Raw genomic sequence first — 72,089 nt, forward strand, 5'->3', positions numbered from 1 at the left:
TGATGGATAAAAGTGCAAATGTCTTGTTTTGCTGGCTGATTGGAACAGATAGGTATGTATGTGGATAGATAGATATATTAGATACAAAGATAGATAGATGATAGATAGATAGATAGATAGATAGATAGATAGATAGATAGATATTCAGATTCTATTGAGGTGTTAATCTTCCTAAGCAGTCTCCTGAGTGATTCATCAGCAAATTTGACTGCATCTGTTATGCAATATGGCTTTATTGTGCATTATTCAAAATTTTCATACAGATTTTGATAACATGTTATGACTTCTCTTTTATAATCTAATTAAAAGCCTCCAGTTAGAAGACCACAAAACATGTGGCCTTTGGAGTGGAAGTCAGTGGAAGTCAAAGGCACCCCCAAATTCTATAATTGACTCTGTGAGTGTTTTCCAAGTTTTTAATTGATGAATTCTTTTCACAAAAGCACATAATTTTGAGACACCTTTTGATTATTTTTCAAAACCCCTTTATAATTTTATGTGTATTTAGAATGTGACAAGAATATTATTTTAAGATTTAAAACAATTTTGTATTAGCTTGTTAGAAAAGATTATATTATAAAATTTATTTTTATATTCTGGTAAACTTTATATCATGTAAAGACAGATTCCAACTTTTCCCACTTAACAAGTCATTCATAATATTTATTGAATTTAACTTAGTTGTGTTATCTTAAAATTTTTTTCTTTAACATTGGCTTTTGCAGGATTAGAGACATCTTCATTCTGATCAAGGTGAAAGCAGCTTAGGATTCTGGTCATATGAAAGCAACTGAAGAACCATCTTTAAACAATTTTAGACGTTTATATTCTCCTTACTCATCTTTGTTTCATCATGTTTGTTATGTTTCTGTCTTTTATCAATGTTACATTATAGGTAAAAAAAAAAATAGTATATGACTCAGAATAAAAATTGGAATTGTACAATAGTCAACAAGCATAGTTCCTAGGGATTTTGGTTGATTAACAAACTGAATGACTGTGTCATGACACCACTCACCACTTAGTTGATACACTCTAGGATCTGCTTAGACTACTTCATTTCAGAGGACGAAAACATTTAAATACAGTTATCTATTAATGGAAACCTTTAAATGGAAACAAATGATCATTATCACTACTAAAAGCGTGTATTATGCTACGATTCCTGAAAATTTCTAAGATCTTAAGTTCAGGAAAAGATGGTAGAGGCTACCAATGCTCTATCACCTGCAGGGTCGCCAGAATATAATACGTGGTTAACCACAGAATTCTCTCACAGGAACACTCCCTTACTCGTCTATTCAACATATACCTCTTGAGTTCTATTATGTATTAGCCTGGCAGTAGGCTAGGATTTGAGGAGACTTTTAAAAAAGATAGAATCCTAGTTCTCAAGCAAGGCACTAGCTAATTAGGGCATCAAAACATAAACAAATCAGAGTAATACAGTTCTGCTAAGTACCATAAGAGAGGTAAAAACTACTGGATAAAGGTGATGAAGGTAAAAGGTATAAAGAAATGATAACATACGCAGGAGACAATTAAGAGAATCATCACAAAAACTTCATTGAGCAATATCAGATGGGAAAGATAATTTTAGCACAGAGAATGTCACATGCAAAGCAGAGCATGGCAACTTCAGAAGTTCTTTGATTAAGCCTGCAATTTAAGTTCAGGTGTGACAATAAGAGTAAACAAGTTGGAAGAGGTCATGAAAAACATGGTCTACCAAGCAAAGAATTTGGCTTTTAAATATAAGTAACGGGGAGATATTGAAGGAATTTCAGCACTGGGATAAAAGGACTAGATGTGCTTTAGAAAGATGATGTTTGACAAGCAGGACTCCTTCTGCCTTTACATCTTTCTTCCCTCTGATCCTCCCATCACCAACACCTGATGAGGGAAGATTGAAACATTCAATCTAGGTATGTGGTTATTTGGAGAAAAAGAAAAAAGTTTGAATGATTTTATACACACTGTATTTTTTAACTTACATATTTGGTGCCCTGGCCAGTTTGGCTCAGCGGTTAGAGCGTCGGCCTGCGGTCCGGAGAGACCCGGGTTCAGTTCCCACTAAGGGCATGTACATCGGTTGCAGTTTGTCCCCGGCCCTGGTTGGTCGTACGGGTGGCAGCCACTCGATGTGTCCCTTCACGTCGATGTTTCTCTCTCTCTCTCCCTTCCTCTCTCTTCCTCCCACTCTATCTGTACAAAAAAATGGAAAAATATCCTCGGGTGAGGATAAAAAAAAAATAAAATAAAAATTAACTTACATATTTGGTGAATAGCATTGCAAATATTTTTTGAGATGCTTAGCCAGTACATTTTTATACACTTCTTTTTTGCTTTTCATCTAATCACAACTCATATCTACCCCCCAAATCTCAAAGAGAATAGTTATGTTCAACATGTGTAATGCTAAGAAATATTCATGTTTTTTGAGTTTCCTAAAAACTCATTGCCTTGAAATTATAACCTAAAAACAAATGTCTATTTTTTGTCTTAGGAATTCACAATATTATAGATATAACTTAAAAAATAAAAAATACAATGCATATATTCATCATATATGTGGATTAGGTATATATGTATACCTTATTTTTTTAAACTTTTAATTCATTTATATAAACAAACACTGACTTTGGTTTTTGGATACCCTTGAGGCATGGTGGTCAATGACACAAGAATCATCATATCAGCCTGTGTTGAGTAGAACACTTTGGTGTTTGAGGAACACTGTTTGATAGAAAATACTAAACTATGATTCAAGTTCATACCAAATATTCAAACCCTTAGGGTTTTCTTCCTTTGTAGTGGCCACTTATTGAGTTATAGCATGTGTCAAGAACAGTTACGTGCATTCCATTCAGTATGTCTAATCCTCATAACTCATGAAAAGAGTTATATCCCTGAAGATGAACAAGCTAAGGGTCGGAAAAGTTTTACAACTTTTCCAAGCACTCTGTCTCTCTTGCTATACCTCCTAGTGAGATTCTTGTCTTCTTGATTGTAACCCCTGATTTTCCTGATCTAGGTTGTAACCCGAATCTGTTTGCCCAGGTCACTGATTTTGACATAATAGTTTGATTGACATTTTGTATCTCATTTTGGACCACACAACCTGATTCTGATCTTCAAGATATTAAAAATCTCAATATTAAAAATATAGAAAGGAACAGAAATATTTTCTAATCAACATCATTATTACCTAAAGGAGAAGGTGGAGGGGTTGGGGAGAGGAGAGAGATGAAAGGGGTTTCGATAACATAGTGAAGAACATGGACATGGAAAAAGGCAAGACTGGGTTTGAGTTCTGGTTCTTCCCTAATTTCTCAAAGTTACCTAACCTATCGAAGACACATTTCCCTTATAACATGATTAACAACACACACTCACATGGTCATTGTTAAATTCGTTAATTTATAAAAATAGGTTCTAAAGAATAAATAAATCACTCTTAGTTTTATGCTTTAGGTCTTTTATTTTAGAGTAACACTTGTTCTCATCAATAGGAATTCCAATAAGTCTGGCACACTGCTCTTCCCAGCTCTTCATCCTTCCTTTAGATTTAAACCTAAAACCTTTCCACAAGCATAGACATAACAGAACACTGAGAAAAGAAATTCTCTATAATTGAAAGGCAATGGTTATAGGTGTCCAAATGGAAGAAGATGATTTAATCTTTGAAACAGTTTCTTACCAAGTCCTACATGGTAAGTAATGCCATTGTTGAAGATAAAATACTTCTTGTCTGAAATGCCTACAAATAATTACAGAAATATCAAAATGATCCCCACAGTACCTTAGTAGAAATTAGGGTCTAGAACCTGACTCATAAAAAGCAAAACATTTTGGTGCTAAAGTGGCAAAGTAGAATTGCTGTATAGCAAAATTTAAAATGGCACAGACATGCCTATTGAATATAGTACGAATGTCATGTTATACATACTTACTGGGTGCCAGTTGCTGTGGCAAAATTTTTCCAAAATTAATTTATTTAACCTTGTAAAACTTATGGACTATAACAACCAAGAAATTATTATTTCTGTGTTACAGACAGGAAATCTGATACTTTTCTAAGCACCCATGTACTAGTAATGGGTGGAGCTTTTGATCCAACGACATCTGAACTGAAACAGATGACATCTAAGATCATCCCTAAATAAATCTTCTTCAATAGATTTGGCCAAATAACTGCCATACTTCTCTAAGATAAACTTATCAGAGAGAAGTCTCTAATAAAATTTTTACCAGAAGTATTTGACTTGAACATTAAGATAATTTCTCTATTTTCCTTTATTTAAAAATAGACTTTTAGCCCGGCTAGTGTGGCTCAGTGGTTGAGCATCAGCCCATGTACTAAGAGGTTGCTGGTAAGATTCTGGTCAGGGAACTTGCCCAGGTTGTGGGCCCAATCCCCAGTGGGGGGCATGCAGGAGGCAGCCAATCGATGTTCTCTCTTTTTGATGTTTCTATCTCTCTCTTCCTCTCCCATCCTCTCTCTCTAAAAATCAATAAAAAGAAAAAATATTTAAATAAATAAATAAAATACATTTTTATTAATTTTGGAGAAATAGGAAAGGATAGGGAGAAAGAGAGAAACATCAGTGTGAGAGAGAAACATCAATAGGTTGCCTCCCACACATACCCTGACCACGGGGAATCCAATCAGAGACCTTCTGGTGCTCAGGAGATTGCTCAACTGAGCCATACAAACCAGGGCACTCCTCTTTTTTTCCTGAAAAAAAATAATTGTTTTCTATCATATTAGCATTTCAACACTGTTTCATCTATAGACATATCAGACCTTATTTTCACTTGCAAATTCCCCAAATGAAATTCTTACCAACACTGCAAAATATAGCCTTTGAAATGCTAGAGCTGTAGAATGTAAGATGTACTTTCCAACAAAAAATAATGATGGCTTTCTAAATAATAAATTCTGTGAGGAAACACATGTAAAGCATTTATAAAAATACTTGATATCAAAAAAAATTTAGTAACAAAAATACTATACCAATATTAGATTTCCTGTTCAATTTTATTCTCATGATTTTCTAATCTTTCAAAAAAATTGAACATGTTGTATTATTTAACAATTATTACAATTAGAGATGATACAGTTAAACATACATAACTGTTTTTATTGCATTTCTTATATAAGTTTATTTCTTTAGTTTTATTGATTTAAGAATAAATAAAATGCTGGTGTTTTTACTCATCATTATAAATACTGCTTTCAAGACAATAGTACAATTTGGTAGTCCTTCTCATGAGAGATTGCTTTGTTTTTGAAGAAATCCCCATTAATGTTCCAGTCACAGAATTAAATGGGATGGGAAACAGCCCAGCTAAATGAAGGGTTCAAAACAATGCCCCGTACAGCACCCTCAGGACCCTTTACCACTTCCCAAGACGACAGAGTATTTGTGCAGGTAGAATAGGGAAGGACAAGTCCTGGCTGTCCTGCTTCTTGACAGAGGAAATAAATCACCCTACACACTGGAGGATACCTTTCCAGACTGCACGCTGGGAACTTCATTACACAAGCTGTGCCACACATTACTATGCATATTGCTGCTGATTGGACATAGATGCATATCCACAGCCTATTTTTGTCATTGTTTTGTGGAGGAGATATCCATTTTTCCTCCATAGATAGATATAGGCTTGAAAATGACACAATGATAATGCTGTTGCGTGCCCAAAAGATCTTGATCTCCAGCAAAATATGCTCTCAAGTAATGATTTGTTTAACTTACCCTAACCTTATCTCTTGTTGCATAAAATGGGATCATATTATGATTTCATATTCAAACAATCTTATTTGATCTGAATATGACTGCTATCAAACATACGTTTTGTTTTTCCTGGTCTTGGCTTCACTAAAATGGCAAAGTGTTCACCAAAGAAGAATTGTCAGTGCCTTGTTCTTTTTCATTGGTAATCTTTTGGGTTCATTCATAAAAGATAAACTTTATTTACTCAGTTTTGCTCAAATGGCATGAATGCAGTTTAATCCAATTTATACCAGTTGTGATAACGAAAAAAATTGCAAAGCAAGACATAATCTTCAGGCTGAAAGCACAGTGTCATTTTTACAGTCAACAACATAAAATTAATGAACCAAGGGAGATAAAATTAATGAACATAGCTATTAGCAAGTTTCCTGTAGTTTGAGAACACTAATGCAGTGTTAGTTGCAGATTCCTTATAATTTAGCCCCTTCTTGAGGAATTTTCTCTGGCAGAACACGTCTGCCACTTCTGCTTTGGTTGAATAATATCATCCACAGAAAAATACATGCCACGTTCCTGTTGTTATGTACGACACCTTAAGTATTCAAAAGTAGAGGGATACAGATGTTTTCCTGAAATTTATGCCAAATCAATGTTCTGAATAAAAATAAAACTGTAGTCTCAAAGTACCAATACAGAAAAACATAAACAACTAACTAACAAGGGCTTGATACACCAATTTCCAGCTCTTAAACATTGCTTGTGGGTAAAGTCATAAATAATTTAGATTCTACATTCCTTCGGTACCAGCTAATATGCCATTTTAGGCTGTGTTTATGATAGTTAAGAGAGATGGTTGCTGTTAAACAGTTTCCACTTTGATGAACATCATTACGTCTCTCATCAAAGAAATGTTTCCAAAAGTCTGTGAGAATCCAAAGATGAGCTTCTGAGTGGCAGATGTCTAGTAATGCATTCATACAATCAAATTACTCCTATCAGACTTAATTTTTGAGTTATAAATATTTGTAATTTACTGAATATTGACATTTTCTGTTGATTGACATTTGGAGTCTGAGCTTACTAGCTTTGGTCTGCTTTTTGTATGTAACCATTCTTTTGAATCCACATAAATAAGAAAAAATAAACAAAATTCAAGCGGATTTTTTAATTTCAGTCCTCTGTGTTACCTTATATGATCTCAAATTGTTAGGGGAAAATTCTCCAACAAATGTTTCAGGGGGAAGACAAAGCAAAACAGAATGGGGAATTCAAGGTGTTCCAACTATGAATAAATCCCCAAACCCAGCATCAGATCTATAACTTGAAAAATCATTCCCATTTTTTCAACTTTATTAAAATGTAATTGACATAGAACATTGTCTAAGTTTAAGGTGTACAACATGATGGTTTGATATATGTATATATCATTAAAATGATTACCACATTAAGGATAGTTAATTCATCCATCACCTCATATAATTACAATTTATTTTTGTGGTGTGAACATTTAAGATCTACTCTCTTAGCAACTAATACAGTAATGTAACTATAGTTACCATGCTGAATATTAGATCAGATCCTCAGAACTTACTCATCTTATAACTAGAAGCATGTACTCTTTGACCATTGAATCTATAGATGGCTTTGCATAGTTAGAAACTTTTAACAACATTAATTCTTCCAATTCATGAAAATGGAATATCTTCCCATTTATTTGTGTCTTGTTCAGTTTTTCATTAGTGTCATAGTTTTCAGTGTACAAATCTTTCACCAATTCAGTTAAATGTATTGCTAAGTATTTTATTATAAATGAAATTGATTTCTTTATTTCTCTTTCAGATATTTTGCTGTTAGTGTATACATTATGCGATTGACGTTTATATGTTGATACTGTATCCTGCAACTTTGCTCAATTTATTAGTCCTAACAGGTTTTTTGGTGTAACCTTTAGGGTTTTTTAAATAAAATATCATGTCTCAATCTCCAGCCTGGATCCCAAAGCTTCCATGAAGTCACTTTTGTTCATACATGATAGCAGATGATTGTTGTTGAGGGGAGACACACACACAAGAGAGGTCTTACTCAACATTTTGCTAATGTTATTCTTCCTCTCATTATCTTTTTTACTTTTTCCTTGGGATGTTTAGTGTTTGTAATCATAAGTATTATCAAGCCAATACCTACAACAAACACATACAAATAATTTATTATGTCTAGAATTAACACATGAATTTGGACTCACTTTGTATTTCCTAAATGTATTATCCAAAATTACATTTTAGCCGAAGACATAGTAATCTATTGGTTCAACATACATGTTTTTAAAAGGCTGTTTCTTTTTATGTATTACCAATGTGAAAAAATTTTGATTTATTTTTATCATCTATAAATTAACTTCTGTGTTTATTTTCTTTCCATTTACTCAAATGATTTATTTAAAATAGAATGAAGATTCAACATTAATGAAGAAATAAAATTATTTGGCTAAATACTTTTAATCTGTAGACCATCAGCAATGTTAAAATATTTGTTGTTGTTCTTTCTACTTATTACTGCATGTTTTCTAAATGAAATAGGTGGTAGTAGAATACAATTAACAAAGAAATGAAGATTATAGGACAGTAGAAGACTTAATGACACTGTGGAAGATGCAGGAACTTCCCGGAAGAAAACATGCTAAAGGACCCAGCCATTCTGTCAACCTGGCCACTAGAGATCATGATCTGGGGTGATTCATGGTGTTTCCACGTGAACAATGGTTGACTCATTCAGGTAACAGGAAAGATGGAGACAGACAGTGACACAATCCCTCATCTTATGTAAGATGGTTTTTGAATAAATAACATTTAGGAAAATCACCAAAATTCAAGTTCACATGACCTTTTGATAGGCTGTATTAGTCACTTAGATGTAATTTAAGTCTTGAAATAGAAGGTAGATTCACATTAGTCCTTTGTACTCAGGTCTTTGATAGCATTGTCAGCATTGATGTGTATAAACGTTCTCTTAATTTAAGTTCCATAGGTACTTTTAGATGTTTGTACAGATTCCTCAAAAACTACACCTTCTTTCCAGGGAACAAGAAAATATTCTTTCTAGCCTGCTGTCCCTCTGCCACTGATTGAATTCCCTCCGCCGGCTTTTAGAGGCAGCCGGCGCCGTGCTGGCTGGGTGTGCAGTTGCCACAAGTGGTAGTGGAGGAGCCATAATAGCCGTATGTTTTCCAAAAAAGAGCTTAGAAATACCCCCTGCCCCTTGACACTTATTAAATGTCATCTCGTCTCATTGTAATAGGATTCTTCCAAGTTGTATAACTGCATTTGACTGTTGAGGCTCTCATAACACAATGCCATCAATTGGGTGGCTTAAAAAACAGTAATTTATTATTGTTAAAAAACAGAATTTCTTAAAATTCTGGAGACAGGAAGTATAAGGTCAAAGTGCCAGCGTGGCTGAGTTATGGGGAGGATGCTCTTCCTGGTTTACAGATGGTTATCTTCTCTCCGTGTCCTCACTTGCGGTGTGTGGGATGGTGGTGGCGGGAGGAGCTGGATGTCTCCTCTTATAAAGACACAATCTTGTCATGAAGGCCAATCTTCATGACCTCATCTGAACCTAATGACTTCCCAAAGGCCCCATGTCCCCACTAACACACTAAGGGTTCAGACTTCAACATCTGAATTTTGGGGGGGCACAATTCAATCTATGGCAACAACAGTCTTCTTTTTGGTGTTAAATAACCTCATTACAGTCAACTCCTTGTAAAAGAAAATGAGATCCCTTCAGTCTTTCTGAGGGTTTGTACAAGCAGTGTAAAGAAGGGTTTGAACCTTTTACGATCAAGTTGATGACTCCCTCCCAGCACTCTGCAATGACAGAGTTTTTATGTAAAAAGAGGGTAAAGGGAAGCAATATGGTTGTAAGGGGTGGTTTGGAAACCAGTCTAGAAACTTCAGTTGATAAAAAAAATAATGGTGGGGACTATTGGATATTTCTTCTGGTAATGAAAGGTAAGAATTAGTGGCCCCTTTTGCTACAACTCTTTTCTGACACATGTAAAATGGGAGAATCACCCAATACCCGTGCGGCACCAACCGTGAGCAGAGCTCTCTGACAGCTAGACGACAAACTTTGATCATTACTAAAATACTTTTTTCCAAATCCCCATGTTATTTGTACTGCTATTTAGTCAGGATGGTTTCTTAACTAGAAAAAAATTTACAATAAATACAAAACTATTAAAGTACCGATGAAAGATGGCTGCTTTCTGACAGTTCTGAGTCTAGTTTGTAAAATTTTACTAAAATAAATAAATAAATAAATAATTGTTATTAGAAAGATTTTAGAGACAGCATCAAACAAGGGACTTTTTTTAAATTAATTTTTTGATAAATTTATTTTTGTTACCGACGTTTCTCCTTTTTCCCCGCAGATACCCTCCTCCCTACTCCTCCCGCACCGCCTCATCAAGCATTGTTGTCTGTGTCCATTGGTTATGCATATACGCATACTAGTTCTTTTGTTTATCTCATCCCTCCCCCATCGCCCCTCTCCTTTGAGATTTGTCTGTCTGAACCACATTTTTGATGTAAGCATAAGAATATTTAAAAAGTAATATATTTCTTACTATGTGATTCAATGTTATTCGAGGTCCTAACGGATCACCACATAAAACCATCTTTCATATCTTTCATATTACCACTGGTATCCTTTTTACATTCTAAGAACTACTGATCTAGGTGATCAAAAATGTTTAGGACATAGGATCTAGCCCTTTGAAGTTTACAGTGAAGTCACGCAGACATGACCAGCATAGCCACAACTACAGCATATGATACATCCTGAAAAAGAAGCAACCTGAGGGAAGTACACAATGCTACAGAAGATCATTTCATTGAAGGAAAGCATCAAAGGATTACTTGCGACTAGGAACTCAACGAAGGTTTAAAGATGTGCTGTTTGATGTAGCATTGAAACAATTGATAAATATCATCGACTGCAATGGATAAAGGGCTTCCAAGCAGAAAGCATGGTATAAATAATGTTCAAAATCAGCAAGGTACCTCCCATATTCAGGAAATGGTGAATAGGAATAGAGCAGAACAGACTATGGGGTGTGAGGCAGGATGGAGAATGTAATGCACCAAGACAAAAAAATTTGGTCATTTGGGAAAGCAGTATAGAATCCAAAGATTAATCTGACAATGTTGTACAGGATAACTGTTGATGAGAGAGACTGAAAATGGAAAGATTATTGCTGTGATCTAGAAAAGAAACTGTAGAGACCTGACCAGAGTGATGACAATGGAAACAACACTATTAACATGAGTGATCTCATGTATTGAGACCTTCCACAGTGGGGCACTGCACAAGGCCCTTACGTGTAATAGCATTATATCTGTAACCACTCATTTTACAAATGAAGAACTGACCTAAGATCACATGCAAGATAGAGATTTATATACAGATCACTTAATTATAGAGGTTGAGCTTTTAACAATAATAGAATCCATCGAATGTACAGAAAGAGCTTATTTAGAGTTACGGCGCCAAAGTAAGGTGACTGATGGCTTATTGGATATGAGGGTTAAGGAAGAAATCAAGAGTGATTTTCAAAATTTGAGCATCGATTAGCAAACTGATATTGAAAAATTAGGAAAATTAATGGGACACTCAGGAAGTGACATTAAAAATACAATGGAGCCCTGGTTGGTTTGGCTCAGCAGTTAGAACGTCAGAGACCAGGGTTTGGTTCCCTCTAAGGGCATGTACCTCGGTTGCCGTTTGTCCCTGGCTCTGGTTGGGTCGTGTGGGTGGCAACCACTCGATGTGTCCCTTTCATGTCGATGTTTCTCTCTCTCCCTCTCCCTCCATCTGAACAAAATATCGAAAAATGTCCTCGGGTGAGGATTAAAAAAAAATACAATGGAAATGCTACACACTTGAAGAGAAATCAAAGTGTCAGTTTTGGTGAATCTTACTTCTAGAATCTGACCAACGATTGCTCTAAAGTTTTCTGTATTCTATGCATCAAATGGTTAAAAAGGGAGAATAGAGTTTTACTAATTTTCTACTACAACTTTAAGTACATTTTTTCAAAAAGAGATATCTATTTTATTCTTTAGGAAGAAAAACTGTATTTTTTATGTATTAGTAAGTTCGCTTTTTTTCTTTTTTTGTAATGTTCTGTATACTTTACAATAGCAATTACACATTCTAGTCCCCTGCTTACCTTAATTAATGTCTAGTGTGTTAACGAAAGAAGTGCCTTCAGCTTTACTCTAGGGTAAGGAACAAACTAGCTACAAACTACTGATGATGGATCAGCCTGGGGACTAATCATTAAGAGTATCTTGGCAGAATGTTAGATTAATTTGCCCATAGATTATTTAAATAAAAATCGTGTTTGTTCTTCTGTCTCCCTTTTAGTTTAAGCGCTAAAGTTCCCTCACATGCAGTCAGGAAATCACGTAGGGGAGAGCTGGGATGATGGTTACAGATGTAATAGCAGGTTCAGCTTCAGGCTAATTGGGGGCTAATGAGAGCTAACATATTCCGTGTACCAGCAATGTTCTAAGTGCTTTGAACAGATCAATGCCTTCAATAATGCTATATTTTTGAAGCAAATATTGTTATGTGCATTATACACCTTTGAAAAATCTGAAGTACTAATATTGTTAAACTAGTAAGTGGTTGAGCCGAGTTTCAAATCAGGCACTATGATCACAAAATGCTTTTCTACCTTCTTTTCGATTTTGTTCTGTTGCATAGCTGCACCTCACCTTAAAATAGATGAGGCTTGTTTACACAAAACTAATGAAAAGAAAAAGTTTTAGTTAAGCACCTATAAAATTTAAGCTTAAGGAGTAGAACACTGCTGCAGAAGGTAAAGTAATATTTAATAATATCCAACAAAATGCCATTCATAAGTTAAATAGTTGTCTAGAGCCCTTATTTGAAGTTGTCCGTTTTTCAACCCACCAGTACACATTATGAGCATGGTTATTATGTTGAGGTAGGTAGCAGAGGTAAGGACTAATGGCTTTGGGATTAGAGTCTAACGTAAATCAGGATAGAATTCTTTGAAAATGTGTATTTGTTTGCATCAGCTTTGTTTACTTTTTATCTCGGGAGAAATTCTTTGATGTTAAGATACTCAAAGTTAAGATCAGACATAGATGAAAGTCTGAAAAGATTACAGGAGAAAGAAGAAATATAGTTTCCTGGCACCCGAAACAAACAGACAATACTTCCTGCAGGATGAAACAGGAAAAGAGCCCAATCTCTTACATCTCAAACTTCTCTTCCACAGGCTTACATTGGTGAGGGAGCCCATACGGGGTTTCAATAAGCAAACACTTACCAGTCAGGAGATGGACACACTGGAAAAGTAATGGGTTTCTGAAGATGTTGAATAACTCCTGTTTCTGCTTTTTGGCAAGCTCAATAAGGAGCATAAAGGCCTAGGAGGGAAACAATTGAATTATCAAAACTCATTTCCTAAAGCTGTAGATTAAGATTATATGTTGGTAATGCTGTGAAAATTAGTTATATAGTGGCTGCTATTAATTGCCACCCAAACTCTCCACATCACAAAAATGAGAACAAATACTTCTATTTAAAAACTTGTCTAGGGCAAATATTTCATGGTAATTAAACTGTTAATTTTGATGTGCAAAAATGGCAAAATGTGGTAGTTTTAACCAATTATATGATAAATTCTATTAATTTTCATCATTTATTTAGATGAGTATATTAATCAATTAGCCAGTTAGTAGTCTGACTAATGGCTTGACTATAAAGATATTTTATACAGTCTCTCAGCAATCTCAAACCAAAAATGTCACTGTACTGGAGTGATTCTGAACATGCATCCTTGTCATGAAACACTATTTAATCCTAAATAAATAACTGAGATTTTGAATTGATCTTTTATAAATGGTAATGACTCATCCTTACACATAGACAGTTATCCCATGCGTTGGATTGATGATTTCAAGCACCCTTGTAATATCATTGGAAGAATATAGAAAAAGTAAACAATATATCCTATAAAAATAGTTGTCCTTTTTTCCCCTTTTTTACAAATATGTATTTTTGTTCCAAGCCTTGTTTGCTCAGAGCATTCATGTGAGAAGAATGGAAGTATTTGAGGGGAAAATCATTTTGCCACAGTTTGCAATGCAGATGGAAATGCAGTGTATCAATGCCAGCAGATCTCACATATGATACATCGACTAACTTGAAAAGTAGCAGTTAGGTGGTTTACAATTAATCTAAATCATCTTATTTGCATCATCAACGTATCACGACCTTTCTTACATTGAAATTGTTCTTGCTTAAGCATCCTACACAACTGAAAGTGTTGAAAGACAATGATAAATGCAATCTTATCAATATTAGCCCTTCCTATGACCAGTAATGATTTATTTTCTTTGTGTGAACTTGTCAAAATAATTGTGTATTAGATTTTGATGCCTCTTCATTTTTAAGAGAGGCTTACTGTGTATATTTCTTAAACTGTTACTTTCCCTCAACATAATTAATTTTGTGGACATTTGCTACCACAGCCTGCTACTTCAGATAGAGTTGCTGAGGTTGTTATGACTCATGGTATAATCCAGCAGGAGGGGTCTCAACCTCCTGTGTGAGACACTAGAGGCTGTTATTTTAAACAACTAAGCACACAAATAGATGAACCAAATTTCTAACTTTTAAAAGGTAGAAAATCCCTTTATTTCTTCAGAGGAAGAATTATGGCACTAATAGTATATGAGTTATGTTAAATTTTGCTTGTGCAGCAGGCTCTGCCCCATGACATTTCTGTTGAGCCTATCAGAGATAAATCCTTATTTACAACCTTCTATCATGTGACAAGTTTATTCTTTTATTTTCATCTTCTTATCATATCAAAGAGCAGCCTAAAATTATTCTCTTTCTATTTGCAGTAAAAAAAAGAAATAACAGCTTACATTAGTGATGAAGCTAAAATTATTTTAATTACAAACTGTATATAAAGATGAATTAGTAGATTTATCTTTTAGTGAATGATGTCCAGTCAATATTAAAGATACCATAGCAACTAGTCCAAACTGATCTTTGTATTGCATAAAGCCACTTTTCCTTTTAAACAAATATTTTAAGTATACTTTGTTTTTATATAACAACACAATACTACCTTTCAAAAAGAGTTGTAAAAATAATTAAAGACACTGTTATTTGTTCCAAATATGAAAGATAAACTATATCATCCCATTTAGTATATCTTGATTTCAAGATACCTATGATACCTTCCTGGAAATTATTCTACATACTGTAAGAAAAAGATGTAAACATCTATGTTTAAGGAAATAAATAAGTGATAACTAGAAGATATTTGAATTAAGCAAAATTTCTCTCTTCAAACCCTGCATAATTAATCAGCTTGATTACCCCCAAAACACAAAGGAGTACCATTCCTGAGACCCACAGAAGAACATCTGCTTTGCACCCCACTCCTATTTTGCTTGTTTATCTGGGCTCCATACTGCTTGCATATTAAGATAGATTTCAGGGGTTTTGTAGCAACTCTAATGAAATGCAAAAGATAATCAAGATGACACCTTGGAGAAAACTAAGATAAAGTGTTCTATGGCCTTGCTTGACCATGTCTGGCACTTTGTGTTCTGCGTTCAAATTGGCTGCATTAGTCCTGCAGAATGTGTGTGTGTGTGTGTGTGTGTGTGTGTGTGTGTGTGTGTGTGTACACATGTCCAGGTACACCAGGATACATTCAAGAAAAAACAAAAAAACAAGTGGGGTAAGATAACTTTATTCTTGGTACAAAGAGCATACAGGCTTATCAGTTTATGAAACTAAAGTAATTATTTCACAGGTCCTTGATACTGGAATTTTTCATACATAAGTGTCCTTTCACACAGTATCAAATGTTGGTGCATCAGAGTCAGCTTGCAGGTTTGGCTTTTGAGGTAAGGAAAATGCAAGGGTTGAATATTCTGGCAAGAGTAAAGCAAAACCTTTCCTTTACTTTCTCTTCAAAACTATTCCTTAGAGCCTCCTTTTATGGCTGAAGGTTTGCTTAACATTTTACAATTAATGATTTGGCAGTGCTAGTTTGGATGTAGAGGGAGCATTTGTTAGCCAAGAGTGAAGCTGAAGTTCCGACTTCAGAGCATTGTAGTTTCAGGGAAATAGATTCTTCGCCTGAGTTCTTTGCTTTTCCATTCTCCAAGTTGTGATGTGCTTTTTTGTTTTGTTTTGTTTTCCTTTGGATGGCTTTGATAGGTGCAGAACTAAAATCATACAAAGGATAGTTAAATGAAAACATTTTGACAGTTAATTTGAAGAGTTCTCTGATCTGGGAAAGAGTCTAAACCAATTTCAGAAGAGAATAGAGATTCAAGGCCAAGTTCTTTAGTTAAAGAAGATTTAGGCCAAAAGGCTCAAGAAGATTATTATTTACCCTATGGAGGTAATCAAGTATGGCTAATTCATCCCCTTGGCCATATTAGTGTTAGTGATAAATTGCTCATTAGTCATTGTGACAGAGAGAGTTAGGTCGGACGGTGGCACTGGCAGGAATAAATGAGTTAGCCAGGCCATTACTGATAAGACATCGTGGGCTAAGTGTTGGATGGTTCCAATCTTATTTGTATTCAGTATGGACTCCGGGGTACAGGACATGGCCCTTTTGCTTCCTGTGCATAATCTCTGACCAACATAGCCTCTTTTTGCCCCTTTTAGATAATACAGTATTTCTGACCTTTTTATTCATGTGTCTCCCTTGCAACAGCTCAGGGACACTGGGGGCAGGGAGGCTCATATGTCCTTTTACCACTGAGTTGTGTCAGATGACTAGCCATGGGCATGAGTTTCCCTGGTGAGCATTTTTCCTTCTGCAGCTCATGAGAGAAGCTAAGATTCTATCCCAGATGCAGAAGAGATATGGCTGCACTTGTATTCATTCAGACATATGGCAAAAATGGTGACTAGTCAGTGGCTTCTCTTGTTATTACCATGAAGCCAGAATAAAAATTTTGGCTCTTATCCAGGAAATGTTTTCATTGCCAGTCCTAGGAAATTGGCTTGGTCAGAGGGAATATTTTTAGTGTTACCACCGTGACACGGAGTGTCTGTCTACTCTGACTCCCTTTCTCACTCTTCATTCCCTTAGACTTTCCACCATTTTTTTTATGTTAAGGGGGTTTGTGTTATGGGTGCCAGAGGGTCTGGTCTGTTTCCAATATAGTAATAAAATTTTTCTCTTTTTTTTTTTCCATTTCATTGGACTATTGAGGAACATTGCACTGAGCTAAAGAGCTTAGCTCCCCTGGTAAAACTTGACCATGTTCCCTGTGGGGATGGAGGAAAGGCGATTAATCAAATATTGGTATACAAAATACCATTCCATGTCGGACCAAGGAGTTCCAAGGCTGAATCCAGCCTTCAAACTTCTGCAGACTATTCAGTAAACTTATGATCTTCTAATTTTATAACTCTACTACCAAGAGTATTGCCCACCTCTCAGGAAAAATCCAGACCGGTTCATTTCCCATTGATGATTAGAAAAATACTATATGCATATTTCTATCATTGCCTTTGCAATGTTGCATTGTAACTGTCCTCTATCTGTTACTCCTCTTTGACCTCCTTGGAAAAAGAAACTGAGCCTTGCTTTTTATATCTTTTATCTGTATGCACAGTCAGTATTCATTAATTGAAAAATTGGAGGTAAAGGGTAGACATTGACCCCAAGTGCATTGTTCTGCCTTTAATGCAAAATAACTCCTAATTAAAGGCTTAAAACATCATACTAAAGCTTTTATTGACCCTTCATTTTTATAAAAATGTTATTCACAAGTAATATATCTTAATTATTGAGTTGGACCCCTATATTTTAGTATTCTTTATTTTCTCTTCCCACATAATTCACAGAAATAATAATAACAATTATAGCTAACATTTATGTAGCACTTGTTATGTCCCAGGCAGTGTTCCAAGTATTTTATACATATAAATATGTCTAAGTCATACAACAATTTTATGGAGCAGATTCATATATTTCTATTTTATATAATAAATGTTAGGTCTACAGAATCCCCTACATTTACAATTTTGGTCTTTTTTTGTTTTTGTTTTTTGACCCATACAGTAGCTTTAAATTTCCTCTTACCTTACCAGACCTAATTTTCCTGAAAATAGGCCTTTGACCTCCCTTTTCCTGGAAAATTTTCAATTGTGAATTCTTTCTCTGTCCACTTGAAATGTAACTCTTCTCTCAGCTTCGTGCCAGTTTTACAACCCCAAGAGTGTCTTTCTCGAGAACCTGGGAGCCATTCTTTTGAAATGCAATCACCAGAAAGATTGCACTCCATCTGCCAGTCTCTGTGAGAGGAGTCTACCTTCATAAGCAAGAACTAGCACACACACATGGCCTCATCATGTTGAACAATCTCCTCCTCCCGTCCTCCAGTGCTTTTCCCACTAGCCTACCTCCAGTTTAAAAACTCTCCCACCTTGCCCTGGCCAGTTTGGCTCAGAGGTTACAGCATCAGCCTGCAGTTCTGAGAGACCCGGGTTCGGTTCCTGCTAAGGGCACGTGCCTCAGTTGCAGTTTGTCCCTGGACCTGGTTGGGTCATGTGAGTGGCAGCCACTCGATGTGTCCCTTTTGGGTCGATGTTTCTCTCTCTCTTAAAAAACAACAACAACAAAAAAAACTCTCCCACCTTTTATTTCAGGCTTAGATGAGTCCGACTTCTCTCCCCTAGTACCATAGTCTTTAGCAATATCTTCCTTGCCCATTTAACTCTGCACAGTACAATTTCTCTTTCATGCGCTCCAACTTATTTCTAGCTCTCAAAGCATTTTACAATATTTCCCTTTTCCTCCTTGATTCTAATTAACCAAGTATTTGCCTTACGGACAGTTATATCTTTCTAGAAAGTATGTTTCTCATCACTTTTCTTTCTGTTCATCCCAAGAGAGCAATTCTAGCAGTCCTTCATCTATTCCTATAACCCCAGCATTTTTATCCCATTTTCTTTCAAAATCACTTCAGCCAACTTCCTACAAGGTAATTTTGCCCAATGTACTATTCTTCAGTCTGTATTTCTCCTTTTTTTCTCTTAGAATGTTCCTTCCACTATGACCACTTAAACTTTCTCCACCCTCCGTAAATGTATTTTCCATATTCTCAGCCATATAAACCTAGTTTTTTTCTTTTGAAATTATCTGAGTGAAATAGACAAAAGGAACAAAAAAGAAACTTTAAAACGGAAAGTTTTCTAAAGCTTTACATTGCATAAAAATCCAATATATAGCTTGACCAAGTGGCTCAATTGGTTGAATGTCATCCCTTATACTAAAAAGGTTGCAGGTTGGATTCCTGGTCAGGGCACATACCTAGGTTGTGAGTTCCAGACCGGTTGGGGCACTTACGGAGGCAACCAATGTCTCTCTCTCTCTCTCTCTCTCTCTCTCTCTCTCTCTCTCTCTCCGCCCCCTCCTCTCTTTCTAAAATCAATGGAAAATATCCTTGGGTGAGGATTTTTTAAAAATCCAAGGTATAGATTGTATTTATTTTGCTCTTTCAGAATAATTTCTTTAAATATGGTTTTATTGATGTTAGAGAAAGAGGAAGGGAGAGGGAGAGAGAGAGAGAAAGAAACTTGAATGTGAGAGAGAAACATCCATCAGTTGCTTCCAACATGCACCTGGACTGGGGTTGGATCAGGAATTGAACCCACAACCTGGGTATGTGCCCTGACTGGGAATCGAACTGGTGACCTTTTGGCAAAGGGGATGACACTCAACCAACTGAGCCACACTGGCCAGGACCAGAACAATTTTTGAGAACAAAATCTTCAGAAAGATTCATGGAGAAAGGAGATGTTCAGTAAGTGGGAGAGGGACAGCGAAGGTGTGAGATGCCCACTGCTAGACAGAGGCCTTCCTACAACTACAGGGGCAGACATGCTGCTCAGCCCCTCCTCTCACAAGGAGTGCATCCTGCAAACATGTACAAAGCAGTCCTAATTATTAGCACTAGGAAGTCAGTGCCAGTGTGGATTTATGTTCCCTTCCAAACTAGAATATAGCATCACAATGGATTTTCTTTTTCCAATTCTAATTTTTCAGACCTAATAAAATGACTCTAAACCAAACTGCTTTGAAAGAAATAATATTGGCTTTCTCCCATTATTCCTTCCTTTTCTCCCTTGTCTCCTTCCTACTAAATCAAATTAATCTGCTTTAAAAATAGAATAGATAAGTGATTATATAATCTTCTAAGAAAGGCAGGAAGCTGTGGGACATAAGGCACAAATGCAATGCTCACACATCAGGCGTACTTAGACAATGGGCGAGTCAACCCCAGCCTTCTGTGGCCCAGTACTGTGGGCATCAGCGATGGGGGTGGGGAAAGCCTCCCTGTCTGGGCCCCCCTAGTGATGTAAAGGGCCTTCTGAGGGGAAGGAAATGCTTCCACAAACCACGAGAAAATGTTCAAATGTCACTCTGAGCTCATGTCGTGCAGAATTACAGCCCAGAGGCAGTGAGAAGCCCCTGTGACTTAATCCTGGCACAGAGAGGAAGGGCAACTTTTTGTCAGCTCAGCGGGCACTGTCATTGTGGCTTTACACACCTGATTTGAGTCTTGCTTTCAATGTATATGGAAACACACACACACACACACCCCTCAGTGAGAAAGGAATTTAATCCTTTCAGGTAACGAGTGTAATTTCAGTGTAACAGAAGCAGGAGCACCTCCGCCCCTAACTCCATTCCCCAAAAACCAAGCCTCTGTCCTGCCCATCCACACAAAAGATCAGTCATTGTCCAAAGAAAAGTCAGTTGAGGTGAGAGGACGATATTCTGGGTAAAGAGAGTTATTTTAAGAAGCCACCAGCATTTGCATTTCTAAACCATTGGGAAATAAAATGAAGGGGAAAAAAATAAATGCACATACATATATACATGTTTTAAAATCTAATTTGAGGTCACAGCTGTAATTGCAAAAGCTTTGGATTGTGTGTCACGCTGGAATAATGCCGTGTTAGTGAATGTAAAGCATTCAGCATTACCTTATGCCTCATTGCATCCTAAGTGTGATGCTATTTCAATGCTACACCTACCACTTTTAGGTCTTTATGCTTAAGTATGTCTTGCAGGATGAAATCAAGCTACAAATGGGCTGAAATTGGGTCCTTCTAGTTGATGCTACTGCTAGAAGCTCCAACACCCAATTGTTTTCTAAGTCCAATTCCATGAACTCAGAATTCAAATTATCATGATTTCTTGCACCAAAAAATAAATATAAAAGCTGAACTAGCTGCAGAGATAAAAAGCAGATTTTTGGCCACAAAAATAAAGTCAACTTTTTTTCACACAGGCATTAAAAATGGCTCAGAAATGGAGTAAGAAATACGAGGGAAAACATAACCTGCAGAAATTTGAGACATAATGTATCCATTGCCTAGACAAAAATGGCCCTTCATACAAACAATTCTAGCCAAAATACTTCGTAGAAAAACTGCTCTGAGTTCAGTTTCCTTTCAACTTTGTATGGTAGCTCAAGTCACTCCAGTGCACCTAAGTGTGTGGTTGCAACAAATTTACCTGTCTTTGAAAACAATATTCAGATCACAATGTCCTTTCACTTGGCAGTTAAAGATGCATTTGAAAAGATGACGATGTTCATAGTGTCTGACCAGTCCAAAATGTTGATTTTGAAGATACTTAAACTAATTCTCCAAAATTCTTTTCATTGTAGAAGCAAAGGTTCTTCAAAACAGTAGTATTTTGGCTGGAAATACTTTTCGGGGGGACAACTCTAATAAAACAAATTGCTAAAAGTTAGTCAGAAGTTTTATTCCATACACATACTTCAATTATACTAAGTGGAGGCAGTATTTTAAAGAGAAAAATAACTACCCCCCCCCAAAATATATATTGTTCTATCCATGGGTGGGTACTGTAGTAACTTATAGAAATGTATGCTTGATCCTAGTCATCAAAAACAATTAAATTTGCAAGTAGCTACCTTAAGGGAAAAATAGACTAAAATATAGCACTGTAAGTGGATATATTTGTATTTGTTTTGTTGTCTTTATTTTTATTGTTGACACTCATACAGATGTCCCCATTCCCTCTTTTGTCACCCACTACCAAGCCCATCCCCCCACTTCCCACCCCTAACCTCCGTATGCGTTTTCAGTGCAAGAGAAAGTATACTGACAATTTAGTAGGCAAAAGCATTTTGGGAAATGAGAGGAGCACTATGTAGAGATTATCTGGTCCCAGGTCAGGAACTAGAATCCCCTGACAGGGTGTCAGCCCTCTTTGGAGAACTAATAATTCAGACTATGTGATCTTGAGAGAATTAGACTGAATTAGATTGAACTAGAGAAAGAAACAGAGCCACTGACACTATCCAAAAATAATTCAAAATAACAATAACCATCAACTGCTCTGAGGCACTGAAGAAGTAAAATAGAAAGAAAAGCCACAGGCACCAATAGGGTTGAAGTGAGCACAGAGAACACCCAGCTCTCCCCACCCACACGCCCAGAGCAATCCCAGCTGATGGGAGTGGTTTGCGATTCCTCCCTGTGTGCAGTTCTGATTTCTGCTCGTAGACTGTACCTAGCTGTCTAGCTTCTCTCCTCTTTCCTCCCCGTCATCACTGCCTTCCCAGCGTGGTTGCTAATGTGATGATCTTCGATCAGTAATCTAGTGCTTGGTTCCAGACCTCTCTTCCTTGTGTTACACTTAGCTACACAATCACTGCTGCTGCCAAGCTCTTAACTTAGAAACTTCCACAACTAGTGGGGTAATCTGTCTTGATGACTTTACTTACTGACTGACTCAATGTATGTACTAGTCAAGACAACTATAAATGGTCTGTTGGCTTTCCTACCAAACCCTCACCACCCCACCCCTGCAAATAACACAAAAATTAAAGAAATGAGGTGTGAGAGAGAATTATAATTTCAGGAGTTGGGAATATGTATATGTGTGTGTGGGGGGGCATATATTTCTATGGACAATTTATCCAAAGAGTCTATCCTCATTATTCGTTCATGTATTCATTAGGTGCAACCTTCCCTGCCTGCTAAAATGTATTTTCACTCCCCAAATCAATACTTAACCCCCCAAATCAATACTTGTAGCATATTCAGTGACTTGCAATCATGTGTGGATGATTAGAACTTTGAGTCTCCTGATGGGCTGAGGTCTGATAAGGCGATGTTGTTTCAGTTCATATTGTAAACAACTGTTCCTTTTGTGGTCTATTTAGTGCCACCCACTGTTTTCAAATTTGTGTGCATTTTGTTGGTGATTTTGCTGCTAAGTGTAGTGCTGAAGTGCTGTCTAGTTTTCCTAAGTGCGGGAAGGTAGTGATGTGCCTTATAGAGAGAAGCTTCATTTAGGCATGAGGTATGATGCTACTTCTAATTAAATGATAATAAAAGAGCATATGACAATATCTGTGAAATGCCACCAAAAGAAAAAACGCCATTGATTAAAAAGTATAGCTTTGAATACATCTATCTAGAAATTACATTAAAACTAGTATTTCTCAGCAATTTGAAGGAAACTTTAAAATAAGGACATAAACGTGGTCTGAATACAGGGAGAGAAATGTGATTTTCTTAAGTAGGAAAACTCACTTCTATGGAAATGTCAGGTTTCTTTAATTAATGTATAAATTCAATACAATCCCACTCTTATTTTCAGCTAGATGTTTTGATAAATACACTTATAATTTGCATAGAAAACATGGCCACATATATCTCTTAGATAAATAAGAAAAAAGTAATAATGAGGAGGAACTTTTCCAACCAATATGAAGATAAACTATAAGGTCATTGGAATAAAAGTCATGCAGTAGCACAAGAACAGACAAATGGACCAATGAATCAAAAGGATATTCAGAGATAAATAAATGTATTTCTGGGAACTTAATATGGAATTATCCCCAAAATGGGAAGGATGCTTTGCTCTTAAATGATGTGGGAATAGCAGTTCATTTTGTGGAGCAAATAAAACTCATTCACAACACTATGTACAAAGTTAGGCTCTAAATGGATTAAAACCTATCAAGTTAGTGGGGAGAAATGTAAGAAAATACAATTATGAATAAGACAGGCAAAAAGAAACATTTTAAACAAAGTTTTAAAAGTTAATCATATGCCAAATAATTAATGAATGGGCAAAAATAAAAGACATATGATAGACTGAGGGAAGATATTTGCAATGTTTAAAAATAGTAAGTATTGAAATCGACAAAAAGAAACTCCAATGGAAAAATAAAAGCAAAGTAAATAATAAGTAGTTTACAGAATACGAAATTAAAAATAAAACAACACTAACAAACATAGGAAGATTTTCAAATTCATTAGTAACTAGAAAGTAAAAATTAAAACAACAATATGATTTCAACAAGCTATCTCCTTAAATTGGCAAAAATCAGAAACCTGGAAAACACCAAAAGTTGTTGAGGATGTGAGGTTATGGAGACCGTCATGAAGGTGAAGGCAGACTTTGATAGTCATTCTGAAGAGTAACCTGACATTACTTAATCAGATTTGCTATATTTACACCCCTTGGTCCAGTACCCCAATTCTTTACACAGTGTGAGGAAGCTTATAAATTATCATATTATTTATCAGGGTGTCGGAAACAGTCAGCATGTCCATCACTGAGAGAACAGACACTTTAATTTAGATAAACACATCCCAAAGTCCTATGAAGCAGTTAGGTGTAACAGACTAAATATCCACCTACTGACATAGATCTTTTAAAAAATAGTACTAAGAAAAGAAAAAAAATACATAATACTATACCCATATATTTAAAATGCATGCAGACGAAACAATAATACACACTTGCATGGAGCAATGATGATGAGGTGCTATGAACTGGATGATATAATTCACTTGATCCCATGCATAGTTGAGTAATTAAAAAATTATATTAGATGCCCAGCTGGTGTGGCTCAGTGGTTGAGCATCGACCCATGCACTAAGAGGTCACCAGTTTGAATCCCAGTGAGAGCACATGCCCAGGTTGTGGGCCCGATCCCCAGTGGGGGGCATGCAGGAGGCCGCCAATTGATGTTGTTTCTCATCGATGTTTCTATCTCTCTCTCCCTCTGCCTTCCTCTCTCTCTCTCTCTCTCTCTCTCTCTCTCTCTCTCTCTCTCTCTCTCTCTCTCTCTCTTTTTGTATGCTGCTTTGTCCTATACATATACACCTATGATAAAATTTAATTTATAAACTAGGCACAGTAAGAGATTAACAACAATGACTAATAATAAAATAGAACAATTTTAGCAATATACTATACTAGAAACTGTGAATGTGGTCTATCTCAAAATATCTTATCATATGGTACTCACTCTTTTTGTGATGGTGTCAGCTGACACAATGCCCACATGATGAGATGAAGTGAGGTGAATGACCTAGTGCTGTGACTGCGAGTTAGGCTGCTATTGACCTGACGATTCATCAGAAGGAAGATAAAATCTAGCACTCATTTCTTCTCCTTCTTCACAATTTCACAGATAGATGATTCATTCTTACCCTAGATCTTAGCAATCTCAGCATACGGTTTTTCTTTCTTTCCTTATGAAGTCCAAAATTTTCACTTTTTCACATAAAGAAGCACTTTGGCATATCCGAATTGTCAGGGTCAGACTCCTGCGCTTTGGGGCCATTACTGAGTAAAATAAGTGACGAACACAAGCACTTTGATTCTGCAACAGTAGATCCGATAACTCACACAGCTGCTAAGTGACCAAGGGAGACGCTGAGGGCGATTCTCATCTGGGCCGGGGGCACGAGTTCACGTCACTACTCAGTACAGTGAGCAATTTAAAACTTATGAGTTGCTTACTTCTGGAATTTTCCACTTTATGTTTTCAGACTCTAGAGGACCACAGGTAAATGAAACCTCAGAAAGCAAAACTGTAGCTATGGGGGAACTACTGTGCTTCTCTTCAATTAATTTATGAGTTCTCACATAGAACAGAGATAAGAACTTGCATATTGCTTGGGAGTAGGGGTGGTAAAAGCAGCAGGTGGACCCAATGGACAAGTCGATGTAGGACAAGAACAAAAGGGAAATTTTTAAAGGTGAGAAAAGTACAAAATGGGCATCACTACAGCATTTTCCAGGAGGTAGACTCTTTTCTTCTAAGGGAATTCAAAGGATTGGCCTGTATTGCCCCTTCTATCTTTTACATTTTATAAATCTAAAGACTTCAAAATACTGGAGGCAAAGAAAAGTTAAGTTTTAAGCAGTTTGTTTTCTTTTCTTCAAATTTGGAACAAGCAATGACCCCAATGGCCAAACATGTTATTGATTTTTTTTTTTAATGAAATAATTTGAGAATCTTTTTTCTCTCTGGACTATTTTTAATGCTCATATGTCATCCTTATTCATCAGTGCACATTAAAGTTAGTAAGAAGACACATAGATGGTTGCAGGTATTTACTCAGACATCAATCTATTTTCATACCTATGATTAAAAACTCTCCACGGCCATGATCATGTACCACAGGCATCTGTTTTTCTCCATTGGGTTGGGAAGAACAACCCCAGGATATGAAATAATCGGAGGTGGAAACTCCCCATGGCATCAAATGATTCTGAATCCTGCAATAACACTGACCATCAGCCTGGTAGCACGAGGTCCCTCAGAAATCACACCGTTTGGCATCACCAGCATTCGAGATATTCTGATGGCATATTTCCGCTCAGTGTCTGGAAGACAGACTTAATTCATCCCTTTTCCTTCTTTCTAAGTCTTACTCCTATTTTTCTTTTTCTTCTTTCAATCAAATTCAAACTGGACCTTGAAGTAGCTAAGGCACTCTTGGAAGCAATTATAATAGGGACAAAATTTTTTATCTTGATTTTCTAAATAAAATGAGTAATGGTGAACTTCATGTCTCAATCCTGTTTGCTCTATAAAAGGCATGTGAATTCATTCTTATTTAGTACTAATGTGATTATATAGTGAAAATATAACTCAAAACCAGAAACATTCTTCTTTCTTCATTTACTGGTCATTCAAAAACATTGAATTATGCTTAATTCTTATTCACTCCAGGTATTACATTCGTATATAGAGTCACTTCCCATTTTACTAAACTTAATGGAAGGATCAGAAACCTATCTGTTAAGGATTATGAGAAGAAGAAAATAATGATATCACTAAAATGATATTCATAATATTAGATGTGTAAGCTGCAATGCATTGGTGAACTCAGAGCTGTTCTGGTGGTAACCAGCAGAAAATTTTGTTGATGGCCAGGGTTCAAATAGACCTCAGGACAAATCCAGCCTACCACCTGTTTTAATAAATAAGTATTATTGGAACATAGCTGTACCAAAATTTACCCGTTGTCTGTGCTTGTTTTCATGCTATAAAGTTGTTGAGTAGTTGTACTTCAGATCATAGTGTCTGTCAAGCTTAAAACATTTAATATCTGGCCTTTACAGAAACACTTTTTTTTTTTTACTTCTGTCCTAGATCCCCTGAAGTTCTGAGAAGCAGACTTTGAGACCCTTAGTTAATCTTCAAATAATAAGCCTGAATACATGTAAACAAAAGGTGCCACAAAACTGGATGGAGAAGAAAGATACCAAACCAGGGTAGGGAATTTATTGACAGATAAAGTACTAGTGGAGATTTTATTAATTAATTCCTTAGACATACACGTATCAAGGGTCTGTTCTGTGTTAGTCACCTTGCCAGGACCTGGGGACACAAATGAGACCAAAGAATATTTAATTTCTGTCGTCCGAGAACCTAGTATATGATTCACATATTAAATTAACCCAAATACATATAAAACTACAAACTTAAGGCAGTGTTATTACTTACCACAGGGTGCATGAGAAACAAAAGTAACAAGTTTAAGGTGGGCATCTGCTTTATTTTTCCTGAATGTATTTCTCCCTCTGTAATCCCCTTTCTTTGGGGAACTATGTCTCCTCAATCTAAACTTGGATTTCTGGAAAGGCTTGCAAGACTTTCCTTCTCTTACTTAAGGGGTTGGAAACATGACCTCAAGTAGGTTAGCTGGGGTAGTTTATGTTCCCAGTTATAGTGAGTGATACAGAAATCATTGTGTGACTGAAACTTAACCAATCACAAGCCTTCCTCAATATTTATTTATAGTGGGGAAGAAAAGTTCTCCTTCATCTTCCCTCTTTGGTCATGATATAGTAAAGACCTCAGCCCAAAGCTTCCAAGGATCTTAATTCATGTGAGCTTGAAGAGGAACATGGACAGACAGAAATAGGTGCACATGTAGAGACAGAGACAGAAACAGAGACAGAGACAGAGACAGAGACAGAAAGACACCGCAAAAGCTCCTGGCATTTGAGATCCTGGATTCAACTGTCCCTGGAGCCAAAGATAAACCAGAAATGATCAGGGGAAAAAAAAAAAGTTTTCTAGTAATCTCCCAGGATAATCTGCTCCAGACACTCACAAAAAGGAAATAGTTGTTGTTTTGAAATTAAGCTTACCTAGAAGTCAGAAAAAGACAAAGAGCTATTGAGGGTGTTTGCCAAGTGTAATTGGGAACAAGGCCTCTGTGTGTGTGTGTGTGTGTGTGTGTGTGTGTAGGGTGATACATGTGTAGGAAAAGAATTATTGAAGTGAAATATAATAAAAATTCCAGTGGTATTTAAGTGAATCGAACCTGCCTTTAGACATGGCACTGTCGAAATCACCTTGAAATTAAAGACCACACACATACACAAAGAACCAGGGGTGTTTCTACTACTGCGTATATACCCTTGGTTTCTGGAACCCCTCACTGTTCTTTTTTCCTTATACTTTTTAAATACTTTTTCAGTTTCCATTGTGAACTAATTCTCTTGTATGCAGATACTTAATTTTGGAGTTCCTCAGAGTGGGTCCTAAGTCCCCATTCAGTAAACTTGTCCCCATCTACAATATTAAGTCCCTCAATACACTGAGGACTCTAAAATTAATACCTTTATTTCAGAGCACTCTTCTGAATTTCAGGCACATATATCCATCACCCTATCAATATTTTCTCTTGTGGGCCTTAAATGAACATTAAACTCATCAGATAAACAAGGACTCACAGATGCCTCCTCTAAAATTCCAGTTCCCCTGTCCCAGTAAATGACACCAACATGGTTCCAGCCAGAAACCCAGAAGTCATTATTTTTACTACGCTAGCCTTCATTCCTAACATTGAATCTATTGTAAATCCTGTGAATTTGAAGTAGTGCTTCTTAAAGTGTAGTCTCCTGGCCAGCAGCATAAACATCATCTGGAAACTTGTTAGAGATGTACGTTCTCAGGGCTCAATCTAGATCTAAATTTAAAACTGACTTTAAGGCCCAGAAATCATAATGCATGCTGAAGTTTGAGAACTGGTTTAACTCTTTGAACAACTCTGGAATCTGTTAACTTCTCAATCTCCACCACTGAGGCAAGATAAGAAGAAGCTAGAAAACTTCCTCGGCAAGTGGAATGGGGAAAGTGAGACAGACGACTGACCTGGCCCTGCAGTTTACAGCCAGATACAGAAGGTCACCAGGGTGAAAGACTGGGGTGAGGGTGAGGGGCTAGCAATAGGCAAAACTGATGCCAGACTTTACCCCCAGGTTGGCCTTTCCTCCCACGGCATACCACTGGTCATGCAGTTCAGACCCTCCCCTGACCTTTCCTCCCTAGAGATAACATCTTGGCCTCAGTTGTATTTCAGCTCCAGGACCAGAAAAGCAGCAAAATCAGGCAAGCAAAGCCAGGACCAGCTGCAACAACTACAGACTCCCTGGCACTGACCAAACAGTGGAGAACAGGATCCTAAAGGGCACACCTTGAAATGCTGATGAATAGTCTATTGAGATCTTCCCTGACACCTCTCCTAAAACTGCCACCTTTGGGAAGAAGATAAAACCCCTCAGGACACCGAAGCCAGTGCATACCCGCCTTAGGGCATGCCCACTTGAATCTTTTTCTCTCTTTTATTTTTTAATCTTCACCTGAGGATATTTTTACCATTGACCAGGGGCCAGGGATCAAACTGCAACCAAGGTATGTGCCCTTGACCAGAATTGAACCCACAACTCTTGGGTCCATAGGCCGACACTCTAATTGCTGAGCCAAACCAGCCAGGGCCACTTGAATCTCCTCATTGAGTGAATTTTCCTTCTCCTAAATTCTGAAGGTCCCACGATACTTGCAACAGGAAAGCAATGGGCAGTGGCAGCTCGTTCCAGGCTCACCCTGGAACTTGTCTCCAAGGACCCTCTTCTCTGACTTTCCCGGGAGCCCACAGCAGCCCTGCCTGGACTCTCTTGCTGCTGCTTCTATCCTAAGCCCCTCCTTGTTTCACTGTCCCCAGCTTTAATAAACGTGCTCTCAAAATCACCCGAACTTATGGTGTGAACTCTTTTCTGCATGAAGTCAAGAGCCCACACACTACCACTGGCCAATGAGGCGGACCTGCTCCAGCCCAGTCCCCTTTCAGCTAACAATACCAAACACCTAGTCAAAATGCTACCAGCCCTCTCCAGGACTCCAGTAGTCGTGAAACCGATCTTTCCAGATGTAAACAGTGCCTCCGATGCATTCTATTTGTCACAGAAAAAATAGTCTCAGTTATTTTAATTTTAATTACCTGACCCATCCTCTGTTACCTGGCATCTGTGGGGATCATTCAGAAATACTGTCCCGTACTCTTTACAACCTAAAGCTCCACAATGTTTGGAATCTCCTCCAAACACTGGCCCACGTTTTTCAGGCGGATTGATTCCCTGGCTTGTGGGCAAAGGAATTCAGAGTCCTGCTTCAACTGCTATGGTTAGTTTAGCAGGAAGCACACACAAAGTCATTCATTCATTCATTCATTCATTCATTCATTCAACAAATATCAATTTAGCACCCACTACATGGCACAGATGATGCTCAGTCCTGGGAGTCCCAGGTAATCATACAGAGAAGGGGCTGGCCTACACCAAGTTTCTAGTCCAATTGGAGGGTAAGTAATACATGGATAAGTATTTGGAAAGAAACAAACCATCTGCAGTATAAAGAATAATGGGGGTACATCTTTATATAGAGTGTTAACATAAAAATAAAAGGCCAAAGTGAGAGGCAGCAAGAGTGTATTTGACATAGAATAAAAAAAAATAGAAGAATAACTATTTGGGAAGTACTGATTCAGGCAGACTCGCTGATAGTGTTCTTGTTAGGAGGCCAAGGCAAATGGGTATTCGGGAAGAAAAGAAAGGGAACAGGTACATGAATAGAATGAAGGAATTTCTGTGATGGTTAATAAACTAAGGAAGTAATTTGTATAGGTGTAGATAAGCTACTATGGTGATGCTAATTCTAAAGAATGCCTTTAATTCTCCATCCAAACAACTCTGGAATAAAATGCTGCTTTAGGCCCACTCCAAAGGTTACTTTGCACAGTTGGGACAGTCCGAAGGTTTAAGGAAGACACACAGGGCAGTTCCTCTGGGAAGGCTGCTCCAACTCCATTTGAAAGTGGTTGCCTTTACAATATTTTCCACAAGTGCAGTGAGGAAAGGCCTCAGGAAGAAAGGAATGTGAAAGTTCAGGAAGCAGAGAGAAAAGAAAACAGGTGCAAATACCCTGAAGCAGGTAAAACCTGATGGTAATGAATCACTAAAAGGCCAGTCGGCCCAGGGGGAAGCAAAGCGGAGAAGGAGAGGAAGTGAGGCTGCGGAAGCTGGAGAGCACGAAGGGCAGGATCCTGGCGCCTCCGAAGTCAGTGTGAGCACTTTGGATTTCATTCTAAAGGCCACAACAGCTAAATCACGTTAGACGTTCTTCAAGAGGACAGGCCTGAAGAAGACAAGGGTGGTTAAGGATGACCATATTGAACACAAAACAATTTTGTTTTATTGGGTTAGTAAATCAGTTCAGGCAATATTAAGTATTGAGGAGGCATTTGGGGCTAACTTGGAAAAGTCACCATAATTTCTAATTTTGTTTCCATAGTAAAGCACATTTCAAAATCTAAACAATTAAGTAAAACAAACAAACAAAGCAAAACAGCAATAACAACTTTAGAAATTCAGTCCATAAAGTTGGGGACTATCTCAGCTGTTCTAAGCATATTTAAAGTTAAATTACTTGATGTCAATACGTTTACCTCTGAAGTTAAAAGTTAAACATTTCTTACTGTATTTTAAACCCATGATGTTCGAGCATCCAAAGAATCTATTACTGATGGTTTTCAATCCCACTTTTGGCTTGAACATCTCAACCACACATTATTTTTATTTATATTTTATTTTAAGCTTTATTTTGCTATTCCCTTATTCTCTTTCATTTATATAAATACAAATATGCTCAGTAGGCAGTTGGCTTTATTTGTCAGGCTTCCCCGCGCCCTCCCCTCCCCAGTCTTCTATAAATAAATAAATAAATAAATAAATACTTATATGATGGAAAAATACATGTATAAATTCATTAAATTCAATATTTTTCTCCTACAAAATGTTCTTTTCTGCCTACTTTTTGGCTCCATTCTTTGCTAGAACAGTGAGGTGTAAATGATACGCACACGTCCTAATGGTATAATGAACAGGTCTCTAGGTTTTTCTGCAGCTCAAGGTCTCCTATTTCACTCATAGTGAAGGGCTGAAAAAGTCGGATCCGAGGGTTCATTGCCGGCTCGCACATGGCCAGAGCTCCAGCTTCCAGTCACTGCAGCTCACTGGCAAAGCCATAGCACTGTCTTCGACAAAGACACGTAATAGCCGCTTTCCAACGTACAGCTATTTCAGCTGTAGCATTCTTTCCAACTCAGGAAATGTTTTCCAATGCAAGAGAATAAAAGGAGAGATTTTAAACAGTTCTGAAAAAAGAAACCTTGCTCTTCAACTTTGTCCTGCTCCTGATGTCAAAGCAGATTGCCCAGCTAATTAGGGCCCTGCATTCTCAGTTCAGAGACGGGAATTTTCCTGAAGCCTTTGCCTTGACCTTGTTTACAAACAGCACAATCTATGAAGATATTCCAATTATCATCTAGAATAATTCCCAGTTTAATTATTTTTTCCTATTCAAATAAGTGGGTGGCGGGGGAGCGGGGAGGAGAGGGGTCAACATTTGCAATACTTTCAACAATAAAGAAAAATTTTTAAGTTTTTTTAAAAATAAGAAGAAATAAAAACAAAAATAAAATTTTATGTAATCAGCAATCCACTGATAAGATTGGGGTTCTGTAGGTCATGTACAAGGGTCTTAAGCCCAGATCCTGTGTAAATTTAGGCAAGTTACTTAGCCTCTCCAACCTGCATTACCAGAAAAAACACAGCATTATCTATTTAAATGTGAATTTTAAACAAACAATGAATATGTTTAGTATAAGTATATCTCATGCCATATTTGGCCATCCTAAATCTGGCAACCCTACTGTGGGCCTTCGATTTCTGACTTGTACAATAAGCATAAAATAATGGAGAGTTGTATAATTAAATTAATTCAGTTGAAGCCGTTGTTATGGTGCCTGACACATGATAAGTCCTCACTAGCTTTTGCATTGCTGTTGTTATCTTTTCTCCAGGAAATAAATGAAAGCAACACAAGAATGTCTGGATAGAGTTCCCTACACACTGGGCAAAAAGGGATTCAGATATTGTTGGAGACATACTAGTTCTATCAACACACATGTGCAAACACGCGCCAGGGTCCTATCTAGCCCTGCAAGCCCATGGGCTCTAGTTGTTTTCAGACCCAATTTACAGAGGAAGAAACTGAGACTCTGAGAAGTAACTTGCTATAAGTTTCATGGGTAGTAGTTGGTAAAGCTGGGATTTGTTTTGTGAGATTCTTACACACAGGCTCTTTTCTCTATTCTCATCATTGTCCCAAAATAAAAAATAAAAAATTTGGTATTACTAAAAAATGACTCAAAAAATCTTTGAACCTAAAGAAAAAAAATACAAATTTCTATGTAGTACATTAATATGATAAAGAGAACTAAAAGTGATTATGTAACACTGTGAAAAGGTAGACAGCACCGTCGCCGTAATTTGTGACTTATCTCACAACCATCCCACAGAGATGGCATTTCTGGTGACCCTCTTTTCACAAATAAGGCAATGCCATTTTTAGCTAGTTATCTTCACTGTCAGCATGCAGTTCTAGGCGTTAAACCAGGATGAAAATCCAGGTCCTCCATAACAAAATACCACAAACTGACAGTCTTAAACAACAACATCTATTTTCTCACAGTTCTAGAGGCTGGAAGACCAAGATCAAGGTACTGGGTTGGTTTGGTTTCTTCGGAGGCCTCTCTGCCTGGATTGCAGATGGTTGCCATTTAACTGTGCCTTGACGAGCTTCTTCTTGGTGTGTATGCATTCCTGGAGTCTCCTCCTCTTCTTATATGGACACCAGTTACATTTGATTAGGACCCCCCCTTCTAACCTCATTCAAACTTTATTATTTCTTTAAAGAACTTATCTCTCAATATAGTCACATTTGTTAGAGCTTCAACATATGAATTTGGGGGGAACGCAATTTAGTCCATTGACACCAGGCTTTCTCATCTGTGGCCCTATCTGTATTGGTAGTCATACTGCTTTTCCAAGAGTACTTGAAATACAATCCTGTTGTTATTTTTTACAGTGAAAGAAATATGTAAAATGGGATCATGGGAACATTATAAAGATTAAGAACAACTCTTGGAAAAAATATAAGAATTTTCAAACTTCAATAACACACAGTGATACTTGGGATTTGGTTCACTGTAATATCAGAACAAGATCTTGGACTAAGAAAATAATAGATCTGAGAGGAAAGTCTGATCACAGCTGATGGAGTAACTGACCTCGAGCGTGAAGTATCAGGAACTTAAAATACAATCATACATGGATAAGAAAGAGACAATGACGAGGCATGCATTATCTTACCTTAATACTTCCAAATCTGAAACTTTCTAAAGTATAGAAAATGTAGGCAGCACTCTATAGGTTGACCCAACTTCCTCTTATACAGATAAAAGCCAGTTTAGATAGTTGTTTCTTTTGCTGTGCAGAAGTCTTTAGTTTGATGTAGACCCATGTGTTCATTTTTTTCTTTGTTTCTCTTGTCTTAGGTGTTATATCAGTGAACATTCTGCTGCATATGATGTCTGAGATTTTGTTGCCTACATTTTCTTCTAAAATTTTTATGAATTCACGAGTTACATTTAAGTCTTTTATCCATTTTGAGTTCTTTTTTTTTTTTTATCCTCACCCGAGGACATTTTTCCATTTTTTGTACAGATAGAGTGGGAGGGAGAGAGAGGAAGAGAGAGAGAGGGAAACATCGATGTGAAAGGCACACATCGAGTGGCTGCCACCCGCACAACCAACCAGGGCCGGGGACAAACTGCAACCAAGGTACATTCCCTTAGCGGGAACCGAACCCGGATCTCTCCGGACCGCAGGCTGATGCTCTAATCACTGAGCCAAACCGGCCAGGGCGAGTTTATTCTTGTGTATGGTGTAAGTTGTGTTCTAGCTTCATTTTTTGCAAGTAGCTGTCCAATTTTCCCAACACCACTTATTGAAGAGACTGTCTTGACTCCACTGTATGCTCTTGCCACCTTTGTCAAATATTAATTGAGCATATTGTCTTGGGTCCATTTCTGGGTTCTCTATTCTGTTCCATTGATCTATCTGCCTGTTCTTGTGCCAGTACCAGGCTGTTTTGATTACAATGGCTTTGTATATGACATGAATTCTGGTAATGTGATCTCTCCATTTTGTTCTTCTTTTTCAAGATTGCTGTGGCTATTTGGGGTCTTTTTTGGTTATATATAAACTTTTGGAGTGTTTCTTCTAGTTCTGTGAAGTATGTCGTTGGTGTTTTGATGAGGATTGCATTGAATCTATAGATTTCTTTTGGTAGTATGGACATTTTAATGATGTTAATTCTTCCAATCCACGAACAAGGTATATGCTTCCACTTTTTTATATCTTTTTCTATTTATTTTCTCAATGACCTGTAGATTTCTGTGAAGAGGTCCTTTACTTCTTTGATCAAGTTTATCCCTAGGTATCTTAATTTTATTGCTGCAATGGTAAATGCAATTGTCTTTTTAGTTTCTCTTTCTGTGAGTTCATCTTTGGTGTATAAGAATGCCGTCGATTTCTTGACGTTAATTTTGTATCCTGCTACTTTGCCAAATTCATTTATTAAGTCTAGTAAATTTTTGATGGAGTCTTTAGGGTTTTCTATGTACGATATCATGTCATCCGCAAATAATGACAGTTTCACCTCTTCCTTTCAAATTTGGATCCCCTTTATTTTTTCTTCATGTCTAATTGCTGTGGCTAAGACTTCCAGTACTGTGTTAAATAAGAGTGGCAAAAGTGGGCATCCCTGTCTTGTTCCCGTTCTTAAGGGGAATGCTTTTAGTTTTTGCCCATTGAGTATGCTGTTGGCTGTAGGTTTTTCGTATATCCCACTATATGGGAGACCATAATCGCCAATGATGCATCAGAAAGGGGTTAATTTCCAAAATATATAGAGTGCTCATACAACTCAACAAAAGGAAGACAAAGAACCCAATTAAAAAATGGGCAGAGGAACTAAATAGACACCTCTCCAAACAGGACATACAAATGGCCAAGAGACATATGAAGAAATGTTCAACATCACTAATCATCAGAGAGATGCAAATTAAAACAACAATGAGGTATCACCTCACACCTGTCAGAATGGCCGCCATCAACAAATCATCAAACAACAAGTGTTGGCGAGTGGGTGGAGAAAAGGGGACTCTAGTACACTGCTGGTGGGAATGCAGGCTGGTGCAGCCACTGTGAAAAACATTATGGTATTACCTCAAAAAATTAAAAATTGAACTGCCATTTGACCCAGTGATCCCACTTCTAGGAATATACCCTAAGAAACCTGAAACACCAATCAGAAAGAATATACCTACCCCTGTGTTCATAGCAGCACTATTTACAGTGGTAAGATCTGGAAACAACCCAAATGTCCATCAGTAGATGAATGGATTAAAATCTGTGTACATATACACAATGGAGTACTATGCAGCTGTAAAAAAGAAAGATCTCTTATCCTTTGAGATGGCATGAAAGAACTTGGAGAGTATTATGCTAAGCAAAACAAGCCAAGCAGAGAAAGACAACTATCACAAGATCTCATTTATTTGTGGAATGTAATGAACTAAACAAACTGCTGAACAAAATTAACCCCGAGACATAGAGGTGGGGTAGAGACTGAACAGCCTCAGAGGAGGGGCAGTTGGGGGAGAAAAGATAAACCACAAAACTTACATGCATGTAGGCATGACCAATGAACCTAGACAATAAAGCGGGGGATGGGGCGGGGAGGAAGGGGAGGAGGGTGTTAATGGGGGAAAATGAGAAACATCTGTAACAAAAACAAATTAATAAATTAAATAATTAATTAATTAAAAATAAATGAATAAATGGGAGGGGCAAAAAGCCAATTTGGAGTCACGGCTGCTTATGCTGAGTGGGTCAATGGATGATTCATAGGACTACTGTTTACTCCTGGAATCAGGTGGATTCTATGACACAGTCTGATTTGTTTGCATTTACCAAGTGTGGCCCAAGCCAGGGAAGCTATTATGATAGCATCTGGAAAAAAAAATCTGTACGAAAGATGTAAAAAAATCTTTTAACACTTAGTGAACGTAGGTAGAGAGCATTTAATATGGACACCACTATAAATGATTTGAGCTTCAATATTGGTTTTTAAAAACACAGTCTGCACAGTGGTATTTTTATAGTCAGTGTCAAGCACAGTCGTTTTTAGTTACAGCTTGCATAACAGTTCAAGATAAATCAAAGCGAACTGTTCTGAAGGAAAATAAAATAGCACAGATTTGCTAATACTGTAATCATTGCTTTGGCCAAAGGCTACTTTGCACTGTGTCTACATAACACTCGTTCAACAAATATTTATTAAGTGTTGATTATTTGCCAAATACTGTTCTAGGTGCTAGAATTATATCAATGACTGAAAGGCAGTCCTGGCATGCAGTACGCCTATAGCATCTCCTGCGGAGAGAAGCAATGGCAGTACCAGGAGTTAAATTCTAAATGACAGCAAAATGGTACGCTCTGGGTTCTGGAGTAGGGGGCAGCATCAACTTGTCTTAGCTGAGAGAAATCAGGGTGAGTTTCCTGAAGGGGGTGATGTCTAAACTCAGATCAAAGGCTAAGAAAGACTTGGTTAGACACGGAGTCGGCAGGAGGAGCCTTCTGCGGCAAGGGCTAAGGATGTTTGTTGTATTGAAGGGCAAAGTAAGCACAGCATGGGAAGCCATTTAACATGATTAGAGAAACGAGTGGAAAGCAGGGAGTGTTGAGAGACGAAGCTGGAAAATTTCTCAAGGGGATATGCATACAATTAAGAAGAGTTTGGATTTCACTCCAATTCCCTCTGGGTAAAACACAAAAATGGATACAGTAGGAAGACCAGACAGGGGCTGATGCAGTATTGGAGTCATAGATTATGATAGCCTGAGCACAAATATAAGGTGGCCCGATTTGACGTGTTTTAAAGGGGTGATATTGACACAATTAGTGAGTGACTGGATGTGGAAAGTAAAAAAAAGATCTGAATATGTTCCCTGAGTTTCTGGATTAGGCTACATGTCACCATTGTGCTATTAGGCAAGAGCTGGAGCAAGTGGAAGGAAGCATGGCCAGTGGTACATGTGTACAGTAAAGTGGTATACTTTCATTTTACTGAGTCAAACAATCTTTACTGAAGCCCTACTCTGTGCCTGGGAAACAGAACCGTGGTAAACCTTGAATAGAGTGGTAAATAATATGAGTAAATTTCCATAGCTCACATTCTATAGAGTTCCATAACTAGGTGGAAACGTCTAAAAAGCAAGTGGCTCACTACAGAGGTTTGTGGTGATCAGAACTTGGGTGATCTTTGACACCATGGGAGAAGATAGATCATTCATAGAAAATGTCGAACAAAAGAAGAAAAAAGGTTAAATATTTTTGAGAGACACCACCTATAACAGACAAGTAGACAATAAAAAGCCTTTAGTGAAAAAGGAGAAGTGGCCAGGGCATAAGAGGAAGACAAGAAGAAAACATTGACTGCATGGTCGAGTAGTCATCACCTGGTTGCTTAGGTCTCTGTAGGGTCAATCCAGGTCATTACTGTTCAACAGCTCATTGTTTCTCTCTGAATTATTGGGTGCCCAGCCCCTGTGTATTAAGCTTCACAAATAAGTCTGTATTTAACACTGGGTGGCAGAAACAGTAAATTGAATGACTCCTACATGTGATTATATAACAAGATAATTACAAAAAGAAGTCTACATAACTAATAATTTATCTAACATTTTATTATGGTTTAGGTTTCTCATTTGTTTCTGACTCAAAGGTTTCTGAATAGAAATTCTTCTAGTGTAGTATAGTAATTTATTGTGCTATATGTGAGATAAGTGCCCTGCATGAATTTACTAAATTCAATCATCACAACAATATTTTGAGATTGTAGTTAAGGAAAGTGAGGTTTGGTAATTTGCCCAATGTCACATAAGAATTATATTGGTGCAGGTGGGATTTGAACCCAGATATGCCTGACTCCAAACAGGTGTTATGAGTGAATTTGTTCTGTGACAACACCTCCATAGAGAAGAGAAGGCCTTGGGGTTTGCCTTTCAACAGGGATGATCTGTATTATGTTCAGAATCAATTTTAATCTTGTTATGAAACCAAAGAATATATTGTTACATTTCATTCATTAAAATTACATAATGCCCTCATCTGGATAAACAGATAACCTCCATAAAAGTGAAAACAACTTAACATGATATTTTTCTCTTATGAATTTTTTAAAGAGCTAATTTATTCATGAGCAAAAATGAATAAAAGCATTTCCTCACCAGTGAGGTTGTGTTGTTAACATGAATTGCTTTTCGCCTGACGGAGCTAGTGTCCACTGGGATTATTTTTCTTTCATATGCAAGTGCCAATCATAGACAAAACATTACATGTTAAAAAATGGTCTTTGGTCACCAGGTGTCAGTTTCATTTATGAGTATTACTAGTATTTTCTTTGCTTCCCTTAAATCATTTAGCTTTCTCCCTCAGTCTTAATTATCCTATTTCTCTCTCTAGAACAAGGAGCCCTAATTAAACTCCTAGAAAACACTAGTTGTTGGCATTTGTTAGGGGTTGAATTGTGTCCCCTCAACCCCCCCTCCAAAAATAAGATATGCTGAAGTCCTAACCCCCACCTCAAAGTGTGACCTTATTTGGGAATTCGGTTGATGCAGATGTAGACACCTAAGTTAAAATGAGGTCATGCTGGAGAAGGGTGGGCTCCGAATCCAATATGACCAGTGTCCTTATGAGAAGGCAGCCATGTGAACACACAGGGAGCACACACCATGTGAGAAGGCTTGTGGAATTACACAGCTACAAGCCAAGGAACTCAAAGATTGCCAGCCGCCCACCAGAAGCTGAGAAAGGCATGGAACAGGTTCTTTCCTGGATCCTTCAGAGGGAGTACGGTCCTGCTGATACTTTGACTGTGGACTTTCATCGTCCAGAAATGTGAGATAATAAACTTCTGTTGTTTAAACCTACCCAGTTTGTGGTACTTGGTTACGAGTGGCCTAGGCAATGGAAACATCGTTTTTTGTTTTACTGTGTATACACCATCACAGTCAACTTGCAACATGAAGCACTGTTGGAGCTTTTAAAATTAATAGAGTCATAAAAAATGACATGAGGTAGAAGGGGCACTTCAGGTCATGCAGTCCAATCTCTCTCCCTGAAGTATTTCTTTTGGAAGCATTCCTGACACATGATCATATGGTATCTGCTTAAATTACTGATAACACAATATGCCAATATGCTGGGTTAGACAGGATGAGGTGACATGGGAGATATTAACTATTCCCTGTCCTCATAGAATTTACAATGTATACTGGAGAAAATATTTGTAAGTTTAGAAAATCCAAATAGATAATAAAAATTTGGGGGATGCATGTGTCAGAAAACCAAACTCTGGCTTTAGAAAAAAGGAAAGGTAATTAACTCACATAAAATATTAGTCTATGGATGGATCCAATTTTGGAAACAGCTTGATAAAGAACTCAAAAATGTATCACTACAATGAATCTCTCTCCTTTCTGGAGTTTGGCTCTAACCAGAGGCTTGATCCCCTCAGGGGAGAAAATGCAGACAAAACAATTTCAGGCATCACAGTGCCAATTAAACAAGAAAGGGAAAATCGGGGCGCTCCTGAGGGTGTAAGGTGGTCGCTACCGTTGGGGAGGCAGCCACCCAAGATATACTAGACAAAAACAAATTCTATCATGTTATATAGGTACATATATGTAGGAGGACAACATTTATTCCTGGGCTTCGTTAGAAAGTTTCGTAAGAGAAGACATTTTTTCCTAGGTCTGAAATAATAAGGACAAAGAAGAGATACAGTTATAACAGTGTCTAGATTATCAAAACTTACAGTTTTAGGGTATGGTGAGTAGGAATGGTTGGAAGTAAGAATGGAAGGAGGAGTGTGGTTTGGAGTGTAAAGAACCAGGAATGCCGGGGGGGGGGGGGGCTACCTTTACAGTAAGAGCCGCCATGACTTGGGCAGGAGTGGCTAAGATGTGATGCAGAAGAGTGACTTTAGGGGTAGTTTAAGGAGGTGATGGTTAAGGACCACAGTAATAGCCTAAAATAAAATAGGAAGACCTAAATTAGGACCAAGAAGGAGCAAATGGAGACGATAGCATCAGTTTGTTAATCTGCAGGATTTGGTGGTAGGTGTGACAGAAAAATGGTGAGAAGGTACTTCTGAAATTTCTTGAGCCATCACTGGAAGTACATGGTGCCTTCAATCAAGGCAAAAACCTTATTCAAGGACAAAAAACAAAACAAAAAAACAACAGTGAAAAAGAGATAATGAGTATTGGATGCATTGATTTTTATGGTATTTAAATATACTTATGTGAAGATACTTTTAAAAATGCAGTTAAAAAGAAAAAAAATGTATGTCTGAAATTTCTGAGAAGTCAAGACATTAAAATGTTGAAGTTCTTTTACAGATCAGCACTTAACTTACAGTGAAAGCAATTTGAAAGGCGAACTTTATATGGATACTTAATTCCCCTGCTCCCACAAACATAAAAATCCTTCGCCGAATTTATTTCATTGAACATCTCTCCCACTCAGTGTGTGTTCCATATTTTTGTCTTTTGTGTCATTCTTTGTGTTTAGACCCCCAAGCTCCTTGGGGTAAGGACTTTGCCATTAATTTAGCACAGCTGAATATATTACATGGTGCCGTGTGTATTTATAGAAGTTTGCTAAGTAATGATGATTCAGATTTGGTAATCAGCACTTGCGATGATCATATGGTTATGCAGATCAACACTTACTATGCAAAAATCATTTCCTATAGGGGCAGATGTGCTGGTATCCCTCTTAGTAAATTTTTAGAGCAGTGAATTTCTTGCACTGTAAAATTCAATTTAGGATCATGCCTGTGATTGTTTCTTATTGCCGAAGGGGACCAAACACTCAGGACCTTTCTATGGTGCTATGTTGTTGATAGGAAATAATGCTGATGACTTTAGCAGCAGCTAATTCTAATAATTTAAATTACATAAAATGCCTCTTACTGATCGAACAGCATAGTGATTTCTCTTCTCCATGTCAAAAGTCAATGGTTTAAACACTTTAAAATATTTAGAATATAGTCATCCAAATGCAGTTCCTACGTAAGGTACATCAAGACTTGATTTGAATTTTGAATAAAAGGGTTTTCATTTAAGTTTTTGGAAGATGAAAAATACTTCTAGATTTCAGACTTAACATCTCCCTAAAAATAAGAAGAGTGTTTCATAATCTCTTTGATTTCTTTAAAAATTTTCAGAAAGCATCTGAACTTTAATTTTACAATATTGGTGAAGATTCTGCATTAATTTACTAATACTCTATTAACTAGTGATTCTATTAACCTAAGTTAGATTGATAAAAACCCAAGTTAGTAAGAAAGGAAGAGAGGAAAGGGATAGTTAAGGAAAGAAGGAAGGACAGACAGGAGGGAAAGGAGTCTGGAGAACTGAACTTCTAATTTCTGTGACACTGGAACGCAACTGTGACAAAGCCAGTGATTCCCAGGGAAGCCTGGTCTCAGGCAGTGCTCATGCTTAAATGTCAGCATGCTCTGAAGTAAGATTTGGTGAAGATACCACACCGGGCCTCTCAGAAATTTCAAATTATTCCTCCTTACTTATCATAATCATCAGCACCAGCTGATTGAAGTCTTCGTGATATCGACTGATTTAAAGTTGAAAGACAAGATTTAACCTTATTTTTAAAATCTAGCAATTAAGTGACATCATGTCACTCAGCCCCCCAAACGACACTGATAACAACATGAATATGTTCACGTATCCAATTATATTCTGGAGGGAACATAAAAACAAACACCACTGCAACAAAAAGTGTTAAAAGAGATGATGACAGTTCCAGGGGAATAGCTGCTGTAAGCACCAAGCGTGATGAAGCTGGTGTCCTCTGGTCTTCCTCCTCCCCCTCCATCCCGGGCAGTGGTGGGTGTGGAGGAAGGCAGTAAACACATTTTGGCTTGTGTACCCACGTACGTGTGTACATGCGTGTATTTAAATTCTCTTTTTAATGTTTATCTTTAGACTCAACTGAAGAAAAAACTGTAAAACATTCCTTTAATACTAAAGCGGTTTTCTTCTTTATTGTTACTGATACTGTTTTGTGAAGATTCATGTGAAGGAACAGCTTGCTATTTATGTGTTTCGGGAGAGCTTCACTGGAAAATGTAGGTCTGCCTGTTCTTGATGCGGATAAGTGACTAAACACAGAATACCTGTTTTCACGTGCCAGTGTTATATAGATTCTAAATTGGATATACTCAGAAAAATAAGGTTTGCTGGCATCCAATGCCTTTCTTCTAAACTTCCCCCAAATTGATCACATGGAAGATTTTTAAAAGGGGACACATTTGAGATCAACACATAAAGCAGGTAACTTGTGGGTGGTCCCACAGAGTAGAGTGTAACATTAGAGTTAGACCTCAAAACCCAGCAAAGCGAGAATGTGATGCCGAAGCAAAGAGAAAGAAATCTAACACGTTTCTGATCCTGCTGCCTCCTCCTGAGGATTTCATTCTGTTTACCAGACTGTTTCTACAGCATGGGTGAAGGGGGAGTGGGACACATTTCTCATGTGTGCGCACTTTTCTAAAGAAAACTATGTAGGCAGCACCCACTATGCCTAAGCAGATTTAAATGTGTGAATGCATCAAACACTTTTTAAAATAAGCATTATTAAATCAAAGCAGGAAAGTCCCAATCCATTTTCTCTAGGGGCTAGAATGCTGACATGCTATTGGATGGGAAAGAAACCTTGCAAGTACTTCAGAGGTGAACATTTGAAACACACTGAGAAAGCATTAATGATTTATTCAAGTTCACAGATGAACAGTTTTAGGGAATAGTACTATAGTCTTACAATGATAGTTGTAAAATTAAACATATCGGGGTCATTCATTACCTGCATTGATTAAAAAAATATGATTCATAACCTTGCAACTGGCTTACTTTGAAACCAACACTCACAAGCAATATTAAATGAAAATGTACTTATTTTGTTAGATCTTCAGAAATGTGAAACCACCATAGTCATTTCTACCAGTTAGCCTGCAGGGAATTAGAGGATCGTGGATATTACACAACTGATTTTTTGCTCATTATCATAGAGAAGAGGTGGGAAGAAGTAGAAGTGTTCTAATTTTAAAATATCTTTGTGTTTATTTTGGCTCCCCCTTAACTTCCTTCTGTGGTTTACAATTCTTAGGTAAAATGCCCTTAAATTTCTCAGCACAACAAAGCCAAATCTTGTTGATAAGCAATGCCCTCCCTCACCCTGCTTTTCATGTTACAGATTTCATTGAGTAAACATATGTCATTATTTCTTTTCAACTTTGTAAAGCTAAATAATTAATAGATGAATTAGCAGAAAATCATCTCTGCTTACATAATATATGCTTTTCATTCTATGCTTATTCATTTATTAATTATTGATTATTATCCCACATATATATGGGAGGGGTAGATACTGAGGCAAACTGTGCATTGTCTCTTTAAAGGAGCCAAGTAACCTGAACCCCTCTGTGATTGTTGTTATTCCTCGATGCAGGCTCAGGATTGTTAGATGGCTTGGTTTTCAGAGGAGCCATATTTTTTTTTGTTGGTTGTGATGAACTCTCATAATATATAGCAAAATACATATATGTGGGACAAACTTCCATTTATTATCCCTTATTGTGCAGGTGAATCAGCAACAACAGCTCACCAAATTTATAAACTTGGACTGAGTGATCACACCAGAATGTCATATCAGGGAGAGGACTCTATTTACTAAAAAGCTCTTCCTTTTTTGCCCTTGATCCATCCATTCTCTTTGCATACCTTCCTCTCTGCTTGTCTCTTCCTATTCCTTCCCTTCTGCCTTTTCGGTTTCTCAACTTATCACTTAACCTTTTTCTTTTTGCTGTCTTACACTCAAGAAATATGAACCATGGCTCTATTACCAAGTCTGTGCCCTGTTAAACAGCCTTCATTCACATCTTTTTCATCAGTTATTCTTTTTTCTGCATTCTCAATCTTTTCCTAACTAAAATCTCCCATTCTTCCAAAAACCATGTTCCTCTACACTGTGAGGATCTTCCATCTCTTCTTTTTCTTTGAACTCTGATTCTCTCTTATCACCAAATTTCTTGAAAGCATAGTTCGTGTTCACTGCTTTTTATCTCTACATTATTCATAAACCTAATCCTTAAATGAAACAAATTCAGTCTTTGAAATTACTCTCTCAAACGTTTGTCTCTCTTTTCTCTTTAAGTTCTTTGACTTCTATTTTGCACATGATAGTTTAGCCTTTCTTATTTTTCTTGAATCAGGATCTTGACTTCAATTTCTGTGATATTCTACTATCCTCCTACAAATATTTAAATTTAATTTTGAAAAACATTTGATAGAATTTTTATGACATTTAATGTTTTCTTTTTTTTTTTTTTTTTTTTTTTATCCTCACCCGAGGATATTTTTCCATTTTTCGTACAGATAGAGTGGGAGGGAGAGAGAGAGAGAAACATCGATGTGAAGGGACACATCGAGTGGCTGCCACCCGCACGACCAACCAGGGCCGGGGACAAACTGCAACCGAAGTACGTGCCCTTAGCGGGAACCGAACCCGGGTCTCTCCGGACCGCAGGCCGACGCTCTAACCGCTGAGCCAAACTGGCCAGGGCTGACATTTAATGTTTTCAATCATAGAGGTAATACATGTTCATTAAAGTTGAAAAATGGGTAAAATCTTTTAAACAAATAGGGCTGAGACAATTGGACACCTACATGTAAGAGTGAAGTTGGAGCCCTACATCACAATAATGAAGTCAAAATTGGGCTTAAAAGTAACAGCTAAACCTATAAAACTCTTAGAAGAAAGCATAGGTATACATCTTTGTGACCTTGGATCAAACAATGGTTTCTTGAATAAAATACCAAAAGCACAATGACAAAAGACAAAATATGTAAATTGAGCAACATCAAAATTAAAAACTTTTGTGATTCAATTGACATCAAAAAGTGAAAAAACCCACAGAATCCAGGAAAAGATCTTTATATTGTCTATCTGATAAGGGACTTATATCTAGGCTATATGAAGAACTCTTACAACTCAACAATAAAAAGACAAATCACCCAAATTTAAAATAGGCAATGAATTTGAATAGACATTTCTCAAAAGAAGATATACAGATAGGCAGTAAGCAAATGAAAAGATAATCAACCTCATTAGTCATTATTGAAATGCAAATTATAACCACAATGAGATATCACTATATACCTACAAGAATGGCTAAATAAAAAAGACAGACAAAACAACTGTTGGCAAAGATGTGGAGAAATTGTAATCCTCAGAAATGGCTGGTGGAATTATAAAATGATGCAGAAATTTAAGAAAACAGTTTGGCAGTTGTTTAAAATGGTAAACATAAAGTTGCCATGTGATCAAGCAATTCCACTCTTGAATATATACTCAAGAGAAATGAAAATGTATGTTTACATAAAAAACTTGTACACACTGCCCTGGCCAGTTTGATTCAGCAGTTAAGGCGTTGGCCCTCGGACCAAAGAGTCTCTCCAGTTCAATTCCTGTCAAGGGCACGTACCTCAGTTGGGGATTGGTCCCCGGCCCAGGTCAGGGTCATTTGGAAGGCAACCAATCTATAAATCACTCTCTCTCTTTCTCTCTCACTCTTCCTCTCTCTGTCTCTCTCTCTGTCTCTCTCTCTCCCCCCCTTCCACTCTATCTGAAGATAAAATGGAAAAATATCCTTGGATGAAGATTTAAAAAAAAACAAAAACAAAAACACTTGTACACAAATGTTCATAGAAACATTATTTTTAAGCTAAAAACTGAATAAACAAAATGTGATATATTCATACAACATTGATGTGACAGACAAAAATCGATCAGTTGCCTCCCACACGAGCCCCAACAGGGGATCTAACCCCCACAACCTGAGTGTGTGCCCTGACCAGGAATCAAACCCAACAACTTTTGATATACAAGACATCACTCCAACCAACTGAGCCACACCAGCCAGGGCAAAATGATCACTCTTGACTCAGAAATACAGGACAGATTTTAGTTACCCATACCTGCATTCAAATCCTGTCCTTTTCACTTACTAATAAATTCTTGACCAAGTGACTTACTCCTGTGACTTATTTATTTTCCATTTGTAATTAGATGCATGAGTAAACATAGGATAAACTGTTGTTACAAATAAACTCTGAAATTTAATATTTAAAATATAACAGGGTTTTTTGGTTGTTGTTTATTTTTTCTGGGCTCATATAATAGTCTGGGAAATCTGGGTTCAGGTTTGTGGCAACTCTCTCAGTATTGAGGACCCAGGCTTCTTCCAGACTTTGACTTTGCTCAGTTCTAAAATAGGGGTTGGTAATTTTTTTTCTGTAAAGAGGTAGATACTAAATATTTGAGGTTTTGCGATTCACAATGTCTCTATTGCAACTCAGATGTTGTAGCACAGAGTGGCCTTAGGCAATATGTAAATGAATGGGTGTGGCTGAGTTAACAAAGTTCTTGACAAAAAAGGCATCAGGACAGATTTGGTCTATGGACCTTACTTAGCTTGTCAACCCCAGCCCTGGAACTTTATAGTCTATCTGCATCTAGCTAGCAAAATAAGAAAGACAGACGTGGAAGAAATACACCTGCTTCTTCAAAGCCCAGCCTGAAAGTAGTGCACTTTATTCTGTTCACATTCTCTCAGTGAGAACATGTCAATACCATAAAAAATCCTACCTACTTGTAAGAGGGCCTAGGAATTTCTGCTGACTAAGCATCCTCCTCCTCCTAGCTTCAGCTGCTACTTTAGAGGGGAGGTGAATAGGTGGAGTTATCCTCTTTAACGCGCCTTATGTAGCTGCTGTAAAGATTGGTAATAGCATCTCTAAGGTATCTTGAACATAAAGCATTCAATATATTATGGTTTTTATCAATCTGATCTTATATATTTTTTACAAAAATTCTAGTCTTCACAACTTCTCTTTTTAAAGTGTTTTATTAATTCTCTTTCCTTAAGAAGTGTTCCCTGATATGATTATTTACAGACACTTTCTCCACTCTATTTCTATTCTTCAGTCTTAAAATCTCTTAACTTCCAGTTTTTTAAGACAGCACTGTATTCTGTTGTCTCCCAAGTTGAAAATTACTGAATTGTTTTGGCTTGCCTTTGTACTGTGTATTGACTGCCTGCATAATCGTCCACGCTTTCTTGTTTCACTGTAGCTTATATGCATGTCTCTCTGTTTGTGTCCATTTTTTATTGTCATTTGTTTTAGTTCCCTAGGTTGTTTGTAATAAAGTACCACAAACTTGGGGGCTTCAAACAACAGAGATGTATTGTTCCACAGTTTTGGAAGCTGGAAGCCTGAAATCAAGGTGTTGGCAGGGCCGTGCTCCCTCTGGAAGCTGTAGGAGAATCCTTCCTGACTTTCCCTGGCTTCTGGCAGTTTTCTGACAGTCCTTAGTGTTCTCTGGATTGTAGATGCATCACTCTAATCTCTGCCTTCCTTGTAGCATTTTGTTCTCCCCGTGTGTCTCTGTTCACACGACCATCTTCTTATAAGGACATCACATATCGGATTATGAGCCCACCCTACTCCTGTAAGACCTTATGTTAATTCATTACATTGGCAATGACCCTATTTCCAAACAAGGTCACATCCTGAGGTACTGGGAGTTAGGAATTTAATATATCTTTTTGGGGGTACACAATTCAACCCATAACACCATGGTTCTGTTATCAGTGGGGTTTCTCCATGTCCCAACCTGTTGCCAGTGAAAGTGGGCTTCTTGCAATGTCATGAGAAAGGGAATTTTCTGAGACACACACAGAAGAATGAGTGGTATTTATTTGCATGGAATTAAACCCTTGAGTTTCCAATGTCTCATCTCCCTTCATCTCACCAAGAAAAAACAATCCCAATTTGTCTCTAGCAGAGCTAGGATTAAAGCCAGTGTTCAGGGTCTCTGCTCCATACTTGCACAGCCCAGCCCAGCATCAGGCCAGCTTAGCTTCTGTTCCCAGCTGCAGTCCACTGTGTGTGGGTCCACATGGCCATGGGCTATGTAGCATCTAGGGCCACAAGGGTATGGAGAGAGCACAGGCAAGTGCAAGGAAGCAGGAGCGAAGCAAGAGGAACAAGAGAGAGACAGTTCCTTTGTCAGCAGATTATGTATGCCCAAATTTCATGCTTCACCCCCTAGCCAGTTATCTTTGTTCCAGGCGAGACTGACAGGCAAGCTCCTTCCCTAGTCACCTCAACTTCACTGTGTATACACCCATCTTCCCTTTGTCCAGTCTCTCCCCAGGGGTCTGCAAGGAATGGACTGGTGGTTCCCTGGGGAGTGTAAAACCAGTTTCCTGGTGAAGCTGCCCAGATGGCCATGCTTATAATGTCTGGCCTTCCCTTTGCTCTTTTACTATTATTAATATTAATACTAGCTAATTACAAGGCTAACAGTTTAAGCTTTTATTGCCTATTTGCTAGATCACTACAGTAGCTTTTTTTGTTTGTTTGTTTGTTTGTTTAATACTTTGTTTTTTTTTTTTAAATATCTCTTTTAAGGTCAGAAAAGCTTTCCAATGTGGCATAAGTATGATGTACTGGGCTTTGAATTAGAAGCTGAACAGCCTTAGGTAAGTAACTTAATTCCCTAAACCTCAGGTATTTCCTCTGTTAAACAGAAATAATAATATCTACATACCATTGTCATGAGGATTAAATGAGGTCATACATGGGACCATATACCTACTGTACATAGTACCTGATAGGTGGGCAAAGTTTCCTCAATAAATAGCACTTGAATTTATAACCTCAATTACACTACTCTGGTATTCCAACATGTTAACACCAAGGACTTGTTTTCCATTGAATGTCCCATGGAAATTAGTATTACCTTGCCCCTAAGAGACACTCAATAATATTGTACTTATGGATTTTTGAAGGCAAGGCATTTGATAAGAAGCTACTAGTCCTCAAAATAATACAACTTTAAATAAAAAAGAAAGTTGGAGGAAATTAGGCCAAAATATAAATAAGAAAATAAGTATAAAGGGCAAGATTGAGTTCACTGGTATTCTATTTTATTTGAGCCATACCAAAGATGTTTAGCTTATAAAAGAAATATGTACAGTATTTCAAAGTTGGATGTTGAAGGTAAAAAATCTGTTTTGTGTTTTAAAGTAAGCAAAGAGTTCATTTAAATAACAACACACTCTAAGGAATCTCAGGATTTTCTTGTTTTTAACCCAACAACAATCTGTTTTCATGCACACTCCACACGCAACACCAATTCTTCAACATGCTTCTCTCTGAAAAACTGCACAAGGCTAAGGAGTGTTAGTCTCATTCTTTTTATCTTGTAATGTATGATCACCTAAAATTAAATTATTAAGTTTCAGAGCTGAACAAAGACTTAATGATCATTCAATATCCTTTTATAGATAAGAAAATATTACCTGGAATAATTATGTGTTTCAGGCAACACTGCTGCTTAGTGACCAACCCGAGATGTAAAGCCAGGACTTCTGTCAGGCGCTCCCTCTTCTTTCCCACACATCCTTGTAGTGACATTGGGGATGATGAAGGGAGAATTCATGAACGTTCTCTGGGAATGAGATTGTAGAGTGCCTGTTTTACAGAGTCATCCTGCACATGGAACTTTAACATTTCTTCAAATATTGCTCGCAAACTCAGAAATATGTGCATATATGAAGGCTGTCATTAAAGCTTCAGAGATAGCCAATCCAGGGGGAAATTTTTTGGGAAAAAAAGGAGTTTTAGAATCTTTCTTCCTTCATACCCTCTATGCAGTGTTTCTCAGACTTCACTGTGCTTGCAAATCCCCTGGGGATTTTATTCATGGAGATTGTGATTCAATAGATTCAGGGCAGGGCCTGAGAGTCTGAATTTCTAACAATCTCCTAGGTGATGTTGGTGCTTGTGACCCATGGACACACTGTGCATAACAAACTCAAGAACGCAGGGGGATCGCATTGCCTCTGGTGACGGGGACACTCAGCCCATCCACAGGCACCACCGTCCTCCCAGTGCTGTGGGCTTGCTGTCTCAAGCCCTGCTTTGGCCCTCAGCTCTACTTCACTCTAATATATGCGATGTTTACTACACAACTAGAAAAATCTTTTTGAGGGAAGGGATCATGACTCATATTTCTTTGACTCTCTAGTGCTTAGCAAATGTTGGTCACGTAAAATGTTTATGGTTGATTACAATCGTAAGGGGAATAATGTTTCGAGGAAAACCTGTACTCAAAGAAGGAAGCCGTTTTTAAACACCAGTTCTTGGCCCAAATTCCAATAATTCTGTAAGCTAACCATATATATTATATCTGCTATGAAATTAGAATCATGTCATATTGTGAAATATGTGACTTGGCTCATCCAATTAACCTATGGCACAATGGTACTTTCCTTATTTTGACATAGAAATATTAGTGATTCCATTTCTACCTGAAACTAGAAATAGTAAATCATGATTAATTATGTACAACAATCCTTTGATACATTGTAATTAACCTAGTTATGAATAACAGGAAAGGAGCAAAGGGAAGGCCAAATATTACAGGCATGTTATCTGGGCAGCTTTGCCAGGAAGCTACAACTTTACACTCCCCAGGTGTCCAACGGAGAGGAGATAGACCTCTACCCAGTAAAGCTGGGGTGACATAGGGAAGGTACTTGCCTATCATTCACACTGGGAACAGGTCACTGGCCAGATTAGGTGTGGCCACTGCAAAGGCACAAAATGTAGGATATTTAATCCCCTGAACAAAGAGATTCTCTCTTGGTTCCTCTTGGCCGTTTGAGCTTGACGACTGGCTTGCAGGGCTCTCATGCTCCTGCTCCCCCGCATTTGCCTACACGGCCCATGGCCATGTGGACTCCACATACAATGGGCTAATGGACTGCAGCTAGCCTGATGCTGAACTGGACCCGGCTGCAACATGGAAGGGAAATGCTGGACACTGGCTTTGCTTTTAACTTTTCTGAATCCCCAGCTACACTTCTTCCAGGTCTGGATGAAGGGAAACGGGACTTTGGAAACTCAGAGATATAATTCCATGCAAATAAAAATCACACATTCTCCCATGCGAGTCTCAGAAAATTCTTTTTCTCAAGATATCATAAGGACTCAACCCCTAGCACTCAGTGGGGAAAAGAACAACACTTTGTATATGATCTTACCATTTGTGATAACGTAGATGGATCTAGAGGGTATTATGCAAAGTGAAATAAGTCAGTCAGAGAAAGACAAATACCATATAATTTTACTTATACATGGAATCTAAGGAACAGTATAAGTGAACAAACAAAACAGAAACAGACTTATGGATAGAGATGGTTGCCGGATGAGAGGTTGGATTGGAGGGCTGGGAGAAAAAGGTGAAGAGATTAAGAGGTACAAATTGGCAGTTACAAAATAGTCATGGGGATGTAAAGTACAGCAAAGAGAATATTGTCAATAATATTATAATAATTATATATGGTGCTAGGTGGGTACTAGATTCATCGGGGGTTGGGGGGGTCACTGTTAATTATATAAATGTCTAACCACTATGCTGTATACCTAAATTTAAGATAAAATAATATTGAATATCAACTATAATTGAAAAAAGTTTTAAATAAATGTAGAAAGGAGATATAACGAATAAGGACTAGGTTACAAGAATGTAAAGTAGGGACTAATTTTGCAAGTGATCATTCCATAAACACATATTTTTGCATTATATGAATTTTGTTATTTCACTAATCTTCCAACATAGGAAAAGCATGCTTACATATCGAGGACCTCTTACATTTCACATACACTCTTGTTTCTGATTTATTAGTCCCAAAGGAAAACATATAATCAATATTGACTGAGCATCAACAGAGAAGAGTACAGAAATTAACAATCCAATGTGACCATTTGCATTTGCATCATGGGGAAAACGACAAAAATACCCTATTTTTCTCATGCACAGGAACAGAGAGAGTGAAGGCATTTCCTAGGACAGTGGGTCAGCTGAGCATCCACGGAGGAGGCAAAGACACTGGAAACAGTTCTGTCCTTGGCATTTTTCTCTGGCACAGTAAATGGCATGTATAATGCTGTTGGGTGACAGAATTATACTCAATTCATAGAGGAATCATATTATACCGGTCTCTTTTGGGGGTAACTTTCCTAATTTTTGTCTTAGTTCTAATTTGCTATGCAGCATCGGTGAACCCATGTACAGATGAGTCATGTGCTAACATTTATTTTGCATCTTGTGTGGTTAGAGAGCTGTGCTGACGGATAGTGAAGGAAGAAAGGCTTTTTTAAAAATGTGTATTGAGGACTAAATCTGTGAAAAGAGAGGACTCTCAAAAATGATATATTGTTTTTCAAGGGTGTCGATCAGAAAGGTGAATGTCAGTGCTGACAGGTACACAGCAGGACACCAGCCAGGGGCATCAGTGCCTCTGTCCTTGATCACAAAATAACAAGCACTGGTTAAGGACTAAGGAACGCCAGATCCTGACAACTAACTTTACATGTAACTAAAGAGAGTGTAAGAGAAAGGTCAAAATGTTATAGCAAAAGAAAAGAATCTCTACAGACTGGTGACTAAGGCAACAAGTTAAGTAGTGAGGCTCAGAATAAAAGATCTCTGGAACTATTCCCCTAGTATGCCTAGCAACATGTTCTGCCTTTGTTTTGACTGTTTCCTTTCTCCCGTGCCTTCTATGAGCCAGAGAACCACACAGGATGAGTGGCCTCCAGGAAGGAAGAGATTGGTGTGGCAGGGGGTGGGATGTAAGGACTAGTTAGGGATAATGTGGACCCGGTCCCTTGGTACCCAGAGTCAAGCTGAACTGTGAGAACAAATAAAGTCGACTCTGTCTTAGGATTTTGTGATGCGATGGGGCAGAATAAAAATGCTCCTCTTCCTGTCTCCCTCAAGATTATCTTTTCTTTCTTGAGTATTATCAAGGGAGGCTGAGCACAAGATAGAAAAGCCAGTGGGGTGGATGTCCTTATTTTATTCTTATTCAAGTGTCTTTTCTCAGTAGCCTTAATTTAAATTATACTCCCTCTCCCAAGCATACTTAATTTTAGAAAAAAAAAAATGTATATGCACTCAGATAAAGAGAATGAAACGAAGGTGCAGACGGTTGGAGGGAGCTGAAGCACAGGTGCAAAGAGAAATCACACAGTCAGTTCTGTCTGTTTTCTAGATACTTCCACAAGACGGATCAAGTAGAAAATGATTTTTGGAGCACCTCCCTAGTAAATTTCTTTGTAACCTGTTTTTCTCTTAATTATTGGGCACATTTTAGTTTTCCCCATAATCACCTGCTTGTCTCAGTCACCGCCATGTTGTCTTCCTGAAATAAGGTCACTCTTTAAGGCATGACATTTAATATCTAAATAATAAGTCATTGATTCTGTAATAAGCTTACTGTTTGCCAGAGATTAATGTGTTTTACATTATCTACTCATTTGATCCTCACAATAACAATTTTGAATGGGTAGCTTCATTTTACAGATGGGAACACCGTGGCCCAAAGGGGTAAATTAACAGGCTTCACCCACGCAGCACTAAGTGGCAGAGCTGAGATTCCAGCCCAGGTAGACCAGCTTCAAAACCCACCCTAGTAGCCACCAAAATACAGAACCCAAGGTTGTTTGCATATAATATTTGTTGGTAAAATAATTCTTATTTTGAAGTGCTTTTCAGTCATATTTTCTCCTTCTAAACCAATAGAAAGTCATTTTATACTCTTCCTCATTTTGATTTTTGCATTATTCTCAAAAGTAAGGCAACCATTGCTCAATTTCTTCAAGGTTCCAGATTAAAAGCTAGAATTATTGCACAGAGAATTATTGATTTTAACTTAGGACGTTTTTGTCCTGGCCACAAATATCAGTTGATTAATTAATTTTTAAAAATATGTCTTTATTGATTTTCTTTAGAGAGGGAGGAAGGGAGAGAGAAATAGAAACATTGATGTGAGAGAGAAGCATAGATCGGCTGCCTCCTGCATGCCCCCTACTGGGGATTAAGCCCCATAACCCAGACATGTGCCCTGACCAGGAATCGAACCAGGGCCTCTCAGTCCATGGGAGGATGCTCAATCCACTGAGCCATACTGGCCAGGCAAGCTTATTAATTTTCTTATGGTTTAGTGAATTCAAAAAGCATAAAACAAAAATCTAAATTCAAGGAGAAGAAGAAATTCCTAGTGGCCTAATACCAGACATATATTCTCTGGTAAATCTGAGGGGTTCAGTTCCACCATTTGAAAATAATGGTATAGGAGTAGCTAACCCTTAAGGAAGTTTCCAGACCTAAAATTTGATGAGTTTGCATAATACTGGAAAAATATAGTTTTTAAAAAGTACGCAGCTTCCTTACTCAGGACATTTAAACCATTCTGGACAATCTACGGCAGAGAACTTTTCTGTCCCAGGAAAAAAGCCTCTGTTAAGGTGTTCCAAAGCACTGCCTTTCTAAGGCTACTATATAACATTTTTTATGTCTTTGAAATGTGAACCGTGTCTCTTAGAAATCTTGATTTCTTGATATTCTGTTAAAAATTTCTGAAAGCAAATTATTATTTGAGGGAAAATAAATAACAACTTTCTTCAGCAGGCCAGAGAAGCTAGGGTTTCTGATGACACAAACTTTTCCTAGACACTAAAGCAAGACACTGCTCCTAGCAGGCTGCCATCTGCTGCAGATATTTTAAAATTCTAAAGCACTAACAATGATGCAATTTGCTACATTTTGAGCTGCATTTTACAACTCTCTCTTTGCTGAATTACTATTGATGACATTAAAACCCTTTATAAATCAAGACAACACATTTGCTTGCTGTTGCCACCAAATGGCTGTCAGCTACTCGCCTCCCTTCGTCTACCTGCCACCTCCTTCATGGTCAGCAATGTTCAGATCCTTCAAGAGGACGAGAAGCACAGCACAACCTTATCTCCTGTGTTACCTGTCGCTCACAGGAGAAAATGCCCAGGGACAAGACAATATTAACGGCAAGCAAACTGAGCGATTTATAATGGTTTTGTTCATCTTCTCATAAATACAAAGCAGCATTCTCCAGATTTCTCCAAACAAAAGACCCGGAGTTTCTAAAGTAAGTTATATAACAGAGAACAATCAAGGAGCTAAAACATTGTTTTCGCGAGGACAGAGGTAAAATTTGGAGAACTACTCATAACTCCCTGAAAGAAGAAAGAGATAGAAAGAGTTAAGATTTAAATGTTTAATCAAGACTTAAAAGTTTTCTTTCCCACTTAAAATTGGGCAGGTAGGCTGTCTTCATAGATTGGTAGGTTTTAACAATTCCAATTTCAAATTCTTTTCAGCCGGAGATAGTTTGATATTTGGCTGTCTGCAAAAACTGCTCACTTTGTGGGCCAGAAAGAATAGAATCGCCAACAGTTACGAAAGAAGTTTCAGCCCAACTCAACACCTGATGGACTATGGTCGCCAGTTTCAAACTTCAAAAAATTTAAGCAGCTGTTACTTTCTAAAAGTAACTGAGATATTCAAACATTTGCCCTGGAAAAATGACACCTGTCAGGAAAAATTACAGGATAAAATGTCTTCATTCATTTTTTAAAATGTAGTTTACAAGAGATTTTCATCTAACTGAAAACAATCATTTTTGACATTTTTGGTTAGTTTCTTAGTCTTCTTTCCCTTTGGAGGGAGTGAGGTGAGGCCGGCCTCTCTATGCTCCCTTATTCTGCAAGTGTAATTCATTAGCCTGACCTGCTCTGACCAAGCAGGACAAGCCTGTCTCCCCGGTCCCAATGCCCAGAAGAAAATGCTGCTAGCATCTCATAACTTGTCATATGTGATGCATTAGTAATAACACCCATGTAATCACTCTAGTTTCAAATGTGGTCCTGGACATTTTCATCAATATACAATTGTAATTTTAAATGCTTCTAAAAGTTTTACTGAGCTATGATTTCCAGCTTATAATCAAAGAAGGCCAAATTTGGACTTTAAGAAATATTTCAGTTACTTGGAAAATTCAAGAACTCCCTAGAAACATTACCATAGAATGACAATCCGAAGGAGAATCCTAGGACTTAATAGAATAAAGATTCATGGTTATAAACAGAAAGACCCCTCTGTAAGCAGTGCATGCCGAAATAAAGGCAGCTTTCTCTACAAATGAGTCCTTGATAACCAGGAAAAAATGTTTTAAGTTAGACAATTCTTTACCTTCCATCCTGTTTTTATTTTAATCTTTTTTTTTTTTTTTTTGTAGTTATACTATAAACAGTTCGTCAAGGAAATTTGTTAATATGCTGCAGATGGTGAGAGGACTGCACTTTATTCTTCAGCATCTTGGTCACTTACCTCATTAAAAAAGCTCCCAGTGTTACATTTAAGAAGTGATATTCATTTTCTAACTACTTTTCTATTGTTCACACAAAAAAGTGTCATTTCTCAGTTAGAACAAAGCTCCAGGAACCTAATACCTGGGTCCCCCCCACCTTTGTTTTTTTACCTCCCTTGACATTGAGTTTGCATAAAACTTGATTACTTTATTTTTCTTTCTCTCTTCTTTTTTCATCCTCACCGGAGGACATTTTTGCATTTATCCTCAGATAGAGTGGGAGGGAGAGAGGGAGGAAGAGAGAGAAAGAAACATCAATGTGAAAGAGACACATCGACTGGTTGCCACTCTCATGACCCCAACCAGGGTGGGGACAAAATGCAACCGAGGTACATACCCTTAGCAGGAACCGAACCCAGGACTCTCCTGTCCTCGGGCCAACGCTTTAACTGCTGAGCCAAACCAGCCAGGGCTGTTTACTTTGTAAATGTTTAAGAATGATAAAAAAAAAAAAAAAATGCCCAGCCAGTGTGGCTCAGTGGCTGAGCGTCGACCCATGCACCAAGAAGTTGCCAATTGGATTCCCGGTCAGGGCACATGCCCGGGTTATGGGCCCAATCCCCAGTTGGGGGCATGCAGGAGGCAGCCAATCAATGTTCTCTCTCATCGATATTTCTCTCTCTCTAAAAAATCAATAAAATATATATTTTTTAAAAATGTTAAAAAGAGACACTGCTACTTCTTAGAAAATTGTATAAAGCTTAATGAATTAATATTTTCAGAACTTCTAAATACTAAAATATTATTTCAATATCCACTTTTCAATATTTGGCTTTACTTAAAAATTAATGTTTCCCCCCCCAAAATATTAGTATGAAACATCGGAGTAAGCTGAGAAACAGATTTCAGCATTGTCAGTGAGGCAGTTTTTAAATGTCTTGCCAATATCTTTGTGGGTTTCCTTGTTAATCATTTTACTTTATTATTTATTCCATATATATTTCCATGAAGAGTTCTTAACTTGATGAAAATCTGATTTCTTGATCCACAATCAAATCTTACTACGGCCAGCTGCTATGTCTTCATAACTGTGAAAATATTACATCTCTTTGCAAGTTGGCTCTAATACAAGGAAGGTTACTAAACTAACCCAATTAAATTGAACATATCTGCAAGTTTAGATGATTATTGCTGTTGTCTGTGAGGGCTGGGATCCACAGTGATGGATTGCTGGCTACCCTGGTGAATTCTAAACGCAAAAAATATCCCATCTTGGATTAGCTTGAATTGGCTTACATGAAGGTTTTATGATGCAAATTGGAGATATTGGACATAGTAACAACCTACACTATCTGTTATATTCTCTTGTCTCATAGTCACAGGAAACTTTCTTGAATATCATGCTCCATCCTCATTAATAAGCTCTGTGTTGTACATATTTGTCTGATATGAAGCTGCCATAGCTTGTCACCAATTATAGACTCTGAAAAGACCCATCTCATTATAGTACTTAAATTGCTTGTTCCTGAAGGTGATGCTTGGTGTGCCTCTTCTGCCTCTTGCCAACAGGAAAATCTCCCTTGAAGTGAATAGATGTCAGTCAAAGCTACAAAATAAAGCATAAAGAATTAATAAAAACTGGATGGAATATGTATCAACTTATTGCACAGAAAAGAATATATATCAGACAAAAAAATGCAAGGCTAAAGACACATTTTTTAACATTTTGATTGCATGAAAACTATCTGGCCATTATTTTGGGGCCCAGCAAATATTCTGAATGTGAATCACAGGTGTGGACCAAAGTAGATTGTTTGCCTGAACAAAAGGATTCAGTGTTTGAAAACATTATTTCTTTGGTTTTCATCGCATCTCTAGATGGCAGGAAACTGGGCATCATGCAACAGAATTCTTACCCTTGGATGGCATCACTCTGTATTTCAAACCTGGTACAGAGAAGGTTTCCAATAAATTGTGATTGATCAGTAAATTGAGAGATCAATCAATGAGTTGCTACTTAGACTGGGCAAGAAAGGGCATAGCAGAACACACTTCTGCCAAAGAAAAGCTAACATATTAGGCCTGAGTGTATACAAAACATACTTGAAAGGCATTCAAAGAACATTCATTCCCTGGTGCAATAAAGTTCTATTTATTCTATTCCATCTCAAAATAAAAAATGTCTTCACAAATTACTCATTATAAGCAAGTGTAGGGAAAAAATGTTTATACTTTCTTTTTTTGTCTTTTTGCCTTAGGAATGCATGAGTTTAGTCACAGGTTAAATCAGTACAGTCTCTTTTAGTAGTGAGGACTCTCCAAAACACTCTGCCCCACACCTCCAGCTACGGAAGGGAGGCAGCCAAGGGCAAGATGAAAAGTCTCACGGAAATCCCCAGAAACTAGCATGTGGTTCCTAGCTCAGCCCTGGGGACACAAATAGTCCCTGGTCCTTTACAATACGTTTCAAATTGTTTGTAGATCTTGTTGTGCCATTCAACATGCTAGGCCTCATTTGGAAATAAAATGTTCAATATCAACATCATCAGATTCCCCTTGACAAGAGGGTCAATAAATTATTCCCATTCTTTTATGAAGTCCACTTATTCTAGTTACCTATACCCCCAAATGCAATGAGGACACACCCTTTTCATAAAGTATTTATTTGTGTGTAAGCCTGTATGTGGGTGCATGCACACACACACACACACACACACACACACACGCAAGCTTTCAGAAGACAGAAAGAGTAAAGAGATTATCAGGTTATCTAGAGAGCATATGTGTGTTGAAAAAATACTTGGTACAAGGTACTGTACAAGATATAATGCATCTCCAGTTTTGGATTTAGTATTACTTCTACACTTTCTTCATGGCAATTTGCAAATATAGTAATAGTGATCTGAATCTTGGACATGGAGAAAACTGTCCACTCTTCCCTCCTGGACAAAACAGCAATGGAATTCTGATATTCTCATTGAGTTGAAAAGAGCCTTTATTCATTGGTATTTAAGAGCATTTTCTCTTTCTTTTAAAGATCCAAGAACTGAGAACATTATTATTATCACTATCTTTATACTATTATTCTACAAAGTTCTTTAGGCATTTTTAAAGAAAAAACTTAATTAACTATCTGTTTAAAACACATTTCAGACTGAATTTGAAGTCATATTTCCCTAGGTATCAAAAAAACATAAAAGTGTAAGTGCTAAACATAAGGGCAAAACACTAAAGACACTTTATTTTTACTTAGTACAAAATATATAGCTCTTTCTTTAAAAAAAATTATCAGATTCTCATGTTGAGGTTATTATTTAAACAGGGATAGTGGAAAAAGATTTTTTTCTTGAACACATTTTTTTTTTTTTAAATCTGTGATGGTGGTAGCAATGTATTGCCAAGTAAAGAACACTTAAGTCACTACTATTTTATTCTCTATGTAAATCAGTTTTGAGACCTTAAGCAAAAGGAAATTTGAAGCAACTTGTCAGGGAAAAAAAAGCCAACTCAAAAATGAAAACAAGAAAAGGTACTAGACATGATCTCTGATTTTTCTAAATAAGGAAAATAGAATAATATGAGGAACTGAATTTACCTCATTGTTCATGACTTAGGTACCAAAGCACATGCCTCAGGGACCAAAACCAATGTTTGGGTTTGTAAAAGAGACAACCAATGGTAGTATTTTTCTTGTTATCCTATGCAACCCTTAATAATAAACATTGGTGTTGAAGATGAATGTGGAAACTGTCATTTCCTTTGCTTTTCTTAAACCACTTACCTGTACATTCTCCCTTCGGCTGCTAGTTTGTGCCTGGTCCTCCCTTCACAGAAGAGAAGCTAGTATAGGACCTGTTTCCCTAGTCCCTCATGTTCTATGATGTGTCACCTTTGGTCCTTGTCACTTTTCAGAAATGTATACTTCCACTGTGGAGAATTTAATTGTCTTCACTATAAAAAGATTCCATTATTGATCTTTGCAAATCTTAAGATGCTTAATACTACAAAATACCCAGATCCTTATGTTATTCATGTTAGTTTCATTTTCTACTTAGGTTTCAATACTTGAAATACTTCATTTTCAAAATATAGGGTTACATTTTTAAATAATTTGGTCTGGAGTTCAGTACTTTTACAAAAAGTATATCATTTTGATGTACTTTAGGCTGTACTTTCATCTTTAGGCTGTCATGTCATGCAGATGGACAACAATGTAACAGTCACCCCCTAAGTTCCTACAGGGTACAAGTGGTGCTTCTGCGCACTGCAGCTGGGTGACAGTGCTTGCATTTTAAAAGCCCCAAAATGTAGGACCCTCTCAGCATATCCAATAAGCCTATTTTTTTTTTTGCTATGCTATTATTACATGGAAGCATTGTCATATAAGGAATAATAATTATATTGTATTTGCATGCATTACTATTTCCAAAACCATATGTTTTAGAAACTATATAAAATTGCTAAAGATCTAAAAAAAGAAAAAAAAAAAGTAGGACCTTAATCATCTTTAATTACATAGTTATTAGGACCTATGTATGGAAGGAATAACCGATATTTTTAGAGTACTGATGATTATGTTTTAATATTAAGGAGAACTACAAACACGAGTACATGGCTGTCTCCCTGAAACAGTGAATTATCATCAAGAACGACTTCTTGAGAAGCTCTGTTTGCTCCAACTAGTGTGTCTCGATCTGTTTTAGACACTGAGTCATATCAGAGAAATGAAAACAGAGATATCTGAATTCTGCTCACATGGATAAAAACCAGCCCCTACTGAAAATGTTTATAGATATTTTCACTCCCAGGAGCTTCAAGAAAACGATTTTCCTCTCGCTGCGTGTGTGAACCACCTGGTCAATCAGGTGTGCTGGTTCAAACACCAGTTCGAGTTTCAGACTCTTTGATTACATAACTGATTATGAGAGATGCAAATAAAATACACATATAAAATAAAAAATATAACAATGTATTTGGGAAAAAACTATTCTTTTAGTCTTTAGTATTACTAAACAGAATTCAAACTAACTTCCTTCCACTTTAATTTTTCTTATTATATGCTCCTAATGGCCAAAGCATTAACGAAATGAACTAGCAGTTTTAAGTCTCTATTCAGAATCATTTTTAATTGAGATGGTGACTCCTTGCTGAGAATTCAAAATCACCGTCCTTTTTTAAAGAATTTTTTTTTCTCTCAAAGAGATATCTCCCCTAAATGTTTTCATAATTCTATGTAGATTTCTTTGTAGTTGTCACTCAGCCCTATGTACTTATAAAGCAATAAGTAGAAGCAAGTTGTTTATTGTTTTCCTTAAAAAATATACAAAGAAACTTAATCACAAAATACAATGTAACTTAATAATGATCATAATCTTTTTTGAATCCTACAAAGTAACCCAGAGCTTAAAATTATCCTTTTCCTTTACTAAGTAAATAGATGAAGTTTCAGAATAATTTTATTATTCACATAGCATTCACCTAAACATGTGCTAGAACGATATAGGAACAATTCAACTGATTATTAAATATTGTGCATAATGTTCTTAACATGAGGGAAGTTATAAGAAATAAAGTACTTGGGTGAGAATATTTCAGTCTTATTTCTGCTGAGAAAGAGATCAGAAACCTTGGTGTCTGTCAAGAACAGCCTTAATAAACCTTCTGGTTCTTTTTTATCCTCACCCGAGGATAAAAAATGATCATAATCTTTTTTGAATCCTATTTTTTGTACAGATAGAGTGGGAGGGAGGGAGAGGAAGAGAGAGAGAGAGAGAAGCATCCATGTGAAGGGACACATCGAGTGGCTGCCACCCGCAGGACCAACCAGGGCCGGGGACAAACTGCAATCGAAGTACGTGCCCTTAGCGGGAACCGAACCCGGGTCTCTCCGGACCGCAGGCCGACGCTCTAACCGCTGAGCCAAACTGGCCAGGGCAACCTTCTGGTTCTTAGGGGTAGCTCTCATACTAGTTCTGTCTTCACTTTCATTTCCATGGCTTCTCAGTTTTGAATTAATATGAATAAAAGAACATTTGTAATTTTTAAAAATATGGCAGCAACCCATTTCAGGATGCTCATTCTTTAACGTGACTAGAAGCCTTTGATCGCTTTCATTCTTTCTTGTATAAAAGGTGATGCAAACTCATCTTGAACGTTTTCTACCAGAGATGGTTCTTTAAAACATCTTGATTTACTTCAGATTCACTGGATTTTTATGGGCATTCTGTTCCCTAAACATAGGTTGTATCTCAGTATGTGAAGGCATGTATGCAATTATAAAGATTGTGATGCCACCATCTAAAACTTATGATTTTACAAAATATCTACTAAAAATCCTGAACTGTTGCCTTTGTGCTTTTATAAATATTAAAAAAAAAAAAAAATCCCTTGACATTCCAGCGTTCACTCTCCTGGGTCAGTCAGCAAAGTGAGTGGTGGCGTAACTCTCAACTAGGTTTTCAGCTCAGCGGAGCTATTCACTCGCATTCTGGGGGTGAAATAAATAACATTTCTTTTTGCGGAGAAATAGATTTCCACGGTCGCATCCTGTCTCTCTCAGAGTCTCTAGGCCTGAGATTCTTTGCAGTGTGCCTAATTTTTGACACACCCTCCTCTGATCCTGCCAGAGCCTTCCCAAGGACAGACTGTGCTCTATTACTTGTGTACGGGCCCCATTGTTGGCTCAAAGTCTCAGCCCACTTGAATTTTAATAAAGATTCATAGGCAGTTGTTATGAAACAAACACCATAATGACACCCAGACAGGCTGTAGAATTATTTTTAGGCAGATGATGTGTGTGGCCCATGCCTCAGGCCCACCAAATGATAATAATAGTAACACTAGGCAGTAAGTAAAGAGAACATGTTTCAGAAAAATTGCATAAATCATAAAATGTTTCCTGCCATCTTTCTGCCTCCTGCCCACCTTCCTCTTCACACCATCAGGAGTCACAGGGCTTAGTACTGAGTACCTCCCAGAATCCAAGTGGCAATCCAAAAAAAAAATGAATCCTTAATTTTGTCTAAGTGTTCATTATTAAAAAATGAGGGGTGGCGTTACACTATAAAACTGTCAAGCCTTGCACAGCTTTTAAAAGTAAACCCAGATTCTTTTACCTTGGTAAAACAGGGTCAGAAATTAATTCTTCCATATTTGACATCTTTCTTCATATGTAGAAATTGACGTGTAGCAGCACAGGATCCAAATGAACGCACGCCAGAAAAGAGCGACCTGTCAAGCTGGAAACATTTGCAGGGAAAGGGCCACTCTTGGAAATTTGAGAAGCATTACTATGATGAGCAGGATAAAGAAATCCTTTATGAAGAGTTTTATGTTAGGCTATTGATCAATTTAGATTGCTAACACTGCTTCCAAGTCTTAGAAGTTAGAGCCCAACTTTTGGTTTCATCTAGTACTGAAAGAAGCTAATTTATTTAAGCTTCCTAAGTGCTCGTCCATGTTGAGAACTGTATGATTGGCTAAATATAGAAACCATTTAAAGAAATCTTATTAAAAATCCAACTTCCTAAAATTGAACCTTAAGTGAACTCCAGCATCAAAGGAAACCAGCAAAATGAAACGAATATTTAGTGCAAGACATTACAAAGCAGTTTGAGATGGGAAACATTTAAAATCTGTACATTTAATGTGCTACATTTTCCCCACGTTTGTAAAGAGACACAGTTACAACTCAAAGAGGACAGGTGGTTTTACAGACCCAGGTACAAGTGGGTAAAAGCCCTGCCTCAGCGTGCCCCACCCTCCCGTCCATGGACGTCGCACCATGGGTGACTTATCTTCTCTCCCCAAGTTTCTCTAGCTGTGGAAAACAGCAAGCAAATAAGGAGCAAAACAGTGGGGATTTTTTGTTCCTATCTAGAAACTAACAGAGAAAAACAATGAAGGGAACTATAAGACTATTTCAGCTAAGACATTGTTTTGTTTCTTTAAAAAGATTACATTGATGTCATTTTCCTCCGTTCTAAACATTCGATTTTGTTTTCATTCATATCTTCTTGGTTTTTATTCCTAAATATTCCTATTTCTAATCCATGCTTGAATTCTTTGTATTTACTTTGATTCCTAGTTATTTTGTTTATCTCTAAGTACTTAATTTCTACCTATGTCCAGTTACTCTCACTTGCAATTAATGATGAGAAAAGAACAATATCAGATTTTTCTTCTCTCTTGTATCACTTAAAGGCTCACACTTTTAATTTTCTCTCAGAAATCACTGAAGAGTGATATCCTAAAAAATGTCTACATTATAAATAAGTTTTGTCCGACCCATCAAAGTAATGAAGAGAGTTATTATGTGTCCTTTTTCTACTCTGGTTGCTGACCATGATCCCCAGCAGCCTTTAGAGTCATTATCCGTGGCCCAGATCACATTCACTCCTTTACCCTAGAAGTGGAGAGTTCTCTGCAAATTGCTCCACTGTGTCTTATAGAATCTTCTTTAATATTAAACTATTTTATATTAAAGCTTTAAAACTGAGGAAATTGCCTCAATATTATAGGAATAATAGAAAAATGTTAATAATCTCTGAACATCTAAAATTATTTTGACAAAGCTGATTGACATTCACTCTGTAAAGTGTCCACACCAATGCCTGTGTCCCAACACATATTACTTGTATTTTAAGAGATCTGTTGTTGGTACAAGAGTTCCTCTAATTCCAGGGCAAGACAACATTTCTGTGTTCAGCAGTGTCCTCTATTTTTTATTTTTATATAAATTCCAAAGGAAGAAAAATTCACTATGCTTAGCTCTACAAAAATATATAAACTCTAAATAGATACAAAAATAAGTAAATTAAACAATAACAATAGTCAACAATTAAAAATAATTAATAGCCAGACAAAATTCCCTGGCTAGTAATTAATTTCAATTAAGTTAGTAAAGATGAAAATTCTGTTGCCAACCATTGCCCACTAGGTTCTTGCTTTGGTCCACTTTATTTGAAAATGCACCTGTTTAATATTTTTAATAGAACTTATTACACAATTTTTTGGCTTTTGATGCTAGTTGGGTCTTTCTCAGTAGACTTTAAAGCTCTTGAAAAGAGAGGTTATGATTTCTTTGATTTTTTGTATCTCTGAGGACCAGTGTAGTGACTAGAAAGTAGTAGGAGTAGCAGGGTAGACATAAACATAATGACCACTTTGAGATCTCCTACAATATGCCAGGAATTATGCTGAATATTTTATATATTATATCAGTTGCTCCTTGTTGTAACCCTGTAAGACACATACTAGTATCCCCATTTTTTATGAAAAACTAATTCTCATGGAGATTAATTGGCCCATCCAAGTTCACATAGCTTATAACATAATATTTTAAACCAGATTGTTTCCAAACCTCAAATTTCATCACTAAATAATTATGAGCAGTAATCGTGATTTTTTTTAATTAAATGAAGCAATAAATGTATGCATATATAAACACTGGCATGAATATGTATAAATACACTCATATATATCCATGTATTTTTATTCTTCCTTCTTCTTTATATATAATTTACAGCCACATATAAAGAGGTTTCAGTTGAAGGCAAGGGGAGAAATTAGACTTCACTTGTTCTGCTTTTTTAATTATTACACACTCAGTAAGAACCTAAGTATACCAAAGAGTATAGTAGTAACGAGTGGTTGCAGAAGAGAAAAGAAAGTATCTTTGGCCCACATTCTATCTATAAAGGCTCAAGGTAAGGAGAAGAATCAATTATAATACACTGATTTTAGACATAATCTGGAAGTGGGAATGAGTTTCAGGTGAGGTGTTCATTCCTGCTGCCTCCTTATTGGAGAAGACACTGATTGGCATGGGAAATGCACCATCAGACAAATCTTTTTCCGTTACATTAAAATCTAAGTCACAAGATTGAGTCTCATTGAGGGAACAATTTTTTTAAGGAGATGAAATAAATTGTCTTGACATAAAATAATATAACCTCTCATGGAAAGGAATGACAGTATTTCCCAAGACATTTGGGAAATATTCCCTCCCATTCTGGACACCTTCATCCAGGAAGATTGTTCTACATTTCCTTTCTGTTCATTGAGAAAGCACAACTACCAGTTTTAGGAAGACAATACCCACATGCTTTTTGAGTATATTCTCTTTGTAAGACATCTAAAAAACAAAATAAAACAAAGAATCTAGAATAGAAAGAAATAGAGAATAGAAAGTAATTTCAAAGAATGGCATGGAACTCATTCACTAACTCACAAATTGTAGACCCATGGGGATCAAACTAAGCCTTCTGTTTCTTCCATCTTTGAACCAGTACATTCAGCAGTTTTTACAGTTGGGGGCTATATACATTCCACAGTAGAGCATAAAAAGAATCCAAGAGGGTTGCAAGCATAAACAACTTTGCAAAGCTAAATAAGAAGTTATTTGAAGTTGCTTAGCCCAAATTTTTGTTCAAGGACTTCAGCTTTAAAGTCAGTGGAATAAAATATATTTAATCTGTTCAATACAGCAAGACATATTCTATATGCAAAGGATAAAAAGAATGGCTTTAAAGACTTTATACTCTAACTTAATATCTTTATGCAGCCCACCGTTGTCTCTGTTTTTTTAAAAAATGTGCTTTCAAAGTCTCTTCTATTTGAGCAAGGGAAATGGTTCTATACTTCTTTAAAGTAACTAATAAAGCTGAACAATACAATGTTCTATGGTATAAATTCAATGAAAAACAAAGCCAAATTAGAAAAATAAAAATTTACAGCCCCCGTGTGAATTAAAAAGGTAAAGAAGAATGTCATATATAAGAGAAACAATGAATTAAAATCAGTGTCTTAAATTTTAAATACAGTACTTTTTTAAGTACCTGGGAACATAGTAGGTTTGTAATACCTGTCATTGCTCTCTGAAATCTTTCTACACACACATAATTTAATAATTTCCACCTGAAGTGTCAGGCACACAAAGCTATTATTAGTTAAAAGTGAATAGTAGTTTAATTTGAAATAGATTAAATTTTGTTTTTAACTATTAAACAGATAAAAATTAAAGTGAATAATTTTATAATTTTAAATAACCACAATTCTTCTATTTTAACTTTAGTCAAGATGATCTTCCAAAATGTATAACAACATTTATTTTGATTTATTCTGTTTTAACATTTGGAGCACAATGAGTGTAATAAAGCGCAGAGACTTTTAACCTTTGAAATTCCTATTGAGAATCAATTTTAGGAACATAGAGATTGAAATCTATTTGATAAGTGTATATTCAGTGACTATAACATGTCAAGAATCATTAGATGTGAATAGAAAGATATGGATAAGCTCTAGTTCCTACTCGGAAGGATCTTATGGATTAATGGATAAGACACATATATAAGTACATATCATAGGATAGGTGAAATTCTAAGGAAGATGTATGTCAAGGGTTCAAATTCCAAATGAGTGGTCAAAGTTTCTGAAGAGGTGATAGCTAAGCTAATTTCTAAAGGAAAAGTAGATTTTTGTTTAAAAAAAAAAAAAAAATGGAATAGAAGTAGTCCTGGCTGGTGTGGCTCAAGAGATAGAGCATCAACTTGTGCATTGACGGGTTGTGGGTTCTATTCCCAGTCAATGACTCACACACCTGAGTGGCAGATTGGATCCCTGGACCATTTGACCATTTGGGAATGTGAGAGGCAACCAACAGATGTGTCTCTATCATCTCTCTCTCTCTCTCTCTCTCTCTCTCTCTCTCTCTCGTTTCTCTTTCTCTTTCCTCCCTTTCATTCTCTCTAAAAATCAATGGGAAAAATATCCTTAGATGAGGATTAACAACAACAACAAAAGGAATATAATTAATTCATAGAAAACTAAAGAGTATATGGAAAATAAAGTGAAATGTGGAGCATAATGATATAATGATAACAAAGGATTATAAAAAAATACATTTTTAGCATATGAAGAGAAGAGAGGAGTAAATGACAACCTTGTTCAAAAATAGTATTAAGGGTTCACTCAAGACCACAATATAGCCCTGACTGGTTTGGCTCAGCTGTTGGAGCATTGGCCTGCGGACAACAGAGTCCCAGGTGGTTTGGTTCCTGCTAAAGGCATGTACCAAAAAAAAAAAAAGATTAAGACCACAATATAGTATAGTGACTAAGAGCTTGGACTCTGAGGAAACTGCTTGGATTTGAATCCTGACTCCAATATTTTACATGGTGTATGACCTTGAGAGGTCACCCAAACTCTCTATGGCTCAGTTTTCCCATTTGTATAATAAGGTTAATAATAGTACCTAACTCATAGGATTGCTGTGGGGATTAAATTAGGTAATATGTGTTCTAAGCATTTTACATATATTACTTAATTTACTTATGGTAACAACTCCACAAATAATAGTTGTTGTTTTGGCACAGACACTCTATTGACTATTGTGGAGGCTACCATAACCTATAAAATACACTACATTAGTAATAAATAAAAACAACTACAATGTATCAGTTACATGTTAAGACATTATATGAACATGAATAAGGCATTGGAGTGTTCCACATTCAATTAGAAAGTACAAATGAATATAATTACCACCATAACAAATGGAATACATTTTTAAATACATAGAAATAGTTGTATGTATGATTTCAGGAAGTATTATGGAAACATAAATCTCAAATAACTAGTTTTATTACCAGAGAGAAAAGAGGCCTTTTTGAGCAAATGTCAGTGTCACTTCCCTCTCTGTAAGTATTAACCATGTCTGGGAATAAAGAGGCAAAAAAGGGGCCATTCATGGGCAGAAGAACTCTGCTGGGGTAGCTGGAAATACAGAAGAATTATTCATTAATAGTTGCATGGGTTGGCATGATGGATTGGAATCTATAGTATCCCCAAACTCAGAGCTGATTCTTCTGGCCAGGAAGTGCTTTCCCATGAGAATTTAGCTGGGAGCATGGCAGCATAGAATGCTATTGGCTGGACTGGAAACTAGAGGGAAAACTCCATATACTATAGTGCTTCAATCCCAAATTTGCCCCAAGGGGGTGTCAGAAATCACGCAGGATACATTTCACTCTAAAGACATTTGAAACCTGAAGTAAACTGAAACGCAGGCTGCAATCCAAGTGCAATCTACCTGAATTCCTATTTGAATGCTAATAACCAACTTTTTTTTTTTTTTATCCTCACCTGAGGACATTTTTGCATTTGTCTTCAGATAGAGCGGGAGGGAGAGCAAGAGAAAGAAAGAGAGAAACATCAATGGGAGAGACACTCATCGACAGGGTGCCACCCACATGGGCCCAACTGGGGCCAAGGGCAAACTGCAACTAAGGTATGTGCCCTTAGTGGGAACTGAACCCAGGTCTCTTTGGTCCATGGGCCTATGCCCTAACCGCTGAGCCAAACTGGCCAGGGCAACCAACTCTTCATTTTCGATGCATGACAGAGAAAGTGATGAGTCTTCTATGAGGTAAATAAATTTTGTTCCAATTCCTTGGCTCATTTAAATATGTTGTCCTGCATATTATCAAAAATAATGACACATGGAGCAGCAACAGAGGATTCCAAAATGGCAGCAGAGTGAATGGAAGCTACACAGACTGTCTCATAAGACCAAACTAGAATTACAACTAAAATAAAGACAAATCATTGGGAAAAAGCAATAGAAAAGCAGCTTGCAAGGATCATATAATCAGGGACATTGACTCTATCCTGGTAGGATTGCAGAGGCAGGAGAGGGGTGCTGGGAGCCCACAGACAGCAGCAGCCTTAGCTGTGAGCAGTGCCCTAGGGTTAAACTCCCAAGCAACTCCACAGCAAAGAGCCAGGACAGACACTAAAATAGCCACAGCCACTCACCTTGTACTTCGGCAGAGGGAGAGTGGACTGGACTGGAACTGTGTGGGGACAATCAGGACTTGGAGGGCCCTCAGAGCTTTTGCTGAGTTGTAGCCATGCAGGACGGTGGCCATCTTACTCCTTCACAGTACTCTGGGGAGAGGCGGTGGCCCCTCCCTCGGAGATTCAACCCAACCTAGGTGGGCCATTGAAATGCAAATTGAGGCTCATTAACAACCATCATCTGTCCCACCCTCGGGAAACCCCTTACCCTGAGCACCTGAGGGAGTTTTTCATTCAACTGAGAACACAAGGCTCTTCAAATAACCACTACTGATAGCCTCCAGGCAAAAAGATAGAGGATAACAGAACCATTCCTAGCCTAGCAACTCTAACCAGGAAAGTAAGACTTGACATTGGTCTTTAATGTGAGTCCTCCGTCGCTCATTCAAACCCAGGAGAGGGAGCCACAAATAGCAGAACACCAACACCC

The 72,089-nt window shown here is 37.3% G+C and overlaps 1 long non-coding RNA gene across 1 annotated transcript; it reads right to left on the minus strand.

Moving 5' to 3' along the window:
- Nucleotides 1–15,633: 15,633 nt before the first annotated feature.
- LOC118642714 lies at nt 15,634–51,002 on the minus strand. Its single transcript, XR_004961781.1, has 3 exons — nt 50,906–51,002; nt 21,358–21,571; nt 15,634–16,033 (listed from the first exon to the last, which is right to left on the minus strand). It is a non-coding gene; the product is annotated as an uncharacterized LOC118642714 (long non-coding RNA).
- Between the last annotated feature and the right edge of the window lie 21,087 nt (nt 51,003–72,089).

The sequence above is a fragment of the Molossus molossus genome, unplaced genomic scaffold, assembly GCF_014108415.1.
Source record: "Molossus molossus isolate mMolMol1 unplaced genomic scaffold, mMolMol1.p scaffold_m16_p_3, whole genome shotgun sequence".
Lineage (NCBI taxonomy): Eukaryota > Metazoa > Chordata > Mammalia > Chiroptera > Molossidae > Molossus > Molossus molossus.